At 44.6% G+C, this 72089-nt stretch overlaps 1 protein-coding gene, 1 long non-coding RNA gene and 2 other non-coding genes across 5 annotated transcripts in view; 2 read left to right on the top strand and 2 right to left on the bottom strand.

Annotated features, from left to right (window-relative positions):
- Positions 1 to 6717, top strand: part of LOC139557845 (uncharacterized) — a 48967-nt gene extending 42250 nt beyond the window's left edge. The window contains exons 2-4 of the long non-coding RNA XR_011671479.1: positions 2043 to 2162; positions 2434 to 2712; positions 6068 to 6717. This is a non-coding gene — a long non-coding RNA (uncharacterized lncRNA). The remainder of the gene's footprint in view (positions 1 to 2042; positions 2163 to 2433; positions 2713 to 6067) is intronic.
- A 24749-nt stretch (positions 6718 to 31466) lies between these two features.
- Positions 31467 to 58073, top strand: dclre1b (DNA cross-link repair 1B). 2 transcript variants are annotated; one of them, XM_071373088.1, is made up of 6 exons: positions 31467 to 31564; positions 33518 to 33732; positions 34141 to 34306; positions 41337 to 41519; positions 43005 to 43306; positions 55251 to 58073. In XM_071373088.1, the coding sequence occupies exons 2-6, from the start codon at positions 33541 to 33543 to the stop codon at positions 56466 to 56468; spliced, it is 2061 nt and encodes a 686-aa protein (XP_071229189.1). In that variant the 5' UTR covers positions 31467 to 31564; positions 33518 to 33540; the 3' UTR covers positions 56469 to 58073. The 2 variants fall into 2 exon arrangements, with proteins under 2 accessions (XP_071229189.1, XP_071229190.1); XM_071373089.1 differs by lacking the exon at positions 31467 to 31564 and adding an exon at positions 32081 to 33323.
- trnah-gug (transfer RNA histidin (anticodon GUG)) lies at positions 31988 to 32059 on the bottom strand. Its single transcript has one exon. It is a non-coding gene; the product is annotated as a tRNA-His (tRNA).
- On the bottom strand, positions 32650 to 32721 carry trnah-gug (transfer RNA histidin (anticodon GUG)). The gene has a single exon. It is a non-coding gene; the product is annotated as a tRNA-His (tRNA).
- Positions 58074 to 72089: the final 14016 nt, after the last annotated feature.

The following is a 72089-nucleotide window of genomic DNA, read 5'->3' as shown; positions in this document are numbered from 1 at the left end:
CATCTGTAAACATGCCCCCTCCTTCCCATCCTTCCATCTGTAAACACGCCCCCTCCTTCCCATCCTTCCATCTGTAAACATGCCCCCTCCTTCCCATCCTTCCATCTGTAAACATGCCCCTATCCTTCCATCTGTAAACATGCCCCCCTCTTTCCCATTCTTCCATGAGGAAATTGCTGATCTGACAGGGTATGATTGGTGGAAGCAATGTGGTGGAAGTCATGTTTTACCCTGTCAACTCATTTACAGATCATTAACCACGTTTCCGTCCACAGTTTTTATGCGGGTTAAATCCTACCGTATAAAACAAATCACGACAGCTGTGATGGAAACAGGAAGTGTGGCTAAAATGGTATAAATCTCGACAGACAATTTGTTCGTTCGACACGGTGGGATCGTTTTGTGTCGGTAATATGAATTATGCGAGGAGGAATTGTGTTGAAAACAGTTTTATACTCATTAAATAAATTGTGAATAAAGTTAACTTCATAAAAGAGACAGGAAGCAACGGTAAAAAGCCCTACCTTTTGAATTCCACATGGGAACTATGGCAAGTAAAAATACAAAAATAAACATTTTGTGGCGCTCTGATGATATCAACATCCTTGCTCTTATTTTGAAGTGAGATATAGCATCCATATTATACTGAACAAAAATATACTATAAACGCAAAAAATGTTGCTGAGTTACAGTTCCTTAAAGGAAATCAGTCAGTTGAAATATATTCATTAGGCCCTAGTCTATGGATTTCACATGACTGGGAATACAGATATGCATCTGTTGGTCACAGATACCTTAAAAAAAAAGGTAGGGTCGTGAATCGGAAAACCAGTCAGTATCTGGTGTGACCACCATTTGCCTCATGCAGTGCAACACATCTCCTTCACATAGAGTTGATCAGGCTGTTGATTGTGGCCTGTGGAATGTTGTCCCGCTCCTCTTCAATGGTTGTGTGAAGTTGCTGGATATTGGCGGGAACTGGAACACACTGTCGTACATGTCGATCCAGATCATCTCAAACCAGCTCAATGGGCGACGTTGGGCCTTGCATTATCATGCTGAAACATGAGATGATGGCAGCGGATGAATGACACAACAATGGGCCTCAGGATCTCATTGCGGTATCTCTGTACATTCAAATTGCCATCGATAAAATGCAATTGTGTTTGTTGTCCGTAGCTTATGCCTGCACATACCATAACCCCATCACCACCATGGGGCACTCTGTTCACAACATTGAAATCAGCAAACCGCTCGCCCACACAACGCCATACACGTGGTCTGAAGTTGTGAGGCTGGTTGGACGTACTGCCAAATCTTCTAAAATTACGGCTTATGGTAGAGAATTCTCTGGCAAAAGCTCTGGGGGATATTCCTGCAGTCAGCATGCCAATTGCACGCTCCCTCAAACTTGAGACATCTGTGGTACTGAATTGTGTGATAAAACTGACCATTTTAGAGTGGCCTTTTATTGTCCCCAGCACAAGGTGCACCTGTGTAATGATCATACTGTTTAATCAGCTTTTTGATATGCCACACCTGTCAAGTGGATGGATTATCTTTGCAAAGAAGAAATACTCACTAACAGGGATGTAAAGACATGAGAGAAATAAGCTTTTTGTACCTATGGAACATTTCTGGGATCTTGTATTTCAGCTCATGAAACATGGGACCAACACTTTTACATGTTGAGTTCATATTTTTGTTCAGTATAGATGGAAAAAGGTAAAGAAATTCCAATACTTTTCAAAAACTACAGAAAGACATGTCAGGAAAAGGCTTCAATAAACCGTGGAACCTTCTTTGGAACAAATGAACGTCCCTGAAGCAAAGCTACATGGCTGGTAGAAAAAGCCTGTTCCGTTATTTCAAGGAGATTAATGAAATCCTCGGCGCACGGCCCATGGTTTCTCTGTTGAGCATCAACAGCTCAAGTACAGTTTTTGTTCTTTTTTAAATATATGAACATACATAGTATATGCCTAATTTGCCTATTGCTTGGATGTGGGCTGTAGCTTAATGTATTTTTCATATTTTCCAAGGTGAGCTGAGCCATGAGGAAGTGGACAGTCGGGATGCCGAGGACAACACCCTGGAGACTATACATTCGTAGGCTATGCAACTGCAGCCTAACGTTATGTGTTGCCGTTCCAACACTGCTGGTATTGTCTTTATTGCTATACTCTGTATGGATGTGTGTGTTTTTTTTTTAAATAGCCTACTTCTTAAATAGGAAGGCCTTTGTTCTTGTTACACAGTTGCATTATGCAATGGATTTACTTGGGTATGACAGAGACTATGTTTGACATTTGTATGAGTAACTGTAGAGCAGTGGCTCATTGCTGATCTTTGAGTCCTAGCTGAGCAGACTGCAATTTGTATATTTAAGATGGATTAAAAAGGCTGCTTTTGTGTGTTTTCCCCTTACTTTAGATAAAGCCTGCTGCTCCTGAGACCAGCATTCAGTGACGCAGACCAATCCGAGTCACCTTCAGCCTCACCATCCAACCCACAACGTTTCTGGAGTCTACCAGCATAGAGCACCTTCAATGTGAATCCTTTTCCAGACATGCAAGGTATCAATGATAACCTGCTCAAGCAAGCAGAACAGGATCAGGATACCTCGCATGCATCACCAAGGCGGTCAAATGCTTTGAACGTTGTGCCAATGCAGCAGAGAGGCATGCAAATGCTTCTGAGAGGATGTCTGGGGTGAGTAACTATGCTACACACCCAGCATAGCCAATAGCCTAGTTAATATCCTACCATTAACCATCTGCAGCATACACAACCATGTACCCTGATGGGGGGGGGGATCACATACACCAATAAAGTTACGATAACTTGGTCAAGATGAATTCTTGAAAATCCATTTGGACACGAGCATTGGGTAGGCTATAGGCAAGCCAACATGCAAGATCATGCCACACGGTATTATACCCGGCTATCAACAATGTCTTTTATGGGTAGGATAAATGTATCAGGTAGAGGAAATCAACAATGGAAACATTTCAAGCTTTATTTTTTATTCGATAAATCCAAGTTTGTGAGATAGAGTGTCTTAGCTGGATGTCAAGTAATTACGCACCGCTTTTTTTAATCCGCAACAAGCCAGTATGATGGAAACACTTCTCTGGTAGGAAAGTGCACATATTCTTTTTATACTAATTTTAGAATATTCGCATGAAAAGCTGTTGCCAATTGGATGGATTACCTGCATTATCTGACAGCTATTACTGTAGCCACAGCCATTGTAGGACAAGAAAACAAAGAGGGTAGGTGTAGAAGGAATAGAAACTTACTACGGCATGCTGGGAGAACTCCAAGGAAATATCAGGAAGATGAATTCCAGCGTCAGCATTAAATTGGCATTGTGCAATGGTGTATGACAGGGTGACAGGGATTATATAGGACTCCTGCTAGACTAGAAGTGCCACCTCTTGTTCGTGTTTTCTTTGAGATTGTAGTGACACTTCCTGGTCAAAATAATAGTCAGTGTTTTACTCAGTGGCTGGGTCTGAAATGACTCCTTACCCTCTGGGCACAAACTGGTTGAATCAACGTTGTTTTGAGAGTTTCAACCACAGGATTAAGTCATCATGGTAACCAAATTTCAACATAGACAAACCTTCATTTGAAATAAGAATGTGTTGGATCATGACAGCGATCATGACAGCGAGTTCAGTTAACTTGAGTGGCCTGGTCAGTCCCAGACCTGTTCAGTCCCAGTCCTGTTCAGTCCCAGTCCTGGTCAGTCCCCAGACCTGTTCAGTCCCAGACCTGTTCAGTCCCAGTCCTGTTCAGTCCCCAGACCTGTTCAGTCCCCAGACCTGGTCAGTCCCCAGACCTGTTCAGTCCCCAGACCTGGTCAGTCCCCAGACCTGTTCAGTCCCCAGACCTGGTCAGTCCTGTTCAGTCCCCAGACCTGTTCAGTCCCCAGACCTGTTCAGTCCCAGACCTGTTCAGTCCCCAGACCTGGTCAGTCCCCAGACCTGGTCAGTCCCCAGACCTGTTCAGTCCCAGACCTGTTCAGTCCCCAGACCTGTTCAGTCCCAGACCTGTTCAGTCCCAGACCTGTTCAGTCCCCAGACCTGTTCAGTCCCCAGACCTGGTCAGTCCTGTTCAGTCCCCAGACCTGTTCAGTCCCAGACCTGTTCAGTCCCCAGACCTGTTCAGTCCCCAGACCTGGTCAGTCCTGTTCAGTCCCCAGACCTGTTCAGTCCCCAGACCTGTTCAGTCCCCAGACCTGTTCAGTCCCCAGACCTGTTCAGTCCCCAGACCTGTTCAGTCCCCAGACCTGTTCAGTCCCCAGACCTGGTCAGTCCCCAGACCTGTTCAGTCCCCAGACCTGGTCAGTCCTGTTCAGTCCCCAGACCTGTTCAGTCCCCAGACCTGTTCAGTCCCCAGACCTGGTCAGTCCCCAGACCTGTTCAGTCCCAGACCTGTTCAGTCCCCAGACCTGGTCAGTCCCCAGACCTGTTCAGTCCCAGACCTGTTCAGTCCCAGACCTGGTCAGTCCCCAGACCTGTTCAGTCCCCAGACCTGTTCAGTCCCCAGACCTGGTCAGTCCCAGACCTGGTCAGTCCCCAGACCTGTTCAGTCCCCAGACCTGTTCAGTCCCAGACCTGTTCAGTCCCCAGACCTGTTCAGTCCCCAGACCTGGTCAGTCCCCAGACCTGTTCAGTCCCAGACCTGGTCAGTCCCCAGACCTGTTCAGTCCCAGACCTGGTCAGTCCCCAGACCTGTTCAGTCCCAGACCTGGTCAGTCCCCAGACCTGTTCAGTCCCCAGACCTGTTCAGTCCCCAGACCTGTTCAGTCCCCAGACCTGTTCAGTCCCAGACCTGTTCAGTCCCCAGACCTGTTCAGTCCCCAGACCTGTTCAGTCCCAGACCTGTTCAGTCCCCAGACCTGGTCAGTCCCCAGACCTGTTCAGTCCCCAGACCTGGTCAGTCCCCAGACCTCAACCCAATAGAGCATCTCTGGGATGAGATGGAACGGGCTGTTCAAGTCATTAATGTACCGCCGTCCAATCTGCTGAAACTGCGTGATGCCATGGTGTCAGTATGGACCAATATCCCTGTGGAACGTTTCCAACAAAGGGGGGTCCGACCCGGTACTAGATGGGTGTACCTAATAAACTGTCCAGTGAGTGTATATCATCAGTAATGTCATTTAGGTCTATATAGCATTTTCAAAGTCAGCAACAGCTATTGTTTCAATTCAACCCATAATTCAACAAAAACCTGACTAGGGTTTAAAGCTCTGGTTGATTTTAAAATTAATAATTGATATGTTGGATTCACATGTCCATCTCAACTAAAAATCTAAGTTAAAGAATAAGACTAAATCAAATCAAACGCTATTTAAATGCACTTAAAGTTTGATTTGATTTTGTCCTATTCTTTATTAACATCGATTTTTGGTTGAGATGGAGACCTGAATCCAACATATCAATTGTTAAATTGTAGACAACTGGAATTTAAGCCACACTAAGTGAGTGGCACAGATGGAACTATCCAATCAGAAGATAAATCTCATTCAAATGTTGATATTTGGTTGTGTTGACAACCAAACACAATAAATATCACTTTTGAAATACCAATAAATAGCTATTAAACTTGTCGACAAGTAAATAAATAATATGTTGGATTCATGTTTCTAACTCAAACAAAAAATGTAAAAAAATTGTATTAAATCCAGTGTCTCAGATGGAACTATCAAAGCAGTAGATATATCTCCTATAAATGTTGATATTTGGTTGCGTTGACAACCAAACACTATTCAATATTACTTTTGTAACACTGTAAATAGGCTAAAGTTAAGGTTATTTTACAAACTAACATTTGACCTTAAAACCATTCCCACATTTTGAGGTTAATGTAACTTTACATTTCTTCTTGTGTAATCATATAAAGCATGTTCAAGGTCTCATGCATAGGTCATCACAGGTCTGTGGAGATCTTCACAATGCCGATGTAATTATAAATAAAATGTCAGAATCTGTCAGAATCTCGATTTTGCATTGATCACTTGCACCATGTACTTTTAATGTAATCTCAACTACAGTCCAGGTCATTTGGTTCTGCTAGCTCCACGCCGGAGCCTTATTTGGTCTTCCTGCCCCAACGAGGCGCGGCCGGTCGCTCGTTAAACCAGGGAGTGCTTGGGGATAAAGGAGGAGGCAGCCTGCACAAAGGGGCAGAGTAAGGAGAGAACAAAGTGATATATGAAGAGAACAAAGTGATATATGAAGAGAACAATAGCTGTGTGATTACCTGTTGTGACCTGGACTCTCAGGCTATCCCCCTTGTGTACCGGACCGGATTGGCTGAGGACCCGAGTGTGAGGATTACCCCTGGAAAACGGAACGGACAACGAGAACGGCTTGTGGACTGTGAGGTGATTGGTGAATTTCCCCTTCTTCCTCTGTGTACCAGAATCCCTAATAAACTCCCCATCTGCCTTCTATTTGTGCTACTGGTGCATGTTTTGTTATTGAACTTGGTGACGTGGAAACCCCACACCCTTGAGCCTGCTACAAGATATTAAAGAGAGATGGATTGAGAAGAGATATTAAAGAGAGATGGATTGAGAAGAGATATTAAAGAGAGATGGATTGAGAAGAGATATTAAAGAGAGATGGATTGAGAAGAGATATTATAGGGAGAAAGAAGAGAGTGAAATAAGATAGAGGAACGGAGGGAGAGAGACAGAAAGAGAGAGACTAAGAGATTGAGGGAGAAAGACAGACAGACAGAGAGGGAGAGAGACTAAGAGATTGAGGGAGACAGACAGAGAGAGAGCGAGAGAGACAGACATACACAGAAGAGAAGGAATGGAGGGAGAGAGACAGAGAGAGATAGAAAGAAAGAGAGAGACTAAGAGATTGAGGGAGAGAGACAGACAGACAGACAAAGAAGAGAAGGAATGGAGGGAGAGAAAGAAACAGGCAGACAAAGAAGAGAATGAATGGAGGGAGACAGACAGACAGACAGACAGACAGACAGACAGACAGACAGACAGACAGACAGACAGACAGAGAAGAGAAGGAATGGAGGGAGACAGACAGACAGACAGACAGAGAAGAGAAGGAATGGATGGAGACAGACAGACAGACAGACAGACAGACAGACAGAGAAGAGAAGAGAAGGAATGGAGGGAGACAGACAGACAGACAGACAGACAGAGAAGAGAAGAGAAGAGAAGAGAAGAGAAGAGAAGAGAAGAGAAGGAATGGAGGGAGAGAAAGAGCAGGAACGTAAATATTTTCTAAAGTGGTTAATCTGCCTGTCAGTGAGTGTTGGCTGGCCTGCCGTTTTACACACACACACACACACACACACACACACACACACACACACACACACACACACACACACACACACACACACACACACACACACACACACACACACACACACACACACACACACACACACACACACACACACCAGCTGCAGTGGAAGAAGAGACAGGCGTTCCTCTCCTCTGGAACAGAACCACTGCTGCTCTCTCCCTGTCAGAGAGAGAGGGATTAAAAATTCATCCATAACCCACCGTCTCTCCTCTGAGGTACTTCCTCTCTAAAAAGATTTCTCGCTCACTTTCTTTCTTTCTTTCTCTCTCTCTCTCTCTCTCTCTTTCTCTTTCTCTCTCACGCCCTCTAAAATAACTCTCCCTTCCTCTCTTTCTACTCTCTCTCTGTCTCTCTTTCTATCCCTCTCTTTCCCTCTCTCTCTGCTTCTCTCTCTCTGTCTCCCTCTGTCTCCACTTTACTTAAAAAAAGTTATCCATTAAGAGTGGCTTGCATGCACTTCAATTTGTCCGAGTCATATATTATTTAGTGATAGTTTGTCCCATTGAGCATCACGGTAGATATTGTGTCTCTTTCGCTCTCTTCTGTGTCTTGGCCCTTGGTACACTGTTACGATTATGTCACGGACTGCGTTAGAGTTCAGGAATAAAAATATTTCCATATGCTATGTGTAATTGGAGTGTCTATTTGCCTATTTGTACCAGGTGCAAATTGCAACCCGACCCAACTTAATTAAAAGCAGGTAGTGGCATCATAAAATCCTGAAATTGATATTAGTCAGAAACTAATCACATCATTCAAAATGTGGCCAGCACCATGTAGTTGCTTTAGGGTGTGCTGATTGCCGTTTTTGATGAGGCAATAAAATGAACACTTTATGGGTGACCAGTCAGGGCAGTGATTGGTTGGTATGCATGAGAGACTGTCATTCAGTTTCCTGCCCTTGTCTCATGTCTCACTACAATGTGATGCCCTTAGAATGGATTGGAGACCTTGGCGATGACTGGTGGGAGTCTGAGAGATTCTGCTGTCGGCAGTGTGGGTGCCATCCTCCTGCATCTATAAGCAGGGTAACACTAGATCAGAAAGTCATATGACTGTAGTACTGCAGTATAAGTAGTAGTGAAATAATAATACAATATAATAATATATACCATTTAGCATGGTGTGTAAATATATTGTAGAAATAATATAACACCATGCTAAATGGTCAGTGAGATGACCTTCAGTCAGTGAGATGACCTTCACTGACTGAACTTCTCATCGAAGAGATCACAATTATTTTTGTGAGATTCTAAAATAGAGAAACAAATTGATTCAGAAGATAATAAAACATGTTTTATTTAGTTTATCCCATTCTATTTTTAAATGCATTAGTCTCTCATGTCCTCTGTTATTTTATTATTGTTTTACTATTTTAATTTGTCTCTTTGAGAAAACATATTGTGTTTTTATTTCTCTCACTTTTTATTATTTTATTTGTTAAGCACTTTGAAATGCATCCTCTGTAAGAAACGTGCTCTATAAATAAAGTGTGATGATGATGATGATGACGATGATGATAATGTACTCTCTCCTCAGGCAGAGATATACAGTACACTCCAGGGCTTTGACCTTTGTAATTCCCTGTTTTTCACTGAAAACTTGCCACAGCTTTTTAGTACTGATTACACTTGAATGTTTGTTTGGCCCAGTACCAAGTCTGTGTAGTAACCGCTGTGAAACACGTGAGCATACAGTATCTCGCAATCTAGAGGGTCATCCAATCAAAATGCAGACTTACTGTAGGCTACCTCTGAAGGCTACCTCTGAAGGCTACCTCTGAAGGCTACCTCTGAAGGCTATCTCTGAAGCCTATCTCTGAAGGCTATCTCTGAAGGCTATCTCTGAAGGCTATCTCTGAAGGCTATCTCTGAAGGCTATCTCTGAAGGCGATCTCTGAAGGCTATCTCTGAAGGCTATCTCTGAAGGCGATCTCTATCTTTGCATCTGTTGCGACATTCAACTATGTTATTAACACTGTCATTCATTGATCCTATATGAACATTTTTGTCATTTAGCAGACACCCTTATCCAGGGAGACTTACAATCAGTGCATTCAACTAAAGTAGGTAAGAAGACAACCACATATCACAATGTTTGCAAGTTAAATCTTTTAGGAATGATCACACCTGGAAACATGAGAGGTAACATGTTTCATGAATATTACATTTGGTAAACTACAAATACTATTTGAAAACAAGCAAATTCTAAATGTATATTTATGCCTACATGTCATAACTTACTGTCACCCAGTGGAGAGGGAAAGAGAGTAGGAAGTGCCTATGAACAAAAAGCTATTTACAGTAACAAGAATAATCAATATGAATATTTACACAGTATCACAGCTGACTGACATGCAGTAGGGGATATGAGTGAAAAGACAAAATGAGATGTCTGTTGTCTTATGAAATACCTCCGATCCTGACTTAATGACGTTCTAGGACATGTGTGGCCTGACTTAATGACGTTCTAGGACAGGTGTAGACTTAATGATATTATAGGACAGGTGTTTTCTGACTTAATGATGTTCTAGGACAGGTGTTTTCTGACTTAATGATATTATAGGACAGGTGTAGTCTGTCTTAATGATGTTCTAGGACAGGTGTAGCCTGACTTAATGATGTTCTAGGACAGGTAGGGTCAGACTTAATGATATTCTAGGACAGGTGTAGTCTGACTTAATGATATGCTAGGACAGGTGTGGCCTGACTTAATGATGTTCTAGGACAGGTTGGGTCCGACTTAATGATGTTCTAGGACAGATGTGGCCTGACTTAATGATGTTCTAGGACAGGTTGGGTCTGACTTAATGATGTTCTAAGACAGGTGTGGCCTGACTTAATGATAGAACATCATTAAGTCAGGTTCTAGGACAGGTGTAGTCTGACTTAATGATGTTCTAGGACAGGTTTAGCCTGACTTAATGATGTTCTAGGACAGGTAAGGTCTGACTTAATTTTGTTCTAAGACAGGTGTGGCCTGACTTAATCATGTTCTACAACAGGTGTGACCTGACTTAATCATGTTCTAGGACAGGTGTACCCTGACTTAATGATGTTCTAGGACAGGTGTAGTCTGACTTAATGATATGCTAGGACAGGTGTACCCTGACTTAATGATGTTCTAGGACAGGTGTAGTCTGACTTAATGATATGCTAGGACAGGTGTGGCCTGACTTAATGATGTTCTAAGACAGGTGTGGCCTGACTTAATGATGTTCTAGGACAGGTGTGGCCTGACTTAATGATGTTCTAGGACAGGTTGGGTCTGACTTAATGATGTTCTAAGAAAGGTGTGGTCTGACTTAATGATATTCTAGGACAGGTGTGGCCTGACTTAATGATGTTCTAGGACAGGTGTGGCCTGACTTAATGATGTTCTAGGACAGGTGTGGCCTGACTTAATGATGTTATAGGACAGGTGTAGTCTGACTTAATGATGTTCTAGGAAAGGTGTGGCCTGACTTAATGATGTCCTAGGACAGGTGTTGCCTGACTTAATGATGTTCTAAGACAGGTGTGGCCTGACTTAATGATGTTCTAGGACAGGTAGGGTCTGACTTAATGATGTTCTAGGACAGGTTGGGTCTGACTTAATGATGTTCTAAGACAGGTGTGGTCTGACTTAATGATATTCTGGGACAGGTGTGGCCTGACTTAATGATGTTATAGGACAGGTGTGGCCTGACTTAATGATGTTCTAGGACAGGTGTTGTCTGACTTAATACTGTTCTAGGACAGGTGTAGTCTGACCTAATGATGTTCTAGGACAGGTGTAGTCTGACCTAATGATGTTCTAGGACAGGTGTGGTCTGACTTAATGATGTTCTAAGACAGGTGTGGCCTGACTTAATGATGTTCTAGGACAGGTGTCAGCCTGCCTTAATTATATTCTAGGACAGGTGTGGTCTGACTTAATGATGTTCTAGGACAGGTGTGGCCTGACTTAATGATGTTCTAGGACAGGTGACAGCCTGACTTAATGATGTTCTAGGACAGGTGTGGCCTGACTTAATGATGTTCTAGGACAGGTAGGGTCTGACTTAATGATATTCTAGGACAGGTGTAGTCTGACTTAATGATATCCTAGGACAGGTGGTGCCTGACTTAATGATGTTCTAGTACAGGTTGGGTCTGACTTAATGATGTTCTAGGACAGGTGTGGCCTGACTTAATGATGTTCTAGGACAGGTTGGGTCTTACTTAATGATGTTCTAGGACAGGTAGGGTCTGACTTAATGATGTTCTAAGACAGGTGTGTCCTGACTTAATGATAGAACATCATTAAGTCAGGTTCTAGGACAGGTTTAGCCTGACTTAATGATGTTCTAGGACAGGTAGGGTCTGACTTAATGATGTTCTAAGACAGGTGTGGCCTGACTTAATCATGTTCTACAACAGGTGTGACCTGACTTAATCATGTTCTAGGACAGGTGTACCCTGACTTAATGATGTTCTAGGACAGGTGTATTCTGACTTAATGATATGCTAGGACAGGTGTAGTCTGACTTAATGATGTTCTAGGACAGGTGTGGTCTGACTTAATGATGTTCTAAGACAGGTGTGGCCTGACTTAATGATGTTCTAGGACAGGTGTCAGCCTGCCTTAATGATATTCTAGGACAGGTGTGGCCTGACTTAATGATATTCTAGGACAGTTGTTGCCTGACTTAATGATGTTCTAGGACAGGTAGGGTCTGACTTAATGATATTCTAGGACAGGTGTAGTCTGACTTAATGATATTATAGGACAGATGTAGTCTGACTTAATGATATTCTAGGACATGTGTAGTCTGACTTAATTATATTATAGGACAGGTGTAGTCTGACTTAATGATGTTCTAGGACAGGTGTAGTCTGACTTAATGATATGCTAGGACAGGTTTTGCCTGACTTAATTATGTTCTAGGACAGGTGTGGTCTGACTTAATGATGTTCTAGGACAGGTGTGGCCTGACTTAATGATGTTCTAGGGCAGGTGTAGTCTGACTTAATGATATTATAGGACAGGTGTCGTCTGACTTAATGATGTTCTAGGACAGGTGTTGTCTGACTTAATGATATGCTAGGACAGGTGTGGCCTGACTTAATGATGTTCTAGGACAGGTGTGGCCTGACTTAATGATGTTCTAGGACAGGTAGGGTCTGACTTAATAATATTCTAGGACAGGTGTAGTCTGACTTAATGATATCCTAGGACAGGTGTTGCCTGACTTAATGATGTTCTAGTACAGGTTGGGTCTGACTTAATGATGTTCTAGGACATGTGTGGCCTGACTTAATGATGTTCTAGGACAGGTTGGGTCTGACTTAATGATGTTCTAGGACAGGTAGGGTCTGACTTAATGATGTTCTAAGACAGGTGTGTCCTGACTTAATGATAGAACATCATTAAGTCAGGTTCTAGGACAGGTTTAGCCTGACTTAATGATGTTCTAGGACAGGTAGGGTCTGACTTAATGATGTTCTAAGACAGGTGTGGCCTGACTTAATCATGTTCTACAACAGGTGTGACCTGACTTAATCATGTTCTAGGACAGGTGTACCCTGACTTAATGATGTTCTAGGACAGATGTATTCTGACTTAATGATATGCTAGGACAGGTGTGGCCTGACTTAATGATGTTCTAGGACAGGCGTGGCCTGACTTAATGATGTTCTAGGACAGGTGTACCCTGACTTAATGATGTTATAGGACAGGTTTAGTCTGACTTAATGATGTTCTAGGAAAGGTGTGGCCTGACTTAATGATGTTCTAGGACAGGTGTGGCCTGACTTAATGATGTTCTAAGACAGGTGTGGCCTGACTTAATGATGTTCTAGGACAGGTATAGTCTGACCTAATGATGTTCTAGGACAGGTGTGGTCTGACTTAATGATGTTCTAAGACAGGTGTGGTCTGACTTAATGATGTTCTAAGACAGGTGTGGTCTGACTTAATGATATTCTAGGACAGGTGAGGCCTGACTTAATGATGTTATAGGACAGGTGTGGCCTGACTTAATGATGTTCTAGGACAGGTGTAGTCTGACTTAATGATGTTCTAGGACATGTCTAGTCTGACCTAATGATGTTCTAGGACAGGTGTGGTCTGACTTAATGATGTTCTAAGACAGGTGTGGCCTGACTTAATGATGTTATAGGACAGGTGTGGCCTGACTTAATGATGTTATAGGACAGGTATGGCCTGACTTAATGATGTTCTAGGACAGGTGTAGTCTGACTTAATGATGTTCTAGGACATGTATAGTCTGACCTAATGATGTTCTAGGACAGGTGTGGCCTGACTTAATGATGTTCTAGGACAGGTGTCAGCCTGCCTTAATGATATTCTAGGACAGGTGTTGTCTGACTTAATGATATTCTAGGACAGGTGTAGTCTGACTTAATGATGTTCTAGGACAGGTAGGGTCTGACTTAATGATGTTCTAGGACAGGTAGGGTCTGACTTAATGATGTTCTAGGACAGGTAGGGTCTGACTTAATGATGTTCTAGGACAGGTAGGGTCTGACTTAATGATGTTCTAGGACAGGTAGGGTCTGACTTAATGATGTTCTAGGACAGGTAGGGTCTGACTTAATGATGTTCTAGGACAGGTAGGGTCTGACTTAATGATGTTCTAGGACAGGTGTGGCCTGACTTAATGATGTTCTAGGACAGGTGTCAGCCTGTCTTAATGATATTATAGGACAGGTGTTTCTGACTTAATGATATTCTAGGACAGGTGTAGTCTGACTTAATGATGTTCTAGGACAGGTATGGTCTGACTTAATGATGTTCTAGGACAGGTAGGGTCTGACTTAATGATGTTCTAGGACAGGTATGGTCTGACTTAATGATGTTCTAGGACAGGTGTCAGCCTGACTTAATGATGTTCTAGGACAGGTGTCAGCCTGCCTTAATGATGTTCTAGGACAGGTTATATATAATAATTGTATCCTCCTACCTCTATTAGATGTCCCTTTATATTGTTCTTCTTTTGACCCGGAGCTAAAGGGAACAGGGTGCCATTTGGACAAAAGTACCTATTGTCTTGTTTACCTTCCTGCCAATAATAGACCTCACTCCAAAATACAGAGGGCGGGTAATGCAATTGAAATAATGGGAAACTTGGCAGCCATCCCTGTAGTGAAGACAGACTCTTTAGAAGAAGACCATCCTGTATATAGGTGCTGCCACTCTTTTGAAAAACAACCTGCTCCGAGGAAGTGCTGAGCTTGTCGGTGCATTATTACTGCTAACCTCCCCGTCTAATGGATAATGTCAGACACTCTCTAAACACCACTGGTCCTGCATCGGGGAGTAAGAGAGAGAGATTACTCATTGTAGCCACTATACATTTATCCCAGGCTGGGTTTCTGGGAAGAAAACAGAAAACCAGGGTAAAACAAAGTGTGTTGTCACTGTGTGATCATTATACACCTCAGTCTATACTTTATCCCCTCACAAAAAAAACTCCTTTCAGAAACCATCTGCTACCACTGTACTCCAACACCAGTATACATTTTCATTGGCTAGATAACCAGTCTATCATCATTGGCTAGATAACCAGTCTATCGTCATTGGCTAGATAACCAGTCTATCGTCATTGGCTAGATAACCAGTCTATCGTCATTGGCTAGATAACCAGTCTATCGTCATTGGCTAGATAACCAGTCTATCGTCATTGGCTAGATAACCAGTCTATCATCATTGGCTAGATAACCAGTCTATCGTCATTGGCTAGATAACCAGTCTATCGTCATTGGCTAGATAACCAGTCTATCGTCATTGGCTAGATAACCAGTCTATCGTCATTGGCTAGATAACCAGTCTATCGTCATTGGCTAGATAACCAGTCTATCGTCATTGGCTAGATAACCAGTCTATCATCATTGGCTAGATAACCAGTCTATCATCATTGGCTAGATAACCAGTCTATCATCATTGGCTAGATAACCAGTCTATCGTCATTGGCTAGATAACCAGTCTATCGTCATTGGCTAGATAACCAGTCTATCATCATTGGCTAGATAACCAGTCTATCGTCATTGGCATTAAGGAGACTATATATAGGACGATTTCCCCTTCAGAATAGAAGACTAAGGTGTGTGTTGATGATCTTTAGTCAACATGGAGACACTGACTGTAACCTGGTTCCCAGATCTGTTACTGCTATCTTACCACTCTGAGACCAGGTTAAACAAGACAGCATAAACAGATCTGGGACCAGGCTAGACTGGCTTGGCTGGGTCTGGGCTCTGGAAATTAGGTGGTCCGTCACACTGGCCTGAGGTGAAATACAGCTATTTAATAGACCACCAGTTACACACACACACACACACACACACACACACACACACACACACACACACACACACACACACACACACACACACACACACACACACACACACACACACACACACACACACACACACACACACACACACATTATACAGCGTGCCAGACAGGAATGATAGATGGGTCCAATTTGAGCCAGTAGTGTCTTTATCCTGATGGAATGACTACATCACAGCATTGCCTAAAGTGCCCAAAGTGAGACGGCAGGGGAGTGTGTGTGTGTGTGTGTGTGTGTGTGTGTGTGTGTGTGTGTGTGTGTGTGTGTGTGTGTGTGTGTGTGTGTGTGTGTGTGTGTGTGTGTGTGTGTGTGTGTGTGTGTGTGTGTGTGTGTGTGTGTGTTTGTGTGTGTGTGTTTGTGTGTGTGTGTAATACAGACACAGTTTACAAATAAATGCCTGGTGTAGTCACATCTAGTTTACTAGTCTACCTTGTTTACTAGTCTACCTCTAGTTTACTAGTCAACCTCTAGTTTACCAGTCTACCTCTAGTTTAACAGTCTACCTCTAGTTTAACAGTCTACCTCTAGTTTACTAGTCTAACTCTAGTTTACCAGTCTACCTCTAGTTTACCAGTCTACCTCTAGTTTACCAGTCTACCTCTAGTTTACCAGTCTACCTCTAGTTTACCAGTCTACCTCTAGTTTACCAGTCTACCTCTAGTTTACCAGTCTACCTCTAGTTTACTAGTCTACCTTTTGTTTTACACACAGCCCAGTGGTACCAGCAGTTTACTTTGTGGAAATAACTTTGGAAAACTCTGTAGTTTAGAGCATTTATATGCACATCAAACAACATCCAAAGAGTAGGTTCTAATATGGTGTGAAGGCTTAGAATAGCCACTAGCTGGCAGCTGCAGAGGTGAGTTTAATCAATGTGAACACCTTGCTTATACATGAATACTCTCACATGAATATGCTAATGAACCAGTCAAGGCATTGACCATCTCACAATTACACACAGTAGCACCTTGGCTTCGCTCAGAAACACACACACGCACGCACGCATGCACGCACGCACGCACGCACGCACGCACACACCTGGAGGTATTCTGTTCTGCAGTGGGGATGTACTCACATAAGGGATAAACTAACTCCCTGTGTCGAAGGCCATGAGTGTTCACATCACATCGCATTACATCCCGTCACATCGTCGCTACTAACACAGTCTGTTGTGTATTGAAGGAAATGCCAATCCTATACTGTTGTTCTCTGTGGCTCTGTTCCAAACAGAACACTAGTCCCTTTTAACTGCACTACTTTAACCAGAGCCAATAGGGAACGGGGCTCCATTTGGGATGAGACCGCAGTAAAAGCTTTGGAGCATGAATACTGGAATCCCTGAACGGCCACATTGGTTTAATTCTGACTGACTCGTAGCTTTGCCCAGAGAGCCTCAGATCCCATACAAACCTTCTCTGCATGACTCCCACATGCTGCCTCATAGGGACATCCATGAGCTGTAGCAAAGTGGAACTCTGACGTCTCGATCCACTAACACCACCTGTTATGTTAGACATTATTTGGTTTAGTTATGGCCATTACATCCTATTTTTCCACTAGTAATAACCCTCATTTCACCATCCTTTTATTTTCCCTTTTGTACTTTAACTATTTCCACATCATTACAACACTGTATATAGACATAATATGACATTTGAAATGTCTTGATTCTTTTGGAACTTTTGTAAGTGTAATATTTACTGTATATTTTTTATTGTTTATTTCACTTTTGTTTATTATCTATTTCACTTGCTTTGGCAAGGTAAACATATGTTTCCCATGCCAATAAAGCCATTAAATTAACTTAAATTGAATTGATTTGAGAGAGAGAGAGAGAGAGAGAGAGAGAGAGAGAGAGAGAGAGAGAGAGAGAGAGAGAGAGAGAGAGAGAGAGAGAGAGAGAGAGAGGGAGAGGGAGAGGGAGAGGGAGAGGGAGAGGGAGAGGGAGAGGGAATAATCACACTGGAGAGAAAGGCTCTCTTAGTATTTTCACTAGAGCAGTGTCATCTAATTTGTGGGGTGTTTCCTATCCACTACCCCCCAACACACACACACACACACACACACACACACACACACACACACACACACACACACACACACACACACACACTCCTGCCCCCCTCCCTGAACAGCAGTCAAGACACTACTCTTGACTCACAACAGGATTAATGAGCTGCATGAGCTTCATCTGTGCTGCTGTAATTAAAAAATGCATAGTCTGGTACTGAACTATTAGATTTGTAGCTGTTGCCGTGGAAACAGACATGTTACTATACCGTGTTACGCGTCCCTAAATGTGCAGCTAGGCACGGTTAGGATACGTGCATACATCATACATCATACCACTGCTTTCTCGCCACAATAGCATTTACTCAAAGGCTTCGTGTGGAGCAGGATAGTGATACACGGAGCAGGATAGTGATACATGGAGCAGGATAGTGATACATGGAGCAGGATATGATACATGGAGCAGGATAGTGATACATGGAGCAGGATAGTGATACATGGAGCAGGATAGTGATACACGGAGCAGGATAGTGATACACGGAGCAGGGTAGTGATACATGGAGCAGGATAGTGATACACGGAGCAGGGTAGTGATACATGGAGCAGGATAGTGATACACGGAGCAGGGTAGTGATACATGGAGCAGGATAGTGATACATGGAGCAGGATAGTGATACATGGAGCAGGATAGTGATACATGGACCAGGGTAGTGATACATGGAGCAGGATAGTGATACACGGAGCAGGGTAGTGATACATGGAGCAGGATAGTGATACACGGAGCAGGGTAGTGATACATGGAGCAGGATAGTGAATCATGGAGCAGGATAGTGATACATGGAGCAGGATAGTGATACATGGAGCAGGGTAGTGATACACGGAGCAGGGTAGTGATACATGGAGCAGGATAGTGATACATGGAGCAGGATAGTGATACACAGAGCAGGATAGTGATACACGGAACAGGGTAGTGATACATGGAGCAGGATAGTGATACACGGAGCAGGGTAGTTATACATGGAGCAGGGTAGTGATACACGGAGCAGGATAGTGAATCATGGAGCAGGATAGTGATACACGGAGCAGGGTAGTGATACATGGAGCAGGGTAGTGATACACGGAGCAGGGTAGTGATACACGGAGCAGGATAGTGAATCATGGACCAGGATAGTGATACACGGAGCAGGATAGTGATACACGGAGCAGGATAGTGATACATGGAGCAGGGTAGTGATACACAGAGCAGGGTAGTTATACATGGAGCAGGATAGTGATACACGGAGCAGGATAGTGAATCATGGAGCAGGATAGTGATACACGGAGCAGGATAGTGATACATGGACCAGGGTAGTGATACATGGAGCAGGGCAGTGATACACGGAGCAGGATAGTGAATCATGGAGCAGGATAGTGAATCATGGAGCAGGATAGTGATACACGGAGCAGGATAGTGAATCATGGAGCAGGATAGTGATACATGGAGCAGGGCAGTGATACACGGAGCAGGATAGTGAATCATGGAGCAGGATAGTGATACACGGAGCAGGATAGTGAATCATGGAGCAGGATAGTGATACATGGAGCAGGATAGTGATACATGGAGCAGGGTAGTTATACATGGAGCAGGATAGTGATACACGGAGCAGGATAGTGAATCATGGAGCAGGATAGTGATACACGGAGCAGGATAGTGATACATGGACCAGGGTAGTGATACATGGAGCAGGGCAGTGATACACGGAGCAGGATAGTGAATCATGGAGCAGGATAGTGAATCATGGAGCAGGATAGTGATACACGGAGCAGGATAGTGAATCATGGAGCAGGATAGTGATACATGGAGCAGGGCAGTGATACACGGAGCAGGATAGTGAATCATGGAGCAGGATAGTGAATCATGGAGCAGGATAGTGATACACGGAGCAGGGTAGTGATACATGGAGCAGGGTAGTGATACACGGAGCAGGGTAGTGATACACGGAGCAGGATAGTGATACACGGAGCAGGATAGTGATACACGGAGCAGGATAGTGATACACGGAGCAGGATAGTGATACACGGAGCAGGATAGTGATACACGGAGCAGGATAGTGATACACGGAGCAGGATAGTGATACACGGAGCAGGGTAGTGATACACGGAACAGGGTAGTGATACACGGAGCAGGATAGTGATACACGGAGAAGGATAGTGATACATGGAGCAGGGTAGTGATACACGGAGCAGGATAGTGATACACGGAGCAGGATAGTGATACACGGATTAGGGTAGTGATACACGGAGCAGGGTAGTGATACACGGAGCAGGATAGTGATACACGGAGCAGGATAGTGATACACGGAGCAGGATAGTGATACACGGAGCAGGGTAGTGATACACGGAGCGGGATAGTGATACACGGAGCAGGATAGTGATACACGGAGCAGGATAGTGATACACGGAGCAGGATAGTGATACACGGAGCAGGATAGTGATACACGGAGCAGGATAGTGATACACGGAGCAGGATAGTGATACACGGAGCAGGATAGTGATACACGGAGCAGGATAGTGATACACGGAGCAGGATAGTGATACACGGAGCAGGATAGTGATACACGGAGCAGGGTAGTGATACACGTAGCAGGGTAGTGATACACGGAGAAGGATAGTGATACATGGAGCAGGATAGTGATACACGGAGCAGGATAGTGACATAAATCTAAACCATCCATCTGCCAATGCTGGAGGAAGGGGTTGTAGACTACATCCTGTAAATGTATAACAATGCTGGAGGAAGGGGTTGTAGGCTACATCCTGTAAATGTATAACAATGCTGGAGGAAGGGGTTGTAGACTACATCCTGTAAATGTATAACAATGCTGGAGGAAGGGGTTGTAGACTACATCCTGTAAATGTATAACAATGCTGGAGGAAGGGGTTGTAGACTACATCCTGTAAATGTATAACAATGCTGGAGGAAGGGGTTGTAGACTACATCCTGTAAATGTATAACAATGCTGGAGGAAGGGGTTGTAGACTACATCCTGTAAATGTATAACAATGCTGGAGGAAGGGGTTGTAGACTACATCCTGTAAATGTATAACAATGCTGGAGGAAGGGGTTGTAGACTACATCCTGTAAATGTTTAACAATGCTGGAGGAAGGGGTTGTAGGCAATGCTGGAGGAAGGGGTTGTAGGCAACGCTGGAGGAAGGGGTTGTAGACTACATCCTGTAAATGTATAACAATGGCCTGTAATATAGGTGGCCAGGTTGAGCATCACACCTGATCCCTGAATTAAAATACCATCCCCTAATCTGGCATCTGGCATCAAATTATAATCGGTTATCAAATTATTGCAAGGTATGGTATTATTCAGAAAACCTGGCTTGATCGACCAGCTCTATTCATCTCTTCACCCCAATCACACAAACAGACATATGAACCCTGTGTGCTCCCTCCACACAAACACACACACACACACACACAGCTGCACACACGCACACTTACACACACATACACCTGCACACACACACACACACAGCTGCAGATAGCCTAGTGGTTAGAGCGTTGGGGCTTAACCCTGAAAGGTTATTAGTTCTAATCCTCGAGCCTACTGGGTGAAAAATATCTGTCAATCTGACCTTGAGCAAGGCACTTAACCTTAATTGCTCTAAGGTCGCTGTCAATAATGGCTGATCCCTGGCCGTGGCCCCACTCTCCGAAGGTGTCTCAGGGAGAGAGGGATATGCAAAAGAGTACATTTCCATTTCACACAACAAACTTCTACAGGTTTACAAGACCTTTGACACACACATCCAACCCATAGCAAGAATAATGCATTTCAAACATCCTAATTACTAATCTCCATGAATTATGGCGCATCATTATACAGCCCCCGCACGCACAGAGAGTGACACTCTGACTGAACCAATACGTTGGTTGACTCTGGCGTATAATTCCCTGAGGATCAATATGAGTTGATAGCAGCTGAAGAATGATGGATTAAGAGGAGTTATAACATGAGGAAGAGTAATTACAACATACCGTTCTGACTAGTGAAGAGGAATTATTAAAATGTTTGTCGTTTAGCAGACTGTCTTATCCAGAGCAATTACAGTTAAGCGCTTCGCTCAAGGGTACATCGACAGATTTTTAATCTGTTTGGCTCGGGGATTCAAACCAACATCCTTTCAGTTACTGGCCCAATGCTCTTATCCACTAGGCTACCAACAAGAGCTGCTAAATAGTGTATTCATTATCACACCAGTGAGTATGATTTTCAACAGGATAAAGTTTTCTGATGCTTTATGAGTTAATGCATGTAAACACTACACATCTAGTTCAGGTAGGCCTCTGCGCCTCAGCAAACAACACAAAGTGCTCAAGGTAAACAGTAAACAGGCAGATAATAACAACAACAACAATAATAATAACAATAATAACAATAATAACAATAATAACAATAATAACAACAATAATAACAATAACAATAATAACAACAATAATAACCATAACAATAATAATAACAATAACAATAATAATAACAACAATAATAATAGCAATAATAGCAATAACAATAATAATAATAACACCAACAACAATAATAATAACAATAACAATAATAATAACAACAATAATAACAATAACAATAATAATAACAACAACAACAATAATAATAACAATAACAATAACAATAATAACAACAGCGATAATAATAACACTAACAATAATAATAATAATAACAACAATAATAATAACACCAATAATAATAACAATAACAATAACAACAACAACAATAATAATAACAATAATAACAACAATAATACCACCGATAATAATAACAACAACAACAATAATAACAATAATAATAATAACAATAATAACAACAATAATACCACCGATAATAATAACAACAACAATAACAATAATAATAATACAGTTAAATACTGAGCATCCAGAAAGTATTCAGACCCCTTAACTTTTTCCACATTTTGTTACATTACAGCCTTATTCTAAAATGTATTATTTTAATGTTTTGCCTCATCAATCGACACACAATACCCCATAATGAAAAAGCAAAAACAGGTTTTCTGAATTTTTGCAAATGTATTAAAAATAAAAAACAGAAATACCTTATTTACATAAACATTCAGACCCTTTGCTATGAGACTCGAAATTGAGCTCAGGTGCACCCTGTTTCCATTGATCATCCTTCAGATGTTTCTACAACTTGATTGGAGTCCACCTGTGGTAAATTCAATTGATTGGACATGATTTGGAAAGGCACACACCGGTCTATATAAGGTCTCACAGTTGACAGTGCATGTCAGAACAAAACCAAACCATGAGGTCGAAGGAATTGTCCGTAGGGCTCCAAGATAGGATTGTGACCTGGGGAAGGTTACCAAAACATTTCTGCAGCAGTGAAGGATCTGTAGTGTTGTCAGGTCAGAGGTAATTGATCTGTAGTGCTGTCAGGTCAGAGTTAATGGATCTGTAGTGCTGTCAGGTCAGAGTTAATTGATCTGTAGTGCTGTCAGGCCAGAGTCAATGGATCTGTAGCGCTGTCAGGTCAGAGTCAATGGATCTGTAGTGTTGTCAGGCCAGAGTCAATGGATCTGTAGCGCTGTCAGGTCAGAGTCAATGGATCTGTAGTGTTGTCAGGTCAGAGTTAATGGATCTGTAGTGTTGTCAGGTCAGAGTTAATGGATCTGTAGTGTTGTCAGGTCAGAATCAATGGATCTGTAGCGCTGTCAGGTCAGAGTTAATGGATCTGTAGCGCTGTCAGGTCAGAGTCAATGGATCTGTAGTGCTGTCAGGTCAGAGTCAATGGATCTGTAGTGCTGTTGTAACAGTATAACTTTAAACCGTCCCCTCGCCCCGACCCGGGCGCGAACCAGGGACCATCTGCACACATCAACAACTGACACCCACGAAGCGTCGCTACCCATCGCTCCACAAAGGCCGTGGCCCTTGCAGAGCAAGCGGCAACACTACATCTAGGTTTCAGAGCAAGTGACGTAACTGATTGAAACGCTACTAGCGCGTACCCGCTAACTAGCTAGCCATTTCACATCCGTTACACTCACCCCCCTTTCAACCTCCTCCTTTTCCGCAGCAACCAGTGATCCGGGTCAACAGCATCAATGTAACAGTATAACTTTAGACCGTCCCCTCGCCCCGACACGGGCGCGAACCAGGGACCCTCTGCAAACATCAACAACTGACACCCACGAAGCGTCGTTACCCATTGCTCCACAAAAGCCGCAGCACTTGCAGAGCAAGGGGCAACACTACATCTAGGTTTCAGAGCAAGTGACGTAACTGATTGAAACGCTACTAGCGCGTACCCGCTAACTAGCTAGCCATTTCACATCCGTTACACTGTCAGGTAAGAGTGTCCATCTGGCCTGCACACCATCATAACCTTTGTCTCTGTGTTTTCTACCATCGTATTGTTTTCGTTGCTAAAGAACAAGGAAATGACAGTGATCAGAGGGGTGTACTACAGCGTAGGATCACGACAGTGATCAGAGGGGTGTACTACAGCGTAGGATCACGACAGTGATCAGAGGGGTGTACTACAGCGTAGGATCACGACAGTGATCAGAGGGGTGTACTACAGCGTAGGATCACGACAGTGATCAGATGGGTGTACTACAGCGTAGGATCACGACAGTGATCAGAGGGGTGTACTACAGCGTAGGATCACGACAGTGATCAGAGGGGTGTACTACAGCGTAGGATCACGACAGTGATCAGAGGGGTGTACTACAGCGTAGGATCACGACAGTGATCAGAGGGGTGTACTACAGCGTAGGATCACGACAGTGATCAGAGGGGTGTACTACAGCGTAGGATCGTGACAGTGATCAGAGGGGTGTACTACAGCGTAGGATCATGACAGTGATCAGAGGGGTGTACTACAGCGTAGGATCACGACAGTGATCAGAGGGGTGTACTACAGCGTAGGATCGTGACAGTGATCAGAGGGGTGTACTACAGCGTAGGATCATGACAGTGATCAGAGGAGTGTACTACAGCGTAGGATCGTGACAGTGATCAGAGGGGTGTACTACAGCGTAGGATCGTGACAGTGATCAGAGGGGTGTACTACAGCGTAGGATCGTGACAGTGATCAGAGGGGTGTACTACAGCGTAGGATCATGACAGTGATCAGAGGGGTGTACTACAGCGTAGGATCATGACAGTGATCAGAGGGGTGTACTACAGCGTAGGATCACGACAGTGATCAGAGGGGTGTACTACAGCGTAGGATCGTGACAGTGATCAGAGGGGTGTACTACAGCGTAGGAGCGTGACAGTGATCAGAGGGGTGTACTACAGCGTAGGATCAGGAGAGTGATCAGAGGGGTGTACTACAGCGTAGGATCACGACAGTGATCAGAGGGGTGTACTACAGCGTAGGATCACGACAGTGATCAGAGGGGTGTACTACAGCGTAGGATCACGACAGTGATCAGAGGGGTGTACTACAGCGTAGGATCATGACAGTGATCAGAGGGGTGTACTACAGCGTAGGATCATGACAGTGATCAGAGGGGTGTACTACAGCGTAGGATCACGACAGTGATCAGAGGGGTGTACTACAGCGTAGGATCAAGGAGTAAAGCCAAATAACATTGATAAAAACAACCAGAAATATTGATTTTTCTCGTTCATTAAGAAAGTTCAACGTAGGTTGATGTGTTTTCAGACCAGGGATGGGCCCCTCTTTTCTTTAGGTCCGCGGATCAGTTTCCAAAGACTAGGATGGGTCGGGGTCTCAACTTACAGTTGAGAGATAGAACAGTAGACTACACAAGGTGCAGTTTCCTCTTGTCAGTCACTGACAGTCACTCAATTAGTCTTGTCAGCTGACATTTTTTTTTAGATCAGTGAGTTAGTCTTGCAGACAGCTATCTAGACAGCTATTGTTGTAATCATGGTCGAATTACCAACACAGGGGATCCAACCATTGATTTTGTTAGTCACTCTCAGTAAGGGCATCATATTAAAAACAGCAAACATTTCTCTTCACCCTATGGCAAACTGTGTAGAATTGCAGGAAATTAGCTGTAAAATTAAGAGAGAGAGAGAGAGAGAGAGAGAGAGAGAGAGAGAGAGAGAGAGAGAGAGAGAGAGAGAGAGAGAAGCACATTCACAGCTGCTAAATAGGAGAAGACCAACAGAGCACACCACTGCACAGTAACCAGCCAATCAAGTGTACCATCACCCTCCTCTGATCAACCAACCAAGTGTACACATCATCACCCTCCTCTGAACAGCCAACCAAGTGTACACATCATCACCCTCCTCTGAACAGCCAACCAAGTGTACACATCATCACCCTCCTCTGAACAGCCAACCAAGTGTACACATCATCACCCTCCTCTGAACAGCCAACCAAGTGTACCATCACCCTCCTCTGAACAGCCAACCAAGTGTACACATCATCTCCCTCCTCTGAACAGCCAACCAAGTGTACACACCATCACCCTCTTCATTCACACTAAAGCAAATTGAGCTTCATGGACTGTGAGCTGTTTCTGTCACATTATGTGGCATTTGACTGTCTGAGTACCAAATGCAACCCTATTACCTACGTGGTGCACTACTTTTGACCAGAGCCCATAGGGTTCCCATAGGCTATCATAGGGCTCCCATAGGCTATCATAGGGCTCCCATAGTGCTATCATATGGTTCTCATACGGCTCTCATAGGGCTCCCATTGGGTTATCGTGGGGCTCCCATAGGGTTATCATGGGGCTCTCATAGGGTTATCATGGGGCTCCCATTGGGTTATCATGGGGCTCCCATAGAGCTATCATAAGGCTCCCATAGGGTTATCATGGGGCTCCCATAGGTTTCCCATATGGTTATCATGGGGCTCCCATAGAACTATCATAAGGCTCCCATAGGGCTATCATAGGGCTCCCATAGGGTTATCATAGGGCTCTCATAGGGTTATCATGGGGCTCCCATAGGTTTCCCATATGGTTATCATGGGGCTCCCATAGGGCTATTATGGGGCTCCCATAGAACTATCATAAGGCTCCCATAGGGCTATCATAGGGCTCCCATAGGGTTATCATAGGGCTCTCATAGGGTTATCATAGGGCTCTCATAGGGTTATCATAGGGCTCTCATAGGGTTATCATAGGGCTCTCATAGGGTTATCATAGGACTCCCATAAGGATCTCATAGGGCTCACATAGGGCTCTCATAGGGCTATCATAGGGCTTTCATAGGGCTATCATAGGGCTTTCATAGGGCTATCATAGGGCTCTCGTAGGGCAATCATAGGGCTCCCACAGGGCTCCCATAGTGCTATCATAGGGCTGTCATAGGGCTATCATAGGGCTCTGTTCAAAAGTGGTGCAATAAGAAATACGGTGCCATTTGTGATGCTGCCTGTGTTTGTTGTGTCTGTTCTGTTTGTTGTGTTGGTTCTGTTTGTTGTGTTGGTTCTGTTTGTTGTGTTGGTTCTGTTTGTTGTGTTGGTTCTGTTTGTTGTGTTGGTTCTGTTTGTTGGTGTTCTATTGTTGTGTGAGTAAAAAATCTAAACAAAAAAAATAAAAACGTGCTGATGAATGCTCCTTGTAACTAAGCAACAGACAACATGTCAAGCCTCTTGTCTTGTTATTTGACCCATAGAGATACAACAATATGGTGCGGCATAGCCTACTATAATTCGTGTTCTATTTAGTTCAGTGGCTGAAGCCCTGTAAAAGAATGTATCAGTCAAAGCAGGATGTGAACCTGTTCTCCAATAACGGGAACAGTTGGCTGTTGAAAATACAGATTTTCCACGTACCTCAAATCAATCAATTATTCACTGCAGCACCATACAAAATCAGGGCAACATCAATATTTCAAGGCCTGGTTAATCTTGAACAAATCTCCGTTTCAAGGCCCGGTTTCCCGATAGCAATGGAACTAAGGCTTAGCAGTGTTTAAACGATGCATATTTCCTACAAACGCCGAAGATGTAACATGCGATTCCCAAAACAACACGCAGAATGAACAGTCGCTAAGTGCGTCGTTGGAGCATTTGTCGATAGTGATGGGATCGAAAGAAAGGAAGCGCTGCTCTCGGGTCCGCTTTCTCAATTCAAATTTGACCTTAACATTATAATTATTTCACAATACTGACGACGGATCAGCTCTTAGAGAGCTATTATCACCTACGGCTGCATATATTGAGGCGGCGTATTCTAACGCCTTCCCAATAAAAATGCACTAAATCACCGTTGTTGTACATCATTGCGAGCATGTTAGGCTACACATTATGAGATATGTTGTGACAAATTACAGACAGTAGCCCACAAGTAGCAAAAATATAATTCCATTTATTGAACATTAAATTTATTTGAATATTATTGAAATAGGCCTATAGCCTAGTATATTCATATTTTAATGCAGTCATTTCGATTTTCATATGAAGCATGAATTTAGTCGCTTGTTTGTATCAATTGCAAAGACATTAGCAACTTTGTATCTGCAGTCAACTTTGTTCTGAAGTTATCAGCAGTCACCGAGAGACGATAACTCATGTGATTCTATGTTTAGCGGAGATTTTCTGTGTATAAAGGTGACGCGGGAGGGCAAAAAAAAAAGCATCTAACGACGGACGCACTTAGCTGTTTTACGAGTGGTCTGAGGCATGTAGATGACGAGCATTATCAAGTGCGACGTTAATAACGATAGTTATGGGAAAGAGCTCAGAGATTTATCGATGCTCCTAACAAGGTTCTAGCTAGGAACGCCCTTCACACTGTGTCCTGTATCAAAGTAAATTAGAAGTCATTTTGCAAGCCAATAACTGGACGTCTATGGATATCTGCTAGCATGCAATTCAACATCGCAATTAGGATATGTCTAAAAATACTTGAATCAGTTATAGAACCCATTGCCCTATATGGTTGTGAGGTGTGGGGTCTGCTCACCAACCAAGAATTCACAAAATGGGACAAATACTAAATTGAGACTGCATGCAGAATTCTGCAAAACCATCCCCAGTGTACAACGTAAAACACCAAATAATTAATGGAGAGCAGAATTAGGATGATACTCACTAACTATCCGAATACAGAAAGGAGCCGTTAAATTCTACAACCACCTAAAAGGAAGCGATTCCCCTTTAATTGAATTGAGAGAGAGAGAGAGAGAGAGAGAGAGAGAGAGAGAGAGAGAGAGAGAGAGAGAGAAAGATGGGGGAGAGTGAGAGGGAGAGAGGGAGAGAGAGAGAGAGAGAGAGAGAGAGAGAGAGAGAGAGAGAGAGAGAAAGATGGGGGAGAGAGTGAGTGAGAGAGAGCGAGAGAGAGAGAGAGAGAGAGAGAGAGAGAGAGAGAGAAAGATGGGAGAGGAGGCTATTGTTGTGTTCTCTGTTGCCACGGAACATCCATGGACCATTTTAAAAAGCATTATGAAACATTTTCCTTTCTTATATTACCATCTAGTGGACGATTGGAGTTAGTGGACATATTTATCATAACACTATGGAAAGGGAAAGGGGATACCTAGTCAATTGCACAACTGAACGCATTCAACCCGAAAAGTGTGTAATGCATTTAACCCAACCCGATGGAGTCATAGTTTCATTACGGAACTTATTTTCCCTCCTGAGAGGTTCCTCCTTTTGTTCTCCTATTATTTCTATAGATTTATTCTAAACTCAGCAAAAAAAAGAAACGTCCCTTTTTCAGGACCCTGTCTTTCAAAGATAATTTGTAAAAATCCAAATAACTTCACAGATCCTCATTGTAAATGGTTTAAACACGGTTTCAAATGCTTGTTCAATGAACCATAAACAATTAATGAACATGACCTGTGGAACGGTCGTTAAGACACGAACAGCTTACAGACGGTAGGCAATTAAGGTCACAGTTATGAAAACTTAGGACACTAACTGACTCTACTGACTCTGAAAAACACCAAAAGAAAGATGCCCAGGGTCCCTGCTCATCTGCATGAACGTGCCTTAGGCATGATGCAAGGAGGCGTGAGGACTGCAGATGTGGCCAGGGCAATAATTTGCAATGTCCGTACTGTGAGATGCCTAAGACAGCGCTACAGGGAGACAGGACGGACAACTGATCGTCCTCGCAGTGGCAGACCACGTGTAACAACACCTGCACAGCATCGGTACATCCGAACAACACCCTCCCTGGACAGGTGCAGGATGGCAACAACAACTGCCCGAGTTACACCAGGGACACACAATCCCTCCATCAGTGCTCAGACTGTCCGCAATAGGCTGAGAGAGGCTGGACTGATGGCTTGTAGGCCTGTTGTAAGGCAGGTCCTGACCAGACATCACCGGCAACAACGTCGCCTGTGGGCACAAACCCACCATCGCTGGACCAGACAGGACTGGCAAAAAGTGCTCTTCACTGATGAGTCGCGGTTTTGTCTCACCAGGGGTGATGGTCGGATTTGCATTTATCAATGAAGGAATGAGCGTTACCCCGAGGCCTGTACTCTGGAGCGGGATCGATTTGGTGGTGGAGGGTCCATCATGGTCTGGGGCGGTGTGTCACAGCATCATCGGACTGAGCTTGTTGTCATTGCAGGCAATCTCAACGCTGTGCGTTACAGGGAAGACATCCTCCACCCTCATGTGGCTCACCCTTCCTGCAGGCTCATCCTGACATGACCCTCCAGCATGACAATGCCACCGGCCATACTGCTCATTCTGTGCGTGATTTCCTGCAAGACAGGAATGTCAATGTTCTGCCATGGCCAGCGAAGAGCCCGGATCTCAATCCCATTGAGCACGTCTGGGACCTGTTGGATCGGAGGGTGAGGGAAGGGCCATTCCCCCCAGAAATGTCCAGGAACTTGTAGGTGCCTTGGTGGAAGAGTGGGGTAACATATTACAGCAAGAACTGGCAAATCTGGTGCAGTCCATGATGAGGAGATGCACTGCAGTACTTAATGCAGCTGGTGGCCACACCAGATACTGACAGTTACTTTTGATTTTGACCCCCCCTTTGTTCAGGGACACATTATTACATTTCTGTTTCTCACATGTCTGTGGAACTTGTTCAGTTTATGTCTCAGTTGTTGAATCTTGTTATGTTCACACAAATATTTACACATGTTAAGTTTGCTGAAAATAAACGCAGTTGGCAGTGAGAGGACGTTTCTTTTTTTGCTGAGTTTAGATGTTAGTTGGTGGTGTGTAATAGTGGTATATAGATGGTGGTGTGTAATAGTGGTATATAGATGGTGGTGTGTAATAGTGGTATATAGATGGTGGTGTGTAATAGTGGTATATAGATGGTGGTTGGTGGTGTGTAATAGTGGTATATAGATGGTGGTCTGTAATAGTGGTATATAGATGTTAGTTGGTGGTGCAATTTTTTCCTTTCTCCACTTCGTGGTTAGAGCGTTGGGCCAGTAACCGAAAGGTTGCTGGATCGAATCCCAGAGCTGACAAGGTAAAGATCTGCCGTTCTGCCCCAGAGCAAGGCAGTTAACCCACTGTTCCCCTGGCACCAAAGACGTGGATATCGATTAAGGCAGCCCCCCACCCCCCCCGACCTCTCTGATTCAGAGGGGTTGGGTTAAATGCGGAAGACACATTTCAGTTGAAGGCACTCAGTTGTACGACTAGGTATCCCCCTTTCCCTTTTCATTTTTGTATCACAAAATGTAACGTGATTGAATACAAGCAAACGCACAGTAGGTGGCGACATGCACAAACCAAATGTACAAACGCCTTGATACCAAAAAAAGAAGAAGAAGCTTACCGCTCTTTTTTTTTTTCTAAAGGTGGCACGGCGTGTGTCACGTTGCGTGGGACAGTCAGGAACACATTCACAACAATGTGGCAGAATCTTTGGAATTGGAACTAGCAGTCCTGTGAGTCCAAGTGTTTACACTCCGTGTTGCTAAATATAATGGAAATACAACACACATAGCAGAATGCAGCGTTCAGTAGCTTGCTATAGCTAACGTTAGTTGTCTTGATTTAGCTATTGTAGCTACCGGTAGCCCATTCGACACTTTGGTAGTTAATTAAATGCACAGGTAGCTGTTGACTAACTAACGTATTCGGTTCCTTTGGCTGTTCCTCTTGACTTGTCCATGTCTTGTCAACTAACTAACTAACTAGCTAACGTACGTAGCTGAAGTGATACAGTGTTTGTGTCGTTCTTTGTGCAACACTTATGTGTAACGTTCGCTGGTTAGTCAAGCTCAAAAGGGCTGAATGTCAAAATGAGTTAGCTCTTAGTTTATCTAACCAAAAATGAGCCCTTATGCCGTGACATTGTGAATTCGCAATGCCGTGACCCGGATTCGAACCGGGGTTGCTGCGGCCACAACGCAGAGTACTAACCACTATACGATCACGGCGAGCTACCAGGGCCGTGTTTAGAGGAGGGGACTTTGGGCTACTCAAACGTGCACATACTGCTACGTAGTGACGTGTACACGCTAGCTAAGCGGTTTCTCTTTTGTTCTTCAAATACTCGTTCACGGATGTTTAGGAACCGGTGTAATTTGCTTGTTTGTTAATTAGCCAGTTTAATTCAATCAATGGAATTTTGAAAGATTAGGATGAACCGTTTCGGAGTCCGCAGTATGTATGAGATGAGATGGGATGGGATGTATAGGCATTATGGACAGTAACGTTTTGTGGATACATTATATAGTATATCTGAAGAATACGTGGATATAATAGTATATGTAATGTTACAGCAATATTTGAATAGGATGGCCTTGACTAGAATACAGTGTATATTCATATGAAACGGGTACAACAATATGTAAACATTATTACATTGACCAGTGTACAAAGGCCTGCAGCCACTACGGTGCAGGGATAAGTAACCGGCTTAGTGACAGTGACTAAGTTTAGCTAAACAAGCATTTTTGTTTTAGCCAGACTATAGTTATCTAGGGGGGGGAAAAGAGCCCATTTGCCGTGACATTGTGTATCGCAATGCCGTGACCCGGATTCGAACCGGGGTTGCTGCGGCCACAACGCAGAGTACTAACCACTATACGATCACGGCGAGCTACCAGGGCTATGCGCTCGGAAGGAAGAATTAGATTTTTAACTGAAGCCTGCAGTGACGTGGACAAGCACAGTCATTTCATTTGCTTTGGCTGTGCATGCAAGTATTCACATTATTAGTTGTCCAAGCCGTTGTAATATTTCACTCAACGTAATTGATTTAGGTTTGAAATATATATAATCTGCTACTATGCAAACAGTATAGTTTATTTTCATAGCTAACGTTAGCTAGTACTAGCAAAATATTTATTTACATTTTATTTGTTTATTTAATCTCTATTTTATCATGAAGTCATACTGAGACCAATATCTATTTTACAGATGAGCCCTAAATTACAGAAATACACACGTCAAAATACAAATGAAATGCAACCAGAAAGAAAAACATGGTCATAAATAAACATATTTATCAGTAATAAGGTCCTCAATCAGCTTTCTGAATTGACCTACCAAAACATCCAATTGAAGAACCATTAACAACTGAAAGCAGTTTTACCTAACTCAATAGAGACCAAAGGAATTTCCAATTAGCCATCCCTGAGACCAGGCTGTGGTCTTACATGCAGCCTGGGCCAATTGAAGAATGCCTCTGAATTACCAGTGAGTGATCAACACTATCGAAGTCTTTTGACAGGGCAATTAGAGGGCAGAACAATGCTGCCTTTATCCATACAATTAACACACAATTTACATATTTCATAACAACACTAGCGAATATATATATACCAATGTTTGTTGTATGCCAAATAGCTGTTTTATAGTAGTTTGAATGGCTAACCGTGGCTTTTTCTCAGGAGGATACTCCAGAGCTGTGATAATGAATGGAAAACTCATCCCTCATACTCCACTGGCTGTGGACTTCTGGCAGGTTAGGAAGTGTCCGCACGTCCGCCTGTTCTTCCTGTCCCATATGCACAGTGACCATACTGTGAGCCTGACCTCGACCTGGGCCAACAGACCAATCTACTGTTCACCGGTTACTGCCACGCTGCTCAAACTCAAACTACAGGTGTGACAGACAAAGTATCAATTATATTCTACATTAAACACAAGGCAACAATGAGGAATGTGAATATGGGATAATTGTTTCAACTATTCTTGCTTGCCATGACCAATTCTTGAGCTAGCTATTGAAATATGAATGACTGTATACACCATAGCATCAGTGGAGGCTAGTGAAGGGAGGACGGCTCATAGTAATAGCTGGAATGGAGCGATGGAATGGAGCGACGGAGACCATGTATTTGGTGTATTTGAACCCATTCCACCGATTCCGCTCCAGCCATTACCATGAGCCCGTCCTCCCCAATTAAGGTACCACCAACCTCCTGTGCGTAGCATCTCCTTTTTATTTGTTGAGTATCTTTTAGGTGCTTCAGTTTGTGATAAGGCCTCCTCTCTTCCTCTCTGTGTTCAGGTGGGAGAGAGATGGATCCATCCTCTGGAGGTGGGGGAACCCAACACGTTGCCTCTGGATGATATAGGCAAGGAGAGGTTGACCGTGACTCTCATGGACGCTAACCACTGTCCAGGGGCCGTCATGTTCCTGTTCCAAGGATACTTTGGCACCATACTCTACACTGGTGACTACTCTACACACCTTATTCTACACACCATACTCTACACACCATACTCTACACACCATACTCTACACACCATACTCTACACACCATACTCTACACACCATACTCTACACTGGTGACTACTCTACACACCATACTCTACACACCATACTCTACACACCATACTCTACACTGGTGACTACTCTACACACCATACTCTACACTGGTGACTACTCTACACACCATACTCTACACACCATACTCTACACACCATACTCTACACTGGTGACTACTCTACACACCATACTCTACACTGGTGACTACTCTACACACCATACCCTACACACCATACTCTACACACCATACTCTACACTGGTGACTACTCTACACACCATACTCTACACTGGTGACTATTCTACACACCTTATTCTACACACCATACTCTACACTGGTGACTATTCTACACGCCATACTCTACACTGGTGACTATTCTACACACCATACTCTACACTGGTGACTATTCTACACACCATACTCTACACTGGTGACTATTCTACACACCTTATTCTACACACCATACTCTACACTGGTGACTATTCTACACGCCATACTCTACACTGTTGACTATTCTACACGCCATACTCTACACTGGTGACTATTCTACACGCCATACTCTACACTGGTGACTATTCTACACGCCATACTCTACACTGGTGACTATTCTACACACCATACTCTACACTGGTGACTATTCTACACACCATACTCTACACTGGTGACTATTCTACACGCCATACTCTACACTGGTGACTATTCTACACACCATACTCTACACTGGTGACTATTCTACACACCATACTCTACACACCATACTCTACACTGGTGACTATTCTACACACCATACTCTACACTGGTGACTATTCTACACACCATACTCTACACACCATACTCTACACTGGTGACTATTCTACACACCATACTCTACACTGGTGACTATTCTACACACCATACTCTACACACCATACTCTACACACCATACTCTACACTGGTGACTATTCTACACACCATACTCTACACTGGTGACTATTCTACACACCATACTCTACACACCATACTCTACACACCATACTCTACACTGGTGACTATTCTACACACCATACTCTACACACCATACTCTACACACCATACTCTACACACCATACTCTACACTGGTGACTATTCTACACACCATACTCTACACTGGTGACTATTCTACACACCATACTCTACACACCATACTCTACACTGGTGACTATTCTACACACCATACTCTACACTGGTGACTATTCTACACGCCATACTCTACACACCATACTCTACACTGGTGACTATTCTACACGCCATACTCTACACTGGTGACTATTCTACACACCATACTCTACACTGGTGACTATTCTACACACCATACTCTACACTGGTGACTATTCTACACGCCATACTCTACACTGGTGACTATTCTACACGCCATACTCTACACTGGTGACTATTCTACACGCCATACTCTACACTGGTGACTATTCTACACGCCATACTCTACACTGGTGACTATTCTACACACCATACTCTACACTGGTGACTATTCTACACACCATACTCTACACTGGTGACTATTCTACACACCATACTCTACACACCATACTCTACACACCATACTCTACACTGGTGACTATTCTACACACCATACTCTACACTGGTGACTATTCTACACACCATACTCTACACACCATACTCTACACTGGTGACTATTCTACACGCCATACTCTACACACCATACTCTACACTGGTGACTATTCTACACGCCATACTCTACACACCATACTCTACACACCATACTCTACACTGGTGACTATTCTACACACCATACTCTACACTGGTGACTATTCTACACACCATACTCTACACACCATACTCTACACTGGTGACTATTCTACACGCCATACTCTACACACCATACTCTACACTGGTGACTATTCTACACACCATACTCTACACACCATACTCTACACTGGTGACTATTCTACACACCATACTCTACACTGGTGACTATTCTACACACCATACTCTACACACCATACTCTACACTGGTGACTATTCTACACGCCATACTCTACACTGGTGACTATTCTACACGCCATACTCTACACTGGTGACTATTCTACACGCCATACTCTACACTGTTGACTATTCTACACACCATACTCTACACTGGTGACTATTCTACACGCCATACTCTACACTGGTGACTATTCTACACACCATACTCTACACACCATACTCTACACTGGTGACTATTCTACACACCATACTCTACACTGGTGACTATTCTACACACCATACTCTACACACCATACTCTACACTGGTGACTATTCTACACACCATACTCTACACTGGTGACTATTCTACACACCATACTCTACACACCATACTCTACACTGGTGACTATTCTACACACCATACTCTACACTGGTGACTATTCTACACACCATACTCTACACACCATACTCTACACTGGTGACTATTCTACACACCATACTCTACACTGGTGACTATTCTACACACCATACTCTACACACCATACTCTACACTGGTGACTATTCTACACACCATACTCTACACGCCATACTCTACACTGGTGACTATTCTACACACCATACTCTACACACCATACTCTACACACCATACTCTACACTGGTGACTATTCTACACACCATACTCTACACTGGTGACTATTCTACACGCCATACTCTACACACCATACTCTACACTGGTGACTATTCTACACACCATACTCTACACACCATACTCTACACACCATACTCTACACTGGTGACTATTCTACACACCATACTCTACACTGGTGACTATTCTACACGCCATACTCTACACACCATACTCTACACTGGTGACTATTCTACACACCATACTCTACACTGGTGACTATTCTACACACCATACTCTACACTGGTGACTATTCTACACGCCATACTCTACACTGGTGACTATTCTACACACCATACTCTACACTGGTGACTATTCTACACGCCATACTCTACACACCATACTCTACACTGGTGACTATTCTACACACCATACTCTACACTGGTGACTATTCTACACACCATACTCTACACTGGTGACTATTCTACACACCATACTCTACACTGGTGACTATTCTACACACCATACTCTACACACCATACTCTACACACCATACTCTACACTGGTGACTATTCTACACACCATACTCTACACTGGTGACTATTCTACACACCATACTCTACACACCATACTCTACACTGGTGACTATTCTACACGCCATACTCTACACACCATACTCTACACTGGTGACTATTCTACACGCCATACTCTACACACCATACTCTACACACCATACTCTACACTGGTGACTATTCTACACACCATACTCTACACTGGTGACTATTCTACACACCATACTCTACACACCATACTCTACACTGGTGACTATTCTACACGCCATACTCTACACACCATACTCTACACTGGTGACTATTCTACACACCATACTCTACACACCATACTCTACACTGGTGACTATTCTACACACCATACTCTACACTGGTGACTATTCTACACACCATACTCTACACACCATACTCTACACTGGTGACTATTCTACACGCCATACTCTACACTGGTGACTATTCTACACGCCATACTCTACACTGGTGACTATTCTACACGCCATACTCTACACTGTTGACTATTCTACACACCATACTCTACACTGGTGACTATTCTACACGCCATACTCTACACTGGTGACTATTCTACACACCATACTCTACACACCATACTCTACACTGGTGACTATTCTACACACCATACTCTACACTGGTGACTATTCTACACACCATACTCTACACACCATACTCTACACTGGTGACTATTCTACACACCATACTCTACACTGGTGACTATTCTACACACCATACTCTACACACCATACTCTACACTGGTGACTATTCTACACACCATACTCTACACTGGTGACTATTCTACACACCATACTCTACACACCATACTCTACACTGGTGACTATTCTACACACCATACTCTACACTGGTGACTATTCTACACACCATACTCTACACACCATACTCTACACTGGTGACTATTCTACACACCATACTCTACACACCATACTCTACACTGGTGACTATTCTACACACCATACTCTACACACCATACTCTACACACCATACTCTACACTGGTGACTATTCTACACGCCATACTCTACACTGGTGACTATTCTACACACCATACTCTACACACCATACTCTACACACCATACTCTACACTGGTGACTATTCTACACACCATACTCTACACTGGGGACTATTCTACACGCCATACTCTACACACCATACTCTACACTGGTGACTATTCTACACACCATACTCTACACACCATACTCTACACACCATACTCTACACTGGTGACTATTCTACACACCATACTCTACACTGGTGACTATTCTACACGCCATACTCTACACACCATACTCTACACTGGTGACTATTCTACACACCATACTCTACACTGGTGACTATTCTACACGCCATACTCTACACTGGTGACTATTCTACACACCATACTCTACACTGGTGACTATTCTACACGCCATACTCTACACACCATACTCTACACTGGTGACTATTCTACACACCATACTCTACACTGGTGACTATTCTACACGCCATACTCTACACTGGTGACTATTCTACACACCATACTCTACACACCATACTCTACACACCATACTCTACACACCATACTCTACACCGGTGACTATTCTACACGCCATACTCTACACTGGTGACTATTCTACATGCCATACTCTACACTGGTGACTATTCTACACACCATACTCTACACTGGTGACTATTCTACACACCATACTCTACACTGGTGACTATTCTACACGCCATACTCTACACACCATACTCTACACTGGTGACTATTCTACACACCATACTCTACACTGGTGACTATTCTACACGCCATACTCTACACTGGTGACTATTCTACACACCATACTCTACACACCATACTCTACACACCATACTCTACACACCATACTCTACACACCATACTCTACACCGGTGACTATTCTACACGCCATACTCTACACTGGTGACTATTCTACATGCCATACTCTACACTGGTGACTATTCTACACACCATACTCTACACTGGTGACTATTCTACACACCATACTCTACACTGGTGACTATTCTACACGCCATACTCTACACTGGTGACTATTCTACACACCATACTCTACACTGATGACTATTCTACACACCATACTCTACACACCATACTCTACACTGGTGACTATTCTACACACCATACTCTACACTGGTGACTATTCTACACACCATACTCTACACTGGTGACTATTCTACACACCATACTCTACACACCATACTCTACACTGGTGACTATTCTACACACCATACTCTACACTGGTGACTATTCTACACACCATACTCTACACTGGTGACTATTCTACACACCATACTCTACACTGGTGACTATTCTACATGCCATACTCTACACTGGTGACTATTCTACACGCCATACTCTACACTGGTGACTATTCTACACACCATACTCTACACTGGTGACTATTCTACACACCATACTCTACACTGGTGACTATTCTACACACCATACTCTACACACCATACTCTACACTGGTGACTATTCTACACACCATACTCTACACTGGTGACTATTCTACACGCCATACTCTACACTGGTGACTATTCTACGCGCCATACTCTACACTGGTGACTATTCTACGCGCCATACTCTACACTGGTGACTATTCTACACGCCATACTCTACACTGGTGACTATTCTACACGCCATACTCTACACTGGTGACTATTCTACACGCCATACTCTACACTGTACTTCAGTCTCTCTCTAACTAGTCAAAGGCGGAGGTAGCGGTCCTGCTGCTGGGTTGTTGCCCTCTTACGGCCTCCCCCACGTCTCCTGATGTACTGGCCTGTCTCCTGGTAGCGCCTCCATGCTCTGGACACTACGCTGACAGACACAGCAAACCTTCTTGCCACAGCTCGCATTGATGTGCCATCCTGGATGAGCTGCACTACCTGAGCCACTTGTGTGGGTTGTAGACTCCGTCTCATGCTACCACTAGAGTGAAAGCACCGCCAGCATTCAAAAGTGACCAAAACATCAGCCAGGAAGCATAGGAACTGAGAAGTGGTCTGTGGTTACCACCTGCAGAACCACTCCTTTATTGGGGGTGTTTTGCTAATTGCCTATAATTTCCACCTTTTGTCTATTCCATTTGCACAACAGCATGTGAAATTTATTGTCAATCAGTGTTGCTTCCTAAGTGGACAGTTTGATTTCACAGAAGTGTGATTGACTTGGAGTTAAATTGTGTTGTTTAAGTGTTCCCTTTATTTTTTTGAGCAGTGTGTGTATATATATATATATTTATCATAGGCTGCAATAGCTACTAAATAACATTTCCAGTGGCACACTGACTCACCTATAGATAAAGCCCTAGGCTACTCACAGGGATGGCTGAGAAGCTCCTCTCAAGATGAGCTACATTGAAAAACAGTGCTGCTGTTAGCTCCAAGTTGAGACTTGTTGAGAAAATATGTTTCTGTTGGTTCTACAGACAGATTATCGGCAGTAGGCATTGGCTTTCCAAACTGTACGTTTTCCCCGTGATTGTATTTATGAAATCTGCAAAAGGCAAACCGACAGCTGCAACCAAACATAGACATATAATCCAATGCTCGATTTTTATAGACCTGTCAGCAACGGGTACGGCTGAAATAGCTAATTCCACTCATTTTTGAAGTGATGTCCACATACTTTTGTGTGCATATATAGTGTATGTAGTGCCTGAAATGTAATAAAATATGCTGTTTTCTCACCTTACTTCTAAAGAGTATGTACCTTCTCTGTCTTTCCAGGAGATTTCCGCTACACTCCGTCCATGCTGCGTGAGCCGTGTCTAAGGACCAACACCACTGTAGATGTCCTGTACCTGGACAACACTAACTGTGACCCCACACGCACCCTGCCCTCCAGACAACGAGCCACTCAGCAGATCAAAGAGATCATCCGTAGCCAGCCCAAGCACAATGTTGTCATTGGTGAGACAGAAGCTTTTAACTGTTAAGCTACTCGTTTTTGTGTAGTGTAGTGTTGTGTGTGTGTGTGTGTGTGTAGGTATGATACTGCTTGTCTTGCCTTGCTACAAGTCCTGGTAGCTCTCCGTTTCTCGTATAGTGGTTAGTGCGCTGGCGTTGTGGTCGCCGAAACTCTGAAATCGTTAGCTGGCTGTAATCAAACTGTATCCAAAAAAGATAACTATTCATCTGTGCTTTAACTTGAAACGGGCATTTAGCCAGCTCCCTCTGACAGTGACCGCACGCTTGAGTATCTCCTTAAATTTCCCCATCAGTCCTGGTAGCTCGCCGTGATCGTGTAGTGGTTAGTAGTCTGCGTTGTGGCCGCAGCAACCCCCGTTCGAATCGAATTAGTCTAGAAATGCTATGATAGATTCATTCCCTAAACTTGAAACTCGCGCTCCACCTACGCATGTCGGCATTTGAAGTCGGCCTTGTTGTTATTTGATCATGTGTATTATGCGTCTATTTCACGTTGCACTGTGTGTGTCGTTCCACAAGTAAATTGAGACCATTTATAATGAGTTTGAGTAGTGGTTGACGTTCCACAGACCTTTAAACCTAATATTGCAGTGATAATTAATGGTTGGGGTAATTTTTGTTTGTTTTTGCTGTTCCCCAAATAGTATTTTAGAGTTTAAAAAAAAAAATTGTCTAGAAATGCAGTAAATGAGCTTCAACTTACAAAAAAGGCCCCACTTTGACATATCCTGTTAATCTGAACTGACCCCCCATATCCTGTTTATCTGAACTGACCCCCCATATCCTGTTTATCTGAACTGACCCCCCATATCCTGTTTATCTGAACTGACCCCACTATACTCTAGGTTTATCTGAACTGACCCCCCATATCCTGTTTATCTGAACTGACCCCACTATACTCCAGGTTTATCTGAGCTGACCCCCCATATCCTAGGTTTATCTGAACTGACCCCCCATATCCTGTTTATCTGAGCTGACCCCCCATACTCTAGGTTTATCTGAACTGACCCCCCCATACCCTAGGTTTATCTGAACTGACCCCCCCATATCCTGTTTATCTGAGCTGACCCCCCATATCCTAGGTTTATCTGAACTGACCCCCCATATCCTGTTTATCTGAGCTGACCCCCCATACTCTAGGTTTATCTGAACTGACCCCCCCATACCCTAGGTTTATCTGAACTGACCCCCCCATATCCTGTTTATCTGAACTGACCCCCCATACTCTAGGTTTATCTGAACTGACCCCCCATATCCCAGGTTTATCTGAACTGACCCCCCATACTCTAGGTTTATCTGAACTGACCCCCCATACTCCAGGTTTATCTGAACTGACCCCCCATATCCCAGGTTTATCTGAGCTGACCCCCCATACCCCAGGTTTATCTGAACTGACCCCACTCCTGGTGGTATAGAGATGCAGTAGATCATGTTGTAATTGTATGTCTATGTCTGTGTTGTCTGCAGGCCTCTACACTCTGGGTAAGGAGTCTCTACTGGTACAGCTGGCCATGGAGTTTAAGACCTGGATTGAAGTGTCCATCGAGAGGCTAAAGACTCTCAGAGCCCTGGAGCTACCAGATGTCTTCACCACTGAACCAGGAGCGGGTCGGATCAGGGCCGTGGACCAGTCAGAGATCCGCTCCACCAACCTCCTCCGTTGGAACAGGGAACACCCCACCCTGGCCATCCTGCCCACCAGCAGACCCCTGGTCTCCTTCCACCCTAACATCCACGTGGTGCCTTACTCTGACCACTCCTCTTACCAGGTAGGTGTTAAGTTCATGTTTTAAGTATCCCTATATTTCTGTTATTACGGGGCTATCACTCAGTCAAGAGTGCGCCTGCGCAGGGAGTCTTGTTGTTGATGGACCTAGCCTGGAGTGGAATGGCTACCTTGTAGTGTGTTCATATAGTATAGTTAACTTTGTTAAACTGGAAGCTTGTCGTTGTGTCATTTCGAGTTAACATTGGTAGCAGAGGATGGCTAATAACTACAATGTGCCACCTCGTTTCGACGAGAAGAGGTCGTACGAAAGTTGGGAAAATGAACTTGGAATCTGGACACGCGTTACTAATCTGGACGTGAAAAAGCACTTGCGGTGGTATTATCGCTGGAGGGAAGAGCGAGAGATACAGCACTGGAAATATCCGTTGAGGATTTGAACAAGGATGACGGTATGGTGAATTTGATCAGAGCACTGGATTCTGTGTTTCTTAAAGAAGAGAAAGACTGTGCCTACGAGGCATATTCAAACTTTGACAGTGTTACGAGAGATATTTCGGTTGCAATGACGGACTACATAATTGATTTCGAACAGAGGTACAATAGAATGCGCAAATACGACATGGGTTCTCCTGGATGCAGTGGTAGCGTTCAAGTTGCTAGATACTGTCTGTCTGGATGGTAGAGACATGGTTCTCCCAGATGCAGTGTTAGTGTTCAAGTTGCTAGATACTGTCTGTCTGGATGGTAGAGACATGGTTCTCCTGGATGCAGTGTTAGCGTTCAAGTTGCTAGATACTGTCTGTCTGGATGGTAGAGACATGGTTCTCCCAGATGCAGTGTTATATTTCAAGTTGCTAGATACTGTCTGTCTGGATGGTAGAGACATGGTTCTCCTGGATGCAGTGTTAGCTTTCAAGTTGCTAGATACCGCCTGTATGGATGGTAGAGACATGGTTCTCCCAGATGCAGTGTTATATTTCAAGTTGCTAGATACTGTCTGTCTGGATGGTAGAGACATGGTTCTCCCAGATGCAGTGTTATATTTCAAGTTGCTAGATACTGCCTGTCTGGATGGTAGAGACATGGTTCTCCTGGATGCAGTGTTAGCTTTCAAGTTGCTAGATACCGCCTGTCTGGATGGTAGAGACATGGTTCTCCCAGATGCAGTGTTATATTTCAAGTTGCTAGATACTGTCTGTCTGGATGGTAGAGACATGGTTCTCCCAGATGCAGTGTTATATTTCAAGTTGCTAGATACTGCCTGTCTGGATGGTAGAGACATGGTTCTCCTGGATGCAGTGTTAGCTTTCAAGTTGCTAGATACTGTCTGTCTGGATGGTAGAGACATGGTTCTCCTGGATGCAGTGTTATATTTCAAGTTGCTAGATACTGCCTGTCTGGATGGTAGAGACATGGTTCTCCTGGATGCAGTGTTAGCTTTCAAGTTGCTAGATACTGTCTGTCTGGATGGTAGAGACATGGTTCTCCTGGATGCAGTGTTATATTTCAAGTTGCTAGATACTGCCTGTCTGGATGGTAGAGACATGGTTCTCCTGGATGCAGTGTTAGCTTTCAAGTTGCTAGATACTGTCTGTCTGGATGGTAGAGACATGGTTCTCCTGGATGCAGTGTTATATTTCAAGTTGCTAGATACTGCCTGTCTGGATGGTAGAGACATGGTTCTCCCAGATGCAGTGTTATATTTCAAGTTGCTAGATACTGTCTGTCTGGATGGTAGAGACATGGTTCTCCTGGATGCAGTGTTATATTTCAAGTTGCTAGATACTGCCTGTCTGGATGGTAGAGACATGGTTCTCCTGGATGCAGTGTTAGCTTTCAAGTTGCTAGATACCGCCTGTCTAGATGGTAGGGAGAAACAGTTGGCTTTGATTGCTTGTACTGTGCTGACTTTTGCATCAATGAAGTCGGCACTAAAAATAATTTTGGGTGAAAAGACGTCTGTCACGCCAATAGCAGATGGAACGCAAGTGAGTGACGCAGCATATTACACCGGGCAGCTGAGAAAAGGTGCCAACAAGTCACGTTCTCAAGACAACCAGAAGAGGGCGCCATTTCCCGGTACAAATCCACTGGACAAATATGGAAGGAGATCAAAATGTGCTATTTGTCAAAGCACTTACCATTAGGTTAAAGACTGTCCTCATAAATGTAGTGTAAATGTGTGTAGGGTGCCGTCTTTCGGATGGGACGTTAAACGGGTGTCCTGACTCTCTGAGGTCATTAAAGATCCCATGGCACTTATCGTAAGAGTAGGGGTCTTAACCCCGGTGTCCTGGCTAAATTCCCAAACTGGCCCTCAAACCATCATGGTCACCTAATAATCCCCAGTTTACAATTGGCTCATTCATCCCCCTCCTCTCCCCTGTAACTATTCCCCAGGTCGTTGCTGCAAATGAGAACGTGTTCTCAGTCAACTTACCTGGTAAAATAACGGTAAAATAAAAAAAATAAAAAAAATAAAGATGAACAAGTTAAACTAACAGAGGAAAATGTAAACACAGAGATAGAGCAGTGTAACATTACACTGTTTTCAAATGAATCTGCTTCTGATACTGAGATTGTTATAGTTGAATCCTTAGGATCTGCTGTGATTGATACTGCATGTACACGGACAGTGTGTGGTGCAAAATGGCTTGATAGCTATGTCAGTGAACTAAATATGAAAGAAGTACAAAATATGATTGACACACCAAGTAACAGAGCTTTCAAATTTGGAGATGGGAGAATTGTCCATTCTACCAAGAGAGTTAAGATACCAGCAAAAATTGGTCAGACTAAGTGTCACATTGAAACAGAGGTGGTCCCTACAGATATCCCCTTACTATTAAGCAAAGCTTCCCTCAAGAAGGCAGAGGCTGTACTAGACATAAAAAATGACAAGGCAGTGATGTTTAAACAACCAGTGACCCTTGAACTTACTACCTCAGGCCACTATTGTGTAAACATTTTAGACAAAGACATCACACAGAGTCCATGCAAAAATGAGATTTTGATGGACACGGAGCACATGGAGATTCTGACAGTCACAGAGAATATGAACACAAAAGAAAAACACAAAGTATTGTTAAAGCTTCACAAACAGTTTGGACATGCTACAGTTGACAGACTTCAGAAGTTACTCAGCAGTTCAGGGAATAATGATGATGAGAAGTACGAGTCTGGAGACAAACGAGTTGACTGTCAAGAGTGGGATGGACCGGGAGTAGTCATTGATCAAGATGGTGTGGTGATATTTGTGAGGCACAGAGGCATCATTGTCAGGGTGCATCACTCAAGATTGCGGAAAGTAAATGATCAACAAAATAGAGGGGCTGTTGCTGAGAATCAGTCTCCTAATGAAAATGACAAAAAGGACACATTAACAGACACAAACCTACCAGATGTCGCATCCAATGATATGGACACTGAAACAGGAAATGGAGCAGAGACCTTCAACCATGCCACAGGTAATACTGTTGAGCGTTCAAATGAGGAAAACATTCAACAACAGCCACATGTGTTAAAAGAACATGGTTGTTCCAATCTGAAAACTGAACAAACTGTTAAATACATGGACAGAGAAAGTGGTATTCCACATACAGCAACCGTCATTGGACGAGCAAGAAAAGCCAAAGGAAAACACCAGAACTGGTACAACTTGCAGTACTCTGAACCAGCTGCACTTTCTGGTACAACAGGGTCAGCTGACCTGTCACTTGTAGATAATATCAGAATTGAACCAATGGAAAATCGAGAAAAACAGAATGACATTCAAAATGATGATGTACTTGAAACAAAGGACGTGTCATTTGACTCAGCTAAGCTAGATGAGCTCAGTAATTGGAGGAAAAATGGAGTGTTTGAGGAAGTCAAAGACATTGGTCCAAAATGTGTCTCAACAAGGTGGGTGTGTACCCTTAAAGAATCCTTAACTGGAATAGTGCCAAAAGCACGTCTAGTGGCTAGAACTCCCAAAAGTACTTGCCTGTCATGTTGATGACTTTATCTGGGGTGGCTCACAGACCTTTGCTTCAACTGTGATTCCACACCTCAAAGCTGTTTTCTAGGTTGGCCGTGAGGAGCATGATCATTTTTGTTATGTTGGCATAGAGTTTATTACAGTTGATGGAACAATACTGATGCAACAGGAGAGCTATATCAAGAATCTTCAACCCATTCACCTGGATTCTTCAAGAGCCCTACAAAGGAATTCCCTTCTGTGGAATTGAAGCTGGTCAATTGAGGTCAAAGATAGGACACATTTTATGGGATGCTAGACAGAGTAGACCTGATGTGATGGTTGCAACTTGGCATCTAACACAAAACACGCCACTGTACAAACCATTCACGAGGCAAACAAAGTTGTTCATAAACTGAAATCACAACAAGTGACTTTAAAGTTTCAGCATGTTGGAAAAGATGACTCTTTGAAACTAGTTGTCTTCAGAGATGCTTCGCTAGGGAACCTTACAGATGGAGGCACACAAGGTGGACATCTAATGGTGTTAATGGGTGAAGGAGGAAGATTCTCATCTGTTGGCAGTCAAAAAGGATCAGAAGGGTTGTCCGAAGCACACTTGCTGGAGAAACACTTGCTCTTGCGGATGGAATTGACAATGCGATCTTTCTTGGAACTCTGTTCTCAGAGCTTACCACTGGTGAGACAAAACGGCACTTTCTACCTGTAGTTTGTGTCACTGACAACTACTCATTAGTTGATGCTGTGAAGTCAACCAAGTCTGTCACAGAGAAAAGACTTAGAGATTAGCAGCATCAAGGAACTTATTCAAGCACAGAGAATCCAGCGGATTCTGTGGTCGACCACAAAGGAACAGCTTGCTGACTGTCTGACTAAAAAAGGAGCATCTGGTCTTGTGCTCCTACAGGCTCTCGCTCCTACAGGCTCTCAGTAATGGAAAGTGGCAGCTTGAGTAATACAAATAAAAACTGTCACACAACCCATTTGTAATGGGGACCGTGAATAATACTTGGACATTTAATTATGTTGTTGATGTTTTATTTGTCTTTAAAGAAAAGGGGGAGATTGTTAAGTTCATGTTTTAAGTACCCCTATATATCTGTTATTACGGGGCTATCACTGAGTCATGAGTGCGCCTGTGCAGGGAGTCTTGTAGTTGATGGACCTAGCCTGGAATGGAATGGCTACCTTGTAGTGTGTTCATATAGTTTAGTAAACCTTGTTAAACTGGAACCTTGTCGCTGTGTCATTTTGAGTTAACAGTAGGGATGAGTGTAACATGGACCACTCCTCTTACCAGGTAGGGATGAGTTCAACATGGACCACTCCTCTTACCAGGTAGGGATGAGTTCAACATGGACCACTCCTCTTACCAGGTAGGGATGAGTTCAACATGGACCACTCCTCTTACCAGGTAGGGATGAGTTCAACATGGACCACTCCTCTTACCAGGTAGGGATGAGTTCAACATGGACCACTCCTCTTACCAGGTAGGGATGAGTTCAACATGGACCACTCCTCTTACCAGGTAGGGATGAGTTCAACATGGACCACTCCTCTTACCAGGTAGGGATGAGTTCAACATGGACCACTCCTCTTATCAGGTAGGGATGAGTTCAACATGGACCACTCCTCTTACCAGGTAGGGATGAGTTCAACATGGACCACTCCTCTTACCAGGTAGGGATGAGTTCAACATGGACCACTCCTCTTACCAGGTACGGATGAGTTCAACATGGACCACTCCTCTTACCAGGTAGGGATGAGCTCAACATGGACCACTCCTCTTATCAGGTAGGGATGAGTTCAACATGGACCACTCCTCTTACCAGGTAGGGATGAGTTCAACATGGACCACTCCTCTTACCAGGTAGGGATGAGTGTAACATGGACCACTCCTCTTACCAGGTAGGGATGAGTTCAACATGGACCACTCCTCTTACCAGGTAGGGATGAGTTCAACATGGACCACTCCTCTTACCAGGTAGGGATGAGTTCAACATGGACCACTCCTCTTACCAGGTAGGGATGAGTTCAACAGGGACCACTCCTCTTACCAGGTAGGGATGAGTTCAACAGGGACCACTCCTCTTACCAGGTAGGGATGAGTTCAACAGGGACCACTCCTCTTACCAGGTAGGGATGAGTTCAACAGGGACCACTCCTCTTACCAGGTAGGGATGAGTTCAACAGGGACCACTCCTCTTACCAGGTAGGGATGAGTTCAACATGGACCACTCCTCTTACCAGGTAGGGATGAGTTCAACATGGACCACTCCTCTTACCAGGTAGGGATGAGTTCAACATGGACCACTCCTCTTACCAGGTAGGGATGAGTTCAACATGGACCACTCCTCTTACCAGGTAGGGATGAGTTCAACATGGACCACTCCTCTTACCAGGTAGGGATGAGTTCAACATGGACCACTCCTCTTACCAGGTAGGGATGAGTTCAACATGGACCACTCCTCTTACCAGGTAGGGATGAGTTCAACATGGACCACTCCTCTTACCAGGTAGGGATGAGTTCAACATGGACCACTCCTCTTACCAGGTAGGGATGAGTTCAACATGGACCACTCCTCTTACCAGGTAGGGATGAGTTCAACATGGACCACTCCTCTTACCAGGTAGGGATGAGTTCAACATGGACCACTCCTCTTACCAGGTAGGGATGAGTTCAACATGGACCACTCCTCTTACCAGGTAGGGATGAGTTCAACATGGACCACTCCTCTTATCAGGTAGGGATGAGTTCAACATGGACCACTCCTCTTACCAGGTAGGGATGAGTTCAACATGGACCACTCCTCTTACCAGGTAGGGATGAGTTCAACATGGACCACTCCTCTTACCAGGTAGGGATGAGTTCAACATGGACCACTCCTCTTACCAGGTAGGGATGAGTTCAACAGGGACCACTCCTCTTACCAGGTAGGGATGAGTTCAACAGGGACCACTCCTCTTACCAGGTAGGGATGAGTTCAACAGGGACCACTCCTCTTACCAGGTAGGGATGAGTTCAACAGGGACCACTCCTCTTACCAGGTAGGGATGAGTTCAACAGGGACCACTCCTCTTACCAGGTAGGGATGAGTTCAACAGGGACCACTCCTCTTACCAGGTAGGGATGAGTTCAACAGGGACCACTCCTCTTACCAGGTAGGGATGAGTTCAACAGGGACCACTCCTCTTACCAGGTAGGGATGAGTTCAACAGGGACCACTCCTCTTACCAGGTAGGGATGAGTTCAACATGGACCACTCCTCTTACCAGGTAGGGATGAGTTCAACATGGACCACTCCTCTTACCAGGTAGGGATGAGTTCAACATGGACCACTCCTCTTACCAGGTAGGGATGAGTTCAACATGGACCACTCCTCTTACCAGGTAGGGATGAGTTCAACATGGACCACTCCTCTTACCAGGTAGGGATGAGTTCAACATGGACCACTCCTCTTACCAGGTAGGGATGAGTTCAACATGGACCACTCCTCTTACCAGGTAGGGATGAGTTCAACATGGACCACTCCTCTTACCAGGTAGGGATGAGTTCAACATGGACCACTCCTCTTACCAGGTAGGGATGAGTTCAACATGGACCACTCCTCTTACCAGGTAGGGATGAGTTCAACATGGACCACTCCTCTTACCAGGTAGGGATGAGTTCAACATGGACCACTCCTCTTACCAGGTAGGGATGAGTTCAACATGGACCACTCCTCTTACCAGGTAGGGATGAGTTCAACATGGACCACTCCTCTTATCAGGTAGGGATGAGTTCAACATGGACCACTCCTCTTACCAGGTAGGGATGAGTTCAACATGGACCACTCCTCTTATCAGGTAGGGATGAGTTCAACATGGACCACTCCTCTTATCAGGTAGGGATGAGTTCAACATGGACCACTCCTCTTATCAGGTAGGGATGAGTTCAACATGGACCACTCCTCTTACCAGGTAGGGATGAGTGTAACATTGTAGTAAAATAATAAGTAACTGCTGTACACACGATTTCACCTCTGCACATGATAACATTATCATTACTGTACATTTTTCGGTATGACAGCTTTTGAAAAAGGTGCTGTAATTTTTGTACAACCTAAGTGAAGGAGTCCCGACTAGTCCAGCTGGCCATGGAGTTTAAGAACCCATCCCAAAATTACAGCACCAAAAGGTGTCATACCGAAACTATGACAACAGATGTTCAGAGGTCAAATCGTGTATTCACTAGTTATCGTCATTTTTCATACAGTGTTGAACTCTACACCAGATATGAGAAACCAGAGAATAGTTCAGAAGAGGAATTACCTTACCGGGGTGGCAGGTAGCCTAGTGGTTAGAGTGTAGGGGTGGCAGGTAGCCTAGTGGTTAGAGTGTAGGGGCGGCAGGTAGCCTAGTGGTTAGAGTGTAGGGGCGGCAGGTAGCCTAGTGGTTAGAGTGTAGGGGCGGCAGGTAGCCTAGTGGTTAGAGTGTAGGGGCGGCAGGTAGCCTAGTGGTTAGAGTGTAGGGGCGGCAGGTAGCCTAGTGGTTAGAGTGTAGGGGCGGCAGGTAGCCTAGTGGTTAGAGTGTAGGGGCGGCAGGTAGCCTAGTGGTTAGAGCGTTGAACTTGTAACCGAAAGGTTGCAAGATCGAATCCCTGAGTTGACAAGGTAAAAAATCTGTCGTTCTGCCCCTGAACAAGGCAGTTAAGTTAACCCACTGTTCCTAGGCCGTCATTGAAAAGAAGAATTTGTTCTTAACTGATTTGCCTAGTTAAATAAAGGTAAGATTAAATAATTCACCAAGTATATTTACATTTACTCTGAACTCTACTTGGTGACATGGTTCAACACCAAATCGGTTGATTTGTCATGTGCACAGGATACAGGTGGTGTTCACAGTACAATGACATTCTTTAAAAAGGGTACTGCTGAGATTTTAACTCTGTATCTCCTGTTTACTAGACAGGCGCATTAACTAACTAAGCCACAAAGCCAGGTAGTCTAATCTGAGTTGGAACGACCCATAGAGTACGAGCCTTACTCCTGCTTCCGTAGCGTGAGGCACCTGGATGTTGACGTACGTCCCCTGGATGTTGAAGTACGTCCCCTGGATGTTGAGGTACGTCCCCTGGACGTTGAGGTACGCCCCCTGGACGTTGAGGTACGCCCCCTGGACGTTGAGGTACGCCCCCTGGACGTTGAGGTACGCCCCCTGGACGTTGAGGTACGCCCCCTGGACGTTGAGGTACGCCCCCTGGACGTTGAGGTACGCCCCCTGGACGTTGAGGTACGCCCCCTGGACGTTGAGGTACGCCCCCTGGACGTTGACGTACGCCCCCTGGACGTTGACGTACGCCCCCTGGACGTTGACGTACGCCCCCTGGACGTTGAAGTTGAAGTACGTCCCCTGGACGTTGACGTACGCCCCCTGGACGTTGACGTACGCCCCCTGGACGTTGACGTACGCCCCCTGGATGTTGAAGGATGTACTTTAAGGATGAGTTCAACACAAGTTTTTTTTTTTAAGAATCAATCAGTTGATGGTTACTATGGTTACTAGGGTTACTCATTGATTTAAAGATGCCCTCCAGCTATTTTGGAACTTTACCTGTTGAAAACTATATTTAAAGTAGACCTACAGTAATGTAATTTACAAGGGTAAAATAAGAGGAAAATAGTATTATTATTATTTATTTTTTATAACTGCAAACTTAAAGCTGAGATCCGCTGGCTGCTCCAGCTCTATTTGTTATTGTTTTGAGGAGATCAGCGGTGTGGTGAAAAAAATAACTATCGCTGCACACTCTGCTGTTCTATCACACCAGCACAATCAAATCACATGTTATTGGTCACATACACATGTTTAGCAGATGTTATTGCGGGTGTAGCGAAATGCTTGTGTTCCTAGCTCCAACAGTGCAGTAATATCTAACAATTCACAACAATACACACACACATCTAAAAGTAAAATAATGGAATTAAGAAATATTAGGATGATTGTTATGTGATTGGATGTATAATCATTATGGACAGTAACGTTTTGTGGATACAATATATAGTATATCTGAAGAATACGTGGATATAATAGTATATGTAACATTACAGCAATAGTTGAATTAGGATGGCATTGACTAGAATACAGTGTATAGTCATATGAAACGGGTACAGCAATATGTAAACATTATTACATTTACCAGTGGTCCATGTACATAGGGCAGCAGCCTCTAAGGTGCAGGGATGAGTGGGTGGTAGCCGGCTAGTGACAGTGACTCAGTTCAGGGCAGGGTACTGCTGCGCCTTCTTCACCACACTGTCTGTGTGGGTGGAAGGTTTCAGATTGTCAGTGATGTGTACGCCGAGGACCTTGAAGCTTTTTACCTTCTCCACTGTGGGTCCGTCAATGTGGATAGGGGCGTGCTCCTTCTGCTGTTTCCTTTATGTCCACGATTAGCTCCTTTGTTTTGTTGACGTTGAGGGAGAGGTTATTTTCCTGGCACCTCTCTGCCTGGGCCCTCACCTGCTCCCTGTTGGCTGTCTCATCGTCGTTGGTAATCAGGCCTACCACTGTTGTGTTGTCTACAAACTTGATGATTGAGTTGGAGGCGTGCATGGCCACGCAGTCGTGGGTGAACAGGGAGTATAGGAGGGGGCTGAGCACGCACCCTTGTGGGACCCCTGTGTTGAGGATCAGTGTAGTGGAGTTGTTGTTGCCTACCTTCACCACCTGGGGGGGTGGTCTGTCAGAAAGTCCAGGACCCAGTTGCACAGGGAAGGGTTCAGACCCTGGGCCCCGAGCTTAATGATGAGCTTGGAGGGTACTATGGGGTTGAAGGCTGAGCTGTAGTCAATGAACATATGGGATAGGGCAGTGTACAGTGCGATGGCGTACAATTTGTGCCATGCAATGAGGATACCTGGACGACCTACTGAAATGTGCCATGTAACGTGAATGAGGTGAAAAGGAGCCTGGAGTACCACTTTCATGTTTTTAGTTTTTTTTAGTTTCTTAACTAATAAATAAGTTTCCCATAAAAAAAATATAGTAAGAGGTATGCATACTTGACAAACGCTTACTTACATCAAACCAAAATCAAAGTTTTTGTCATATGCACAGAATACTGCATAGTGTACACAGAACAATGACATGTTTACTAGACAGGCACGTTAACCAGCTACGCCACAGTACCAGTACTTACCAGTTAAAATAATAGAATTCACAAGGTGCAATTTCAAAATGTGGTTGTGCATCAGCAGTCACTTAATTATCCCATGTCAGCTCCATTTTGTTTTAGATTGGTAGGTCCGTCTAGCGGCCAGCTATATAAACTTGTAGTGAGCATGGTCGAATTACCGACCTGGGTGGGGCCCAGTTGATAATCTGTTATCATATTAAAACTGCAAACATTTGCCTCCACGCTATGGCAAAATGTGTAGAATTGCAGTAAATTAGCTGTAAAACATTTTTCTCTCCGCTGCATGGCAAAATGTGTAGAATTGCATAAAATGTGTTATAAAATTGCTAATTCTTCTCTCCGCCACATTGCAAAATGTGTAGAATTGCAGTAAATAAACTTTAAAGCAGATTTTCTCGGTCTTCGCTGTCACGAGGAGGCCCCTCATGATGAGTTCTGTGTTGTTGTGGCCCCCACACCCCCATCAAAGTTGCCCATCCATGGATTACACAGTCAAGTTTTAATTCATTCAAAAAGAACCCTTATGCTATGACATTGCAATGCCTTGACCCAGATTCGAACTAGGGTTTCTGCGACCACAATGCAGAGTATCAACCACTATACGATCACAACAACCTACCAGGATTGTACACTTGTGGAATATATTAGGTTTAATAGCTCAAGCCTGCAGTGGTTTAACCTTTGTATGGCTCTGCATGCAAGGATCGTTCCAAGACCATTTAAGATATTAAACTGGTTCTGTCTTGATATCCCATCGAGAAACTAGTGTACAGACACCCTTGATTTAATTTAAATGTATTTATGTAACTCATCCCTCTTTCCTACCAGGAACTGGAGGACTTTGTCTCGGCCCTGCAGCCCACCTCCCTGGTCCCCATCGTGGGCAGACTTACCTCTGGCATCCCCTCCTTCTCTGCCCTGCTGCCTAGGAGAAAACACCACGAAGTCCTGGTTCCCGAGTCAGTCCGGCGCTACATGAAGGGCCGGCACGAGTTGCCGGTTCAAGACCCTGGTCAGTCCAGCTTCCTGGGTTACAGTAACCTGCTGCGGAGGCCTATCCGACCCCCTCCACCCAGAGGGGTGGTGTTTGAGTCCCCCCCTAAGGCCCCCTCCAGAGACTCCAGACCTGGGTCGGTGGTGGACGAAGCCTGGGAGACAGGGTCCATGGAGCATCCTCATCAGGAGGAAGAGATGGACACAGAGTTGGATGCAGATAAAGATGGAGAAGATTCAGACTGTATACTGATGGATCTGAGTAAAGACCACAGCCCTAACAAAGACACATGGCCCAGCTCCAGCCCCAGCCTGACCAGAGACCCCAGCCCCAGCCTGACCAGAGACCCCAGCCCCAGCCTGACCAGAGACCCCAGCCTGACCAGAGACCCCAGCCTGACCAGAGACCCCAGCCCCAGCCTGACCAGAGACCCCAGCCTGACCAGAGACCCCAGCCCCAGCCTGACCAGAGACCCCAGCCTGACCAGAGACCCCAGCCCCAGCCTGACCAGAGACCCCAGCCTGACCAGAGACAGAGCCCCATGGAGCCTGAATCTGGTCCACAGGGTCTCAGAGAACCTGGATTTGGAGGAGAGTGTCCCTTTCAGTCAATTCACCCAGAGTAACTTCACACTCATGGAGGTCCTGAGAAACACTGCCATTTCACTGAGGCCCAGAGCTGTGAGAGAGGAGACCCATCCTCAGTATTTGCCTCGTGACAATGACAATATGGCCGCCTTAAACTGTAACTTAAACGCAGTACCAGTTAACATAAGCAGTTCCCACAATGAACATCCAGACCAGGAGATAGAACGTCTTCCATTACCTCTTCTAAGCCTGAGCCCCTGTTCCAGTGACAGTACCTGTGGGAACACTAGTGACCCCACTGAAACGCATACACAACCTGAACCTACAGAAGACTGTGAGATGTCTCTTCTGCTGTCCCTCCCTTTCTCTGAGGAGGACGTGTCTGTCTCTGGTTGCTATAGGAACACGCTTGTTGACCGGAGCTTTTTGGGAAAGTTCAGCCTCTCTCCTTCAGACTTGGAGTAGGGTGAAGTTGCCCGAGCCTAGACACTGATCTCAGGTCAGTTTTTCAATTTTCCCCCCACTAATGGCTAAGGGTATGATTGGGAGAGGTGAAGCTGATCCTAGATCTGTACCTAGGGGGAGCCTTCCAGTGAGGGAATAGAAGTCTTCAGTTCCACTCTGCTGTGGAGAGGGACCTTAGCTGCTAACGCCAGACAGAGACAGAGGACAATGTGAATACTAACGTGTCAACGTTCTTTCCTCCACATTCCTTAAAAAGACTTGTACTGTTGTTGTTTTTTTGTGTGTTTTTTTTTGCTTTGTCGGATGGAGATTTTCCATTTAAATTTGTTTTTGGGTTCAGGACTGGGCTTAATCTGTGTCTGGGAAACTGGCCCGTTATATTTGACTTTAAGTGCATATTTCACTGTGTCATTTAATTTCTGACATGATTGGTGTTTATACAGGTGCAGTATTTACTCAGCTCTCACCTACTCTGTTATGGCTAGGTTGTATGTTGCATGGATTCATGTCATTTCCCACAGTGTCTGAACCATGTTTTAAATGTGACTCATTGGTGAAAGACTACATCCTGTAGCCCATGTGTTCTATGCCTTTTAACGCTTCTCACAGTTCACTATTGATTATATATATATATATTATATATATATATATATATATATATAATATACACTGAGTATACCCAAACATTAGGAACACTTTCCCCCCGACTGTTGTCAAGCTCTCTGCCATCCAGGACCTATATGTCAGACAGAGGAAGGCCTGAAACACTGCCAAAGATTCCAGCCACCAAAGGCCATAGACTGTTCATTCTGGTACCGTCCGGCAAACGGTACTGGTGCATCGGCTCCCATACCAACAGGTGCTGAGACAGCTTCTACCCCCAAGCCATTAGACTGCTAAATAGTTAATTAAATGGTTACCCGGACTATCTGCACTGACCTTATCTTGTACTGACTCAATGCACACTCACAAGACTATATACACTGAGTGTACAAAACATTAGGAACACCTTCCTAATATTGAGTTGCACCCCCTTTTTGCCCTCAGAACAGCCTCAATTTGTCGGGGAATGGACTCTACAAGGTGTCGAAAGGGTTCCACAGGGATGCTGGCCCATGTTGACTCCAATGCTTCCAACATTTGTGTCAAGTTGGCTGGATGTCCTTTGGGTGGTGGACCATTCTTGATACACACAGAAACTGTTGAGCATGAAAATCCCAGAAGCATTGTAGTTCTCGACACAAACAGATGTGCCTGGTACCTACTACCATACCCAGTTCAAAGACACTTAAATGTTTTGTCTTGCCCATTCACCCTCTGAATGGCACACATACCCAATCCATGTCTCAATTGTCTCGAGGCTTAAAAATCCTTCTTTAACACGTCTCCTCCCCTTCATCTACACAGATTGAAGTGGATTTAACAAGTGACATCAATAAGGGATCATATCTTTCACCTGGATTCACCTGGTCAGTCTCTGTCATGGAAAGAGCAGGTGTTCCTAATGTTTTGTACACTCACAGTTTACTGTTGATTAAAAAAAGTATTGTTACCATGGAATTTAAATATATGGAGAAATATATGTAAAATAAAGTTTAAAATGTTGATGTTTAATTCCTGTTTGTGGCTGCTGTACAAAGTTACTCAGTCAAATACTGTAGTTTCCGTGGCTGATGGGAAGCTTCTCCCAATACCTTGTAATTACAACATTTGGCCAGAAGGAGGCAGTCGATTGCCGATAGATTTAATATGTTCTGGTGTTTCCCATAGAGAATGATAGAGGACTCAAGTTACAGAGCTCCAACATTGACTCTAGCTAATTGAAGATGAATAGGGTTCAGATGGAGTTTCCATGGGTGAATATATAAAGAATATAAAGTGAATATGTTTTTGATAATCTAAATTCTAGTTCATACCTACTACCTACAGTATGTTTTTTTATTTTATTTTATTTTTTTATTTTACCTTTATTTAACCAGGTAGGCCAGTTGAGAACAAGTTCTCATTTGCAACTGCGACCTGGCAAAGATAAAGCAAAGCAGTGCGACACAAACAACAACACAGAGTTACACATAAACAAACATTCTACCTCAGTTACACATAAACCTTCTACCTGTTACACATAAACAAACCTTCTACCTCAGTTACACATAAACAAACCTTCTACCTCAGTTACACGTAAGTATAACCTTTTACCTCAGTTACACGTAAGTATAACCTTTTACCTCAGTTACAAGAGCTGATGATAATCTCATCTGCGATGTGACAATAGTGGTGATGGATGTACAGGGTTATGAGACGGGGTTTGGGTTCCCACCTCCATCCATATACTGATGCAAACCTGGGATCAAAATCGCTTGTCTTTTTCTTTCAACTAATCTCTGTATCTGTATGTAATGTACCTGAAAGGAATCAAATACTATTTGAACCCCGGTCTGTTACACTACAGAGCCGTGGCTCTTATCTCATCCACAGCAGGTTTACCACAGAGTGCTATTTGGGATGCAGGCTATGCTCCTCTGTGCCCTTTCCATTGCCCCAGGGCGCCACACAGAGAGGAGCTCATCCTCCAACCGCTAATGGAACATGTGACCTTTGACTTTTACACTGTCAGCTGCACTGAGCAAGAGGGGCTGGGCTGGTAGAGGAGCCAGGAAGAGGTGGACTGGAGAATTAGAACCAGATTCAGAGAGACCGGGAAATAACAGGTATTCTGTGTGTCTCTATGGATTTTAAATGTATGATTATTATTTATTACGCGGTGTGTTTATTATGCCATATAAATGGTTGAGATGCTGACAAATGTGCTCCAATTGGCAGGATGAGGCGTACTGGAGAGCAGGAACCAGAGAGGTGCCAGGGAGAAAGGTATCTGCTGTATATCTCTCTCTGGACGTATAAGGGGAAATTATGATTCATTTATTATGGAATATTTACATGTTGGTCCTTTTAGGCACTGAGCAAGAGGACCTGGTTAGGAGGAGGAGGTGAACTGAGGAAGTGAGACCAGAGAGACCAGGAAGGAACAGTTATACTGTATGTCTCCATGGATGTATAAGGAAAACTATCATCATTTATTGTCTGATATGAATATGATATTCTTACCAAGCCGCTCTATACGTACTATATACTTTAGTTGACTTTCTGTTGGTGTCTGTATGAATCATATCATTGAGAACAACATATGGTCCTAGGCTCTCGGGAAGACTGTACCAAGTACTGTATACAGTATCTTCCATTCATTCTGTCATCTGTGGGATTCAACTGTCAGAGAACTGACAAGCTGAGGCTGGCTAGAGCTGTCTTCCTTCTGCCTTCCCAATCCCAGTTCCACTAATCTAGACAGCTTCACATATCTACTGTATTGATTATATACAGTCTACAGTCTTTTCAATTTTCCTTTCATTCTCTGGGATTCAAATGCCATCAGGGAAATGACCAACTGAAGCTAGATTGTCTTCCTCCTGCCTTCCTTCTCGCTTCCTCCTGCCTTCCTTCTTTCTTCCTCCTGCCTTCCTTCTTTCTTCCTCCTGCCTTCCTTCTCTCATCCTCCTGCCTTCCTTCTCTCATCCTCCTGCCTTCCTTCTCTCTTCCTCCTGCCTTCCTCCTGCCAACTTCTCTCATCCTCCTGCCTTCCTTCTCTCTTCCTCCTGCTTTCCTTCTCTCTTCCTCCTGCCTTCCTTCTCTCTTCCTCCTGCTTTCCTTCTTTCTTCCTCCTGCCTTCCTTCTCTCTTCCTCCTGCCTTCCTCCTGCCAACTTCTCTCATCCTCCTGCCTTCCTTCTCTCTTCCTCCTGCCTTCCTCCTGCCAACTTCTCTCATCCTCCTGCCTTCCTTCTCTCTTCCTCCTGCTTTCCTTCTCTCTTCCTCCTGCCTTCCTTCTCTCTTCCTCCTGCCAACTTCTCTCGTCCTCCTGCCTTCCTCCTGCTTTCCTTCTCTCTTCCTCCTGCCTTCCTTCTCTCTTCCTCCTGCCAACTTCTCTCGTCCTCCTGCCTTCCTCCTGCTTTCCTTCTCTCTTCCTCCTGCCTTCTTCTGCTTTCCTTCTCTCTTCCTCCTGCCTTCCTTCTCTCTTCCTCCTGCTTTCCTTCTCTCTTCCTCCTGCCTTCCATCTCTCTTCCTCCTGCTTTCCTTCTCTCATCCTCCTGCCTTCCTTCTCTCTTCCTCCTGCCAACTTCTCTCATCCTCCTGCCTTCCTTCTCTCTTCCTCCTGGGATGGAAGGCAGGATGACACAGAGATGAGACTGACAGATGAGACAGAGAGATGAGACTGAGGGATGAGACTCACAGATGCCACTGAGGGATGACACTGAGGGATGCCACTGAGGGATGACACTGAGGGATGCCACTGAGGGATGACACTGAGGGATGACACTGAGGGATGACACTGAGGGATGAGACTGAGAGATGAGACTGAGCGATGAGACTGAGGAATGACACTGAGAAATGCCTGAGGGATGAGACTGTGAGATGAGACTGAGGGATGAGTCTGAGAAATGCCTGAGGGATGAGACTGAGGGATGAGACTGAGGGATGACACTGAGAAATGCCTGAGGGATGACACTGAGAAATGCCTGAGGGATGAGACTGAGGGGTGACACTGAGGGATGAGACTGAGAAATGCCTGAGGGATGACAATGAGGGATGAGACTGATAGAATAGACTGAGGGATGAGACTGAGAGATGAGACTGAGGGATGACACTGAGAGATGAGACTGAGGGATGAGAGATGAGACTGAGGGATGACACTGAGAGATGAGACTGAGGGATGAGAGATGAGACTGAGGGATGACACTGAGGGATGACACTGACAGATGACACTGAGAGATGAGACTGAGGGATGAGACTGAGGGATGAGACAGAGATGACACTGAGGGATGAGACTGAGGGATGGGACAGAGAGATGAGACTGCAGGATGAAACTGAGAAATGCGACTGAGGGATGAGACTGACAGATGAGAAAGATGAGACTGAGGGATGACACTGATGGATGAGACTGAGAAATGACACTGAGGGATAAGACTGAGAAATGCCTGAGGGATGACACTGAGGGATGACGCTGAGGGATGATACTGAGGGATGGGCCTGAGAGATGAGACTGAGGGATGACACTGAGGGATGACACAGAGATGAGACTGAGGGATGAGACTGAGGCATGACACTGAGGGATGAGACTGAGGGATGACACTGAGGGATGAGACGGCGAAATGCCTGAGGGATGAGACTGAGATGACACTGAGGAATGAGACTGAGGAATGAGACTGAGGGATGATACAGAGATGACACTGAGGAATGAGACTGAGGGATGAGATGAGACTGCGGGATGAGAATGAGGCAGGACTAACAACCAGCCAGGGGTTCGGTGACTCCATTCCTCCAGAACCCACTCAGGGAATGCTGATCACGTCTCCTCAGTCCTCACGACCAGATGGTTGACTGGAATCCAAACTTCACATGATTCCACAAATGTTATTTCTCACATAATACAATATTGTGATAAAGCTGACTAATCTGTGTAAGGTAAAAGTCCACGTAGGAAAGTTAAAACAAGGTAAATCATGTGTTTTCCTGTAAATGTGGCAGCATCTGTGTTTTCCTGTAAATGTGGCAGCATCTGTGTTTTCCTGTAAATGTAGCAGCATCCTTGTTGTCACCTCTGGATGTGTCAGTCATTGTTGTCCATCCAAACAACAGGTTCACACACTACCTTCATCCTATGCCAGGTTTAAACAGAAAACAGAAAACCGCAGACCAAACCTTACTCAGTCCTGCTTAGTGTAGCCACTGGTGTATTAGGCTTTAGATCATGTGCCAAAGCCATAGGCTAAGTGGCTGTTAGTTCTCTAATTGACAGAATAGAATAGGCCCAAACCAATGACTGTTTAAATAGAGGTCCAGACACTGGGCTGTCTCCCAAATGACACCCTATCCCCTATATAGTGCACTGCTTCCCTATGGGCTCTGGTAAAAAGTAGTGCATTAAATAGGGAATAGTATTCCAGACTGTTATTCCTTTTGTGTTGGGCCCAGTGGAGGTCTCCCATCAGTCACATTGATCCTTGCTTCTTGTTAGGGAACAGAATGATACTCCACTTGACATTCAGTTCAGTCAGCCATCCCCTATCAGTATGATGAGGTGTTTTAACATGGGGCTAGCTGCCTAGCTCTGTCAGTATGATGAGGTGTTTTAACATGGGGCTAGTGCCTAGCTCTGTCAGTATGATGAGGTGTTTTAACATGGGGCTAGTGCCTAGCTCTGTCAGTATGATGAGGTGTTTTAACATGGGGCTAGTGCCTAGCTCTGTCAGTATGATGAGGTGTTTTATCATGGGGCTAGTGCCTAGCTCTGTCAGTATGATGAGGTGTTTTAACATGGGGCTAGTGCCTAGCTCTGTCAGTATGATGAGGTGTTTTATCATGGGGCTAGTGCCTAGCTCTGTCAGTATGATGAGGTGTTTTATCATGGGGCTAGTGCCTAGTTCTGTCAGTATGATGAGGTGTTTTATCATGGGGCTAGTGCCTAGCTCTGTCAGTATGATGAGGTGTTTTAACATGGGGCTAGTGCCTAGCTCTGTCAGTATGATGAGGTGTTTTAACATGGGGCTAGTGCCTAGCTCTGTCAGTATGATGAGGTGTTTTAACATGGGGCTAGTGCCTAGCTCTGTCAGTATGATGAGGTGTTTTATCATGGGGCTAGTGCCTAGCTCTGTCAGTATGATGAGGTGTTTTAACATGGGGCTAGTGCCTAGCTCTGTCAGTATGATGAGGTGTTATATCATGGGGCTAGCTGTCTAGTGCCTAGCTCTGTCAGTATGATGAGGTGTTATAACATGGGGCTAGTGCCTAGCTGTCTATTGCTTAGCTCTGTCAGTATGATGAGGCGTTTTAACATGGGGCTAGCTGTCTAGCTCTGTCAGTATGATGAGGTGTTTTATCATGGTGCTAGTGCCTAGCTGTCTAGTGCTTAGCTCTGTCAGTATGATGAGGCGTTTTATCATGGGGCTAGCTGTCTAGTGCCTAGCTCTGTCAGTATGATGAGGTGTTATAACATGGGGCTAGTGCCTAGCTGTCTAGTGCTTAGCTCTGTCAGTATGATGAGGCGTTTTAACATGGGGCTAGCTGTCTAGCTCTGTCAGTATGATGAGGCGTTTTAACATGGGGCTAGTGCCTAGCTCTGTCAGTATGATGAGGTGTTATAACATGGGGCTAGTGCCTAGCTGTCTAGTGCTTAGCTCTGTCAGTATGATGAGGTGTTTTATCATGGGGCTAGTGCCTAGCTCTGTCAGTATGATGAGGTGTTTTATCATGGGGCTAGTGCCTAGCTGTCTAGTGCTTAGCTCTGTCAGTATGATGAGGCGTTTTAACATGGGGCTAGCTGTCTAGCTCTGTCAGTATGATGAGGCGTTTTAACATGGGGCTAGCTGTCTAGCTCTGTCAGTATGATGAGGTGTTTTAACATGGTGCTAGTGCCTAGCTGTGTCAGTATGATGAGGTGTTTTAACATGGGGCTAGTGCCTAGCTCTGTCAGTATGATGAGGTGTTTTAACATGGTGCTAGTGCCTAGCTCTGTCAGTGTGATGAGGTGTTTTAACATGGTGCTAGTGCCTAGCTCTGTCAGTATGATGAGGTGTTTTAACATGGTGCTAGTGCCTAGCTCTGTCAGTATGATGAGGTGTTTTAACATGGGGCTAGTGCCTAGCTCTGTCAGTATGATGAGGTGTTTTAACATGGGGCTAGTGCCTAGCTCTGTCAGTATGATGAGGTGTTTTAACATGGGGCTAGTGCCTAGCTCTGTCAGTATGATGAGGTGTTTTATCATGGGGCTAGTGCCTAGCTCTGTCAGTATGATGAGGTGTTTTAACATGGGGCTAGTGCCTAGCTCTGTCAGTATGATGAGGTGTTATATCATGGGGCTAGCTGTCTAGTGCCTAGCTCTGTCAGTATGATGAGGTGTTATAACATGGGGCTAGTGCCTAGCTGTCTATTGCTTAGCTCTGTCAGTATGATGAGGCGTTTTAACATGGGGCTAGCTGTCTAGCTCTGTCAGTATGATGAGGTGTTTTATCATGGTGCTAGTGCCTAGCTGTCTAGTGCTTAGCTCTGTCAGTATGATGAGGCGTTTTATCATGGGGCTAGCTGTCTAGTGCCTAGCTCTGTCAGTATGATGAGGTGTTATAACATGGGGCTAGTGCCTAGCTGTCTAGTGCTTAGCTCTGTCAGTATGATGAGGCGTTTTAACATGGGGCTAGCTGTCTAGCTCTGTCAGTATGATGAGGTGTTTTAACATGGGGCTAGTGCCTAGCTCTGTCAGTATGATGAGGTGTTTTATCATGGGGCTAGTGCCTAGCTCTGTCAGTATGATGAGGTGTTTTATCATGGGGCTAGTGCCTAGCTGTCTAGTGCTTAGCTCTGTCAGTATGATGAGGCGTTTTAACATGGGGCTAGTGCCTAGCTCTGTCAGTATGATGAGGTGTTTTATCATGGGGCTAGTGCCTAGCTCTGTCAGTATGATGAGGTGTTTTATCATGGGGCTAGTGCCTAGCTCTGTCAGTATGATGAGGTGTTTTATCATGGGGCTAGTGCCTAGCTGTCTAGTGCTTAGCTCTGTCAGTATGATGAGGCGTTTTAACATGGGGCTAGCTGTCTAGCTCTGTCAGTATGATGAGGCGTTTTAACATGGGGCTAGCTGTCTAGCTCTGTCAGTATGATGAGGTGTTTTAACATGGTGCTAGTGCCTAGCTCTGTCAGTATGATGAGGTGTTTTAACATGGTGCTAGTGCCTAGCTCTGTCAGTATGATGAGGTGTTTTAACATGGGGCTAGTGCCTAGCTCTGTCAGTATGATGAGGTGTTTTAACATGGGGCTAGTGCCTAGCTCTGTCAGTATGATGAGGTGTTTTAACATGGGGCTAGTGCCTAGCTGTCTAGTGCCTAGCTCTGTCAGTATGATGAGGTGTTTTAACATGGGGCTAGTGCCTAGCTGTCTAGTGCCTAGCTCTGTCAGTATGATGAGGTGTTTTAACATGGGGCTAGTGCCTAGCTCTGTCAGTATGATGAGGTGTTTTATCATGGGGCTAGTGCCTAGTTCTGTCAGTATGATGAGGTGTTTTATCATGGGGCTAGCTGTCTAGTGCTTACCTCTCTGACATTATATCCCACACACTCTAACCCTTATATATCCCAGGCCATTATTTCTCCTGTAATAGTCAGTCAGACTTCCTGAGCCAAAGATCAATACAGACACTGTAATGAGCTAAACGCCTCTGCTTTAAACCAATAACCTTCAAGTTATTAGTATCTTTATTTATTATCTGTGTTTACTCCAGTTGCATTAACTTTAACGATTAATATAATAAGGACTGTGTGTTTGATTACCATAGGCCTGTATGAGTCCCAAAGGGCACCCTAGTTTTTAAACCGTGGACTACTGGTCAACAGCAAGGTACTAAAAGTAGTGCACTACATAGGGAATACAGTGGCATTTGGGACGCAGGCTCAGTAGTGGGTAATTCAGACCATGGGTTTGGCTGACCAATCAGAAAAAGGTAGGCAGACACTGGTGTCTCATTAAAACCCTTGTGGTGTAGAGAGATAGTCTCTTCTTAGCTCAATGGCCTCCCCCCTCTCTCTAACCCCTGACCCCCAGAACAGGGATTTATCTCCATCATTACGGCATTACAGCTTCAAAGTCAGTCAGCATACTGTGTGTGTGTGTGTGTGTGTGTGTGTGTGTGTGTGTGTGTGTGTGTGTGTGTGTGTGTGTGTGTGTGTGTGTGTGTGCCCTGAGATCAATTTACTTTCATCCCATTTCTGTCTCGGTCAGGCTGTTCCTGTCTTCCAGTGAGGGAAGAGGTTGCCATTTGGGAAGCAGACCTGGACAGCAGGCACTTTCAGACTTCCCTTGTTCTGGATCCCAAAAAAAAGATGATAAGATTTCCCTCATGGGCTATGCAGAAACACCTAGTTGGGCCAGAAGCATCAAGCACTGCAGGAGAGGGGATGGGTGGTTGAATAGTTTGTTTGTTGGGTTTGTGTGGCAATGTAGGGTTCGTAACCTACAGTATTTGATATTTGGCAGTGAGATAGAATAAGAAGACGATTCCACAGTTTAGTCAGGGTCTAGTTCATAAGAAACACAAATTTTTAGTTTTTCAACACAATATATTTTCTAACTTTCTTCTGTTGCATGCCCTAATGAAAATTACTGTGTTTGCTCATTCCATGTGGAGAGGTGTCCTGTGTAGCGAACATGTCATTAACCATGCTTCTCCAAAAGAGGGCAGTGTGCCATTGAAATGTAATGGGAGGTAGGTTATTAGAGGGCACGAAGAAGATGGATTTAGAATGTATTGCAGTCATCTTAGCTCACTGAAAAAAACACTTCGCAAAGAGGTAGAATATCTATATTTATCCATAGTTGTAGTGAAAACAATTACTTCATTTGTTATTACAGTGTAACTATTAATTGACTATGTCATTTCTTAGTAAATGCCTGGTCATTTCTGTACCATAAAATGAAGTGCTACCACTCTCTCTCCTATTGATGGTGTAGTGAAGGTGTCTGTTGTCTGACTGGCTGGCTGAGTCTTCTCTCTGTTGTCTGACTGGCTGGTGAGGCTTCTCTCTGTTGTCTGACTGGCTGGTGAGGCTTCTCTCTGTTGTCTGACTGGCTGGCTGGCTGAGTCTTCTCTCTGTTGTTTGACTGACTGGCTGGCTGAGTCTTCTCTCTGTTGTTTGACTGGCTAAGTCTTCTCCCTGTTGTCTGACTGGCTGGTGAGTCTTCTCTCTGTTGTCTGACTGGCTGGCTGAGTCTTCTCCCTGTTGTCTGACTGGCTGAGTGAGTCTTCTCTCTGTTGTCTGACTGGCTGGCTGAGTCTTCTCTCTGTTGTCTGACTGGCTGGCTGAGTCTTCTCTCTGTTGTCTGACTGGCTGGCTGAGTCTTCTCTCTGTTGTCTGACTGACTGGTGAGGCTTCTATCTGTTGTTTGACTGGCTGGCTAAGTCTTCTCTATGTTGTCTGACTGGCTGGCTGGCAGAGTCTTCTCTCTGTTGTCTGACTGGCTGGTGAGTCTTCTCTCTGTTGTCTGACTGACTGGTGAGGCTTCTCTCTGTTGTCTGACTGACTGGCTGGCTGAGTCTTCTCTCTGTTGTCTGACTGACTGGTGAGGCTTCTCTCTGTTGTCTGACTGGCTGAGTCTTCTCTCTGTTGTCTGACTGGCTGGCTGGCAGAGTCTTCTCTCTGTTGTCTGACTGGCTGGCTGGCAGAGTCTTCTCTCTGTTGTCTGACTGACTGGTGAGGCTTCTCTCTGTTGTCTGACTGGCTGGCTGGCTGAGTCTTCTCTCTGTTGTCTGACTGACTGGCTGGCTGAGTCTTCTCTCTGTTGTTTGACTGGCTGGCTAAGTCTTCTCTCTGTTGTCTGACTGGCTGGCTGAGTCTTCTTTCTGTTGTCTGACTGGCTGGCTGAGTCTTCTCTCTGTTGTCTGACTGGCTGGCTGAGTCTTCTCTCTGTTGTCTGACTGGCTGGCTGAGTCGTCTCTCTGTTGTTTGACTGGCTGGCTAAGTCTTCTCTCTGTTGTCTGACTGGCTGGCTGGCTGAGTCTTCTCTCTGTTGTCTGACTGGCTGGCTGAGTCGTCTCTCTGTTGTTTGACTGGCTGGCTAAGTCTTCTCTCTGTTGTCTGACTGACTGGCTGGCTGAGTCTTCTCTATTTTGTCTGACTGACTGGTTGGCTGGCTGAGTCTTCTCTCTGTTGTCTGACTGGATGGCTGAGTCTTCTCTGTTGTCTGACTGACTGGCTGGCTGAGTCTTCTCTCTGTTGTCTGACTGGCTGGCTGAGTCTTCTCTCTGTTGTCTGACTGGCTGGCTGAGTCTTCTCTCTGTTGTCTGACTGGTTGGCTGAGTCTTCTCTATTTTGTCTGACTGACTGGTTGGCTGGCTGAGTCTTCTCTCTGTTGTCTGACTGACTGGTTGGCTGGCTGAGTCTTCACTCTATTGTCTGAGTGGCTGGCTGGCTGAGTCTTCTCTCTGTTGTCTGAGTGACTTTCTGGGCAGAGAGCCCAGTCTGTGATGTGCTCTTTCTCTCTCTCTCTAGTTGCTCCTAGTAACCCTAGTTAACCCAAAGGGCACTGGCGCAGCGGTCTAAGGCACTGTATCTCATTGCAAGAGGCGTCACTACAGTCCCTGGTTCGAATCCAGGCTGTGTCACATCCGGACGTGATTGGGGATCCCATAGTTTGGTGCACAATTGTCCCAGCGTCGTCCGGGTTTGGCCAGAGATAGGGCTGTCATGGTAAAATAAGAATTTGTTCTTAACTGACTTGCCTAGTTAAAATAAAAGGTTAAATAAAAAAGAGCTTCTACTAAAATGTAAATGTCTCTGCCTCTAGACACTGAAGTCTTCTAAAATAGGTGCCTCATGTCAGAGCTGCTAGGGAGCTAGCTGTCCCGAGCCCCGGGGCTCGAAGGTTGTGATCGCATCCTTGTGATCTAAGGTTTGATGACTGGAGATTTACATCTCATTAAAGGCATGGAGGTAAACCACAACCGTGTGCAGTTCAATTACCTCAGAGGCACAATTCCCTCTAATTATGAGCGTTCTGCCCTTTTGAAATGCCATTATTGTACTTTGTCCATCATCGCTTCTGCATGTACAGTAAAAAAGTGTATCATGACGATACTGTAGATACACTTATGGTTCTTTTATTAATCCCGTTTGGACACTTTTTTACAGTAAACTGTCTCCCGTGAACAATATTAGTGTGAGATATGGCTGCTCTGCTGGCTGCCTTTGCGTTTGTGGGGTTTTTCTGTGTATCCTCGTCATGCAGAGGTAGGATGGTCCCCTGACAGCCAGGTTATATTGAGGGGGTTACTACAGTAGGAATCTGTTAATTGGATGTTGAAAGGAATATTCCTAGTCAGCCTATTCTACACCCCCCCCCCCCCCCCACCTCACTGTTGTTCACACCTATTGGGAGTCCATTGGTCCACTCCTTTGTTTAAGCCATCATACACACGCATGCACACGTATGAACACAGACACACACACCCACACACACGTATGCACACTTACACAAACACAGGCATGCATGCAGTGCACACACACATACAGATGTGGAATCTTAATTTGAGCCAGATTGCTACAGGAGAAAATAATGCTGCAGCAACTGGAAATGAAACGAATATTATGCAGATTATAATTAACTGACATTTTTTGTAGGGGTTGACACATTTTTGTAAGGGACATTTCTAAGTGGAAATTACAAACTTCAGAAGCCTTTTTAAACATTATCCTGTAACAGGGTGATCAAATTTAGATCCTACATCTATACACACACACACACACACACACACACACATGTGCAGGCTCATAGAAGACCATAGCTTTCACACACACACACACACACACACACACATCAAGCATGTGATTGATGATAATGCCATGTCATACAAGCCCACGGTGAATATAGAAAGGACGCAGTGTGATGAAAAGGCAACATCAGAGCGAGAGGGGGGAAAGAGATAGCGTGAGAGAAAGAAGGACAGAGACAGAGTGAGAGATTGTGATGGAGAGAACGAGGAAGGGGAGAGAGGTAATGAAAAAGACAAATAGGTAGAGAATGAGTAAGAGAAACAATAAAAGAGAGTATGTTTGTCACCTACTGGATGATAATACTGAGGAATGGAAAGGAGGAGAAATATACCCTGTTTAAAATCACAACACTAGACATTCATTTCCTGTATTTTACCTGCAGTGGAAGTGGCAAGGCACTTCCTCACCTGGCCAGCAGCACTACAGCTGTATAGCTGTATAGGTGGAGCTGTATAGGTGGAGCTGTATAGGTGGAGCTGTATAGGTGGAACTGTATAGCTGGAGCTGTATAGCTGTATAGCTGTATAGGTGGAGCTGTATAGCTGGAGCTGTATAGGTGGAGCTGTATAGCTGTATAGGTGGAGCTGTATAGCTGTATAGGTGGAGCTGTATAGGTGGAGCTGTATAGGTGGAGCTGTATAGCTGTATAGGTGGAGCTGTATAGGTGGAGCTGTATAGGTGGAGCTGTATAGCTGTATAGGTGGAGCTGTATAGCTGTATAGGTGGAGCTGTATAGCTGTATAGGTGGAGCTGTATAGGTGGAGCTGTATAGGTGGAGCTGTATAGGTGGAACTGTATAGCTGTATAGGTGGAACTGTATAGCTGTATAGGTGGAGCTGTATAGCTGGAGCTGTATAGGTGGAGCTGTATAGCTGGAGCTGTATAGCTGTATAGGTGGAGCTGTATAGGTGGAGCTGTATAGGTGGAGCTGTATAGCTGGAGCTGTATAGGTGGAGCTGTATAGCTGTATAGGTGGAGCTGTATAGGTGGAGCTATATAGCTGTATAGGTGGAGCTGTATAGGTGGGGCTGTATAGCTGGAGCTGTATAGGTGGAGCTGTATAGCTGTATAGGTGGAGCTGTATAGCTGTATAGGTGGAGCTGTATAGGTGGAGCTGTATAGCTGTATAGGTGGAGCTGTATAGGTGGAGCTGTATAGCTGTATAGGTGGAGCTGTATAGCTGTATAGGTGGAGCTGTATAGGTGGAGCTGTATAGGTGGAGCTGTATAGCTGGAGCTGTATAGGTGGAGCTGTATAGCTGGAGCTGTATAGGTGGAGTTGTATAGCTGTATAGGTGGAGCTGTATAGCTGTATAGGTGGAACTGTATAGCTGGAGCTGTATAGCTGTATAGCTGTATAGGTGGAGCTGTATAGCTGTATAGGTGGAGCTGTATAGGTGGAGCTGTATAGGTGGAGCTGTATAGGTGGAACTGTATAGCTGTATAGGTGGAACTGTATAGCTGTATAGCTGTATAGGTGGAGCTGTATAGCTGGAGCTGTATAGGTGGAGCTGTATAGCTGGAGCTGTATAGCTGTATAGGTGGAGCTGTATAGGTGGAGCTGTATAGCTGTATAGGTGGAGCTGTATAGCTGGAGCTGTATAGCTGTATAGCTGTATAGGTGGAGCTGTATAGCTGGAGCTGTATAGGTGGAGCTGTATAGCTGGAGCTGTATAGCTGTATAGCTGGAGCTGTATAGCTGTATAGGTGGAGCTGTATAGGTGGAGCTGTAGAGCTGTATAGCTGTATAGGTGGAGCTGTATAGGTGGAGCTGTATAGCTGTATAGGTGGAGCTGTATAGGTGGAGCTGTATAGCTGGAGCTGTATAGGTGGAGCTGTATAGCTGTATAGGTGGAGCTGTATAGGTGGAGCTGTATAGCTGGAGCTGTATAGCTGTATAGGTGGAGCTGTATAGGTGGAGCTGTATAGCTGGAGCTGTATAGCTGTATAGGTGGAGCTGTATAGGTGGAGCTGTATAGCTGGAGCTGTATAGCTGTATAGGTGGAGCTGTATAGGTGGAGCTGTATAGCTGGAGCTGTATAGGTGGAGCTGTATAGCTGTATAGGTGGAGCTGTATAGGTGGAGCTATATAGCTGTATAGGTGGAGCTGTATAGGTGGAGCTGTATAGCTGGAGCTGTATAGGTGGAGCTGTATAGCTGTATAGGTGGAGCTGTATAGCTGTATAGGTGGAGCTGTATAGCTGTATAGGTGGAGCTGTATAGCTGTATAGGTGGAGCTGTATAGCTGTATAGGTGG

Source organism: Salvelinus alpinus, chromosome 28, assembly GCF_045679555.1.
Source record: "Salvelinus alpinus chromosome 28, SLU_Salpinus.1, whole genome shotgun sequence".
Lineage (NCBI taxonomy): Eukaryota > Metazoa > Chordata > Actinopteri > Salmoniformes > Salmonidae > Salvelinus > Salvelinus alpinus.
The sequence above is the reverse complement of the archived record's forward strand: the minus strand, read 5'-3'. Positions and strand labels throughout refer to the sequence as shown.

What these genes read in the sequence shown, in the direction of transcription:
- dclre1b (XM_071373088.1), top strand. Translation starts at nt 33,541, where the DNA reads ATGAATGGAAAACTCATCCCTCATACTCCACTGGCTGTGGACTTCTGG. An exon ending in TGGCACCATACTCTACACTG is followed by an intron (nt 34,307 to 41,336) that starts GTGACTACTCTA and finishes CTGTCTTTCCAG; the next exon opens with GAGATTTCCGCTACACTCCG. An exon ending in CAAGCACAATGTTGTCATTG is followed by an intron (nt 41,520 to 43,004) that starts GTGAGACAGAAG and finishes TGTTGTCTGCAG; the next exon opens with GCCTCTACACTCTGGGTAAG.